Source organism: Chenopodium quinoa, unplaced genomic scaffold, assembly GCF_001683475.1.
Source record: "Chenopodium quinoa cultivar QQ74 unplaced genomic scaffold, ASM168347v1, whole genome shotgun sequence".
In the NCBI taxonomy this organism is placed as follows: Eukaryota; Viridiplantae; Streptophyta; class Magnoliopsida; order Caryophyllales; family Amaranthaceae; genus Chenopodium; species Chenopodium quinoa.
In genome coordinates, this window is record NW_018743828.1 from 774,522 (window position 1) to 835,144 (window position 60,623).

General features: G+C 39.7%; 2 protein-coding genes and 1 non-coding gene across 3 annotated transcripts; all 3 read left to right on the top strand.

Moving 5' to 3' along the window:
- The first annotated feature begins 14,843 nt into the window (after nt 1-14,843).
- LOC110685528 (protein S-acyltransferase 21-like) lies at nt 14,844-22,665 on the top strand. The gene is made up of 10 exons (XM_021862066.1): nt 14,844-15,482; nt 17,083-17,199; nt 17,357-17,471; nt 17,980-18,182; nt 18,435-18,503; nt 18,701-18,772; nt 18,882-19,010; nt 19,798-19,878; nt 20,043-20,246; nt 21,489-22,665. The coding sequence occupies exons 1-10, from the start codon at nt 15,438-15,440 to the stop codon at nt 22,419-22,421; spliced, it is 1,968 nt and encodes a 655-aa protein (XP_021717758.1). The 5' UTR covers nt 14,844-15,437; the 3' UTR covers nt 22,422-22,665.
- Nucleotides 22,666-46,146: 23,481 nt separating this feature from the next.
- On the top strand, nt 46,147-46,218 carry TRNAD-GUC. The gene has a single exon. It is a non-coding gene; the product is annotated as a tRNA-Asp (tRNA).
- A 56-nt stretch (nt 46,219-46,274) lies between these two features.
- On the top strand, nt 46,275-52,381 carry LOC110685529 (MLO-like protein 9). The gene is made up of 15 exons (XM_021862067.1): nt 46,275-46,962; nt 47,634-47,691; nt 47,818-48,050; nt 48,549-48,665; nt 48,806-48,866; nt 49,408-49,496; nt 49,797-49,871; nt 49,954-50,042; nt 50,161-50,210; nt 50,321-50,361; nt 50,454-50,627; nt 50,861-50,896; nt 50,993-51,060; nt 51,477-51,537; nt 51,726-52,381. The coding sequence occupies exons 1-15, from the start codon at nt 46,816-46,818 to the stop codon at nt 51,933-51,935; spliced, it is 1,509 nt and encodes a 502-aa protein (XP_021717759.1). The 5' UTR covers nt 46,275-46,815; the 3' UTR covers nt 51,936-52,381.
- Nucleotides 52,382-60,623: the final 8,242 nt, after the last annotated feature.

Below are 60,623 nucleotides of genomic sequence, written 5' to 3' on the forward strand. Positions count from 1 at the left end.
TTCTTCAGGGGTGAGGACGAAAGCCTCAACCTCTCTTGCGATATCTGCCGTGAAGCCTTCAGCACTTGACATCACGGCATCTTTATTTTCGTGCTCAGCAGCACTCTCCTTGATTTCTTCTTGGACCCCTCCCTTAGGTTCGGGAGTTCTCTGATCCACCTCCATCTCAGGAGGTGGCGGAGGGGTCTTTTGAGGAGATTGGGGTGTTGGCTGGGGAACCCTCGGCGATCCATTGCCTTCCTCAGGTTCCCTTATTGCGACGCCGATGGTCATCGGCCTCTGCTGAAAGTCATGAGGGCCGATGATGGCCATCCTTCGGCGCCTTTTCAGAAGAGGCTGCTCGTCCATATCTGAGTCTGAAGACTCTTGTATTTGATCTTCGGGACGAACAGGAGCTCTGTGTCTGTTACTCTCTTCAGACTGTAACAGACAGGGGGGAAGAAAAGTGAATAAAAAAAAAAAAAAAAAAAAAAATGAAAATGAAAATGAAAAGAAAAAAGTTGTCTGAAGCTCACCGAGGTTTTCAGCAAAGCCTCGTCTTCTTCAGCTGCTCTAGCTGCAGCTTCGGCCTCAGCAGCTCTGGAGGACCCTTCTCCTCCTTCGCAAGCCTCAAGTACCCGTGCAACCTCTTCGGCTGTGCGGGCAGCTTCAGCTTCTTCGTTCAGCAGCTGAAACCAAGGGTCTCTCTTCTTCCACCAAGGCTTCTGCCTCTGATACAGAGCAACAGCCTCAATTTGGAAGTGGGAAGAATCCAGATGAACTTCCCTATGCCTCGGCTCAGTGATAGACGGGGCCCGTTCAGTTACAACTCGCTCTCGGTTAACACCAAGACGAGCGTAGTTAATACCAACGTTGGTCTCGTCCCGCTCTGAAAAAAGGGAAAGGGAAAAAGTTTAGCTCAGATATGTTGGCACAGCATAAAAAAGCAAAGCGAGAGAAGAAAAAGAGGTAGTTAAAAGCCTCGGCCCCAGCCGAAGAAGCTTACCATCCTTAAACTTTCGGCTGAGGCCAACAGCTGCTAGCATATTCTCTTGGAAAACGTAATGCGTATCGGGGAGCCAAGTCTCCGGGATATGCTGCATTCGACCACTCCCCCCCGGGTTCGGCAGCTTGCCGAAGATATGTTGCTGATCCAGGTTCGGATCCGCCCCGTTATCTGCGGGGGGACCTAGACTTCCCATTTCGGGATCAGGCTCAGCTAAGTACCGGGGAGCGCTGAAGACGCAAGGGTGGCCCGGATCTATGGGTGCCCTAACCCAAATCCATTGACCTCTCCAGTCCTTGTCTGAAGAGTCATTTGGCCACATGGTCAAGTATTGGGGCCGGGACTCAATCCGATACCACCCAGAACCATGGCTTCCGTGCCCACTCTGAATATTTGGCACTAGCCGATGGAGCTTTCTGAAGCAGTGCAGGTTCGGCACGTATTTGAAGAACTTGCAGACCCATAAGTATGTCATCACCCTTCGGATGCTGGTGGGGGTTAGCTGACATAGGGAAATGTTGTAATGGATCAGCAAGTCTCGGACGAAAACGTCCAAAGGGAACCTCAGCCCATACTGAAGCTGTCTCGTGTACACCCCCACATACCCCGGGGGTGGACGATGGATTCTATCGGATGCTGAGGGCATTCGGCACCAATATCCATCAGCTTCAAAAATGCCGTAGTGCAACTCAATTTGCTCAGCAAATCGATATTGATCGGCGTTCTCTACCCACCATGAGTAGGGGCGGTTCTTTATCATGGCCGAAGCGACTTCGGCATTCTCCCACTCTGAAAACCCAGGGAGGATATCCCAAAGGACAGCGGGAATTTCATCGTCCCGTCCAGAAGCACTCGGCTCATCCGTTCTTTGAGGAGGAGCCGAGGAAAGGGGAGTCGCCCTAATCCCTTCAGCAGGGTCAGACTCCGGCCTTTGACCATTCCAGGTCCCAATCCTATTCCTAGGATCGGGAATCGGCCTTGCTCTTCTTGGAGCACGGGCTCTACCTCTAACTCCTCTTGCCATGGATTATTTCGAAGAGAAAAGTCGAAAGAAAAGGGGAAGGAGTTCGAATTCGAAGAAAAATAAACTGAAATCAAAGGAATTTACCTTAATCTGAAGCGAAAGTTGCCGATTTACGAGTTCGTAGTGGCAAGTCTCAGTTTCTAAGCTCAATGCTCGGGGGAATTTGCGAAGTTTTGATGCGGGTTCTTGGTTTCTCTCTCGAAGAATTCTGGGTTTGTGTTGGTGAATAAGTGAGGAGAATGACGCGCCTCTGTTTATATCTCCAGGTACGGGATACGAAGAGTCTGTGCTTTAATTTCTCTTAAGTACCCACTAAGTAACCATTAAACACATGTCTTGTGATTAAACTGCCCATTATCCGTCCAACTTCCGCAAATCATTAACCGTTGTTATCTCATTAATTACGGTTTAAATTCAAATTTTTGGATCAATTAAATCATTTACTTCCCTCCTTTTCTGAGTTAAATCAAACCCGACCCGTCATTCTTCCAAATCGGGTCTGGGGGGCAAGTTGTTTGGGTCCAATTTAGTCAAAGTTGGGCCTGAGCACTAAATGATCCAATTAAAAGCCCAAGGTCAAGGTTCAACTCTCCAATTGCTCAAAAGTCAAAAGTCAGCCCACAAAGTAAGCCAATTGGGCTAAAGCCCAACCTCTCCAAGTATGATGAGGTATAAAAGCCATCATATTAACACATTCAAAAGGACATCACATATGATCATTGACATTCCAATTCATATGCTCATTCTTGCATTCAGAAATATTCCACAAAAGCCTCAAGCTACAAACTCTCTTGCATAGTGTCTTCCTTCTACACATTGTACTGACTTTAGCATCGGAGGGGCCTTCCTCGGAAACACCCCCGAGGCTAGTTTACGTGTGTTCACTGTGCAGGAAACCTTCGGCCCAACACAACTTGGATCGAATCCAGTCTTCTCCATTTCAGTGGACCTTCGGCAAGGTCCCATTGTTTTCAACCGAAACACTTTGTCTAGCAAACACTGATAATTTTCCTTCGCAACTCTGCCATTAATCGTCGGGACCCCTAAATAATTCCCAAATTCTTCAGCAGAGTCCGTCTCAAGAGTTACACAAATATTCTCCTTCTTGTATGAGTCCACATTCTGTGAGAAAAAGACATGGCTTTTAGTGACACTTAGGGATGTCAATGGGGTGAGTCAAGTAGGAGACCCGCCCCATCGTCTCGGTTTGGCGGTTGATGGGGCGGGGATGGAGAAAAAAACCATATCTGCCATGGGTGATGGGGCGGGGGTGGATTTTAAGTTGTACTCGTTGGGGCAGGGACGGGGATGAATATTGGACTCACCGCAGGGATGGGGATGGGGATAGGGATAAAAATGTTAGGTGGGGATGGGAAGGCCAACATCCGCCCCGCCCCGCCCCATTGATATTCCTATTGACATTCACTTTGTTTCTTGAAGCTTGACAGAAAGTATCAAGACAATTCTTCATCAACTCGGCTTGTTCAAGAGAGGCTTCACAAATCAAATTGTTAGCAAAGGCAAGGTTGGATATCGGGGGGCCATTCTTGCTAGCCCGTATAGGTTTCCACGATCCCATTTTGTACTCTCTGTCTATAAGACGTGCAAGGCGCTCCATACAAATTACATAAATGTAGGGAGAAAAGGGGGTCTCCTTGTCGGACCCCCTTTGAAGGAGTGAATTCTTCCGTTGGTTCACCATTCCAAAGAATCCTCAACTTCGTAGAACTCTTACACATCGTGATTAAATCAATAATATTCTGAGGCAGCCTTAACTCTAACAAAGAATCTCTGATAAACGACCACCTAAGTCTGTCGTAGGCTTTTTCAAAATCAATTTGACTGCCATATAGTCTATTATTCCTTGCTTTCATAGTGTGCAACATCTCTTGAATGCACAATAATGATATTATCAGTAATTTGTCGTTGTGGCATAAAGGAACATTGAGTTGGGGAAATCAGAGTGGGAAGTAGAGGTTTAAGTCGATTGACCAAAACTTTTGTCACAATCTTATATGTGATATTGTAGAGACCGATTGGTCGGAATTGGTTTGCTTTTTGGGGAATCTCCTCCTTTGGAATTAAAACTAGAAAAGCGTTAGTGAGGCCATTAGGGAAACTTCTGCCTTCAAGAATGTCAAGGATAGCACGGTTTAGACTCGAGTGTACTACATCCCAAAACTTTTGGTAAAATATTAGTTGGAATCCATGGGCTCTGGGGCCTTATATGGGTCCATACTCTTCTGAATTTAATGGGAGCAAAGGGTCTTTTGAGCGTCTCCCATGAATCTGCATCAATCTTGGGAAATAATTGAGTAACATATCTGACAAATTGGATGTAGTAGTTTTCTCCTAAAACAGGTTTCTCCAATAATCCATAACAAGTTGTTTAACTTGTTCTGGGTCCAAAGTCCACTTTTCATCACAGTTTTAGAGCGTTTCAATCATATTTCTTCGCCTTCTGATTATGGTTGAAAGATGGAAATACCAAGTATTCCTATCACCATCACATATTGCATTAGCTCTCGGTTTTTGAAACCACAAGATTTCTTCCTGTTCCAGGATGTCACGCATTTGTTGCATTAGTTTCTCCTCTAGCTTCAACAGTTAAATAGGAGCACCATTCTCTTTTGCTTTCTGAATGCCTTCTAACCTATCCCATAGTTCCGATTTCTTTCTGAAGATGTTGTGAAATTGTTCCCTATTCCACACAGTAAGTTTCTCCGCAAATATTTTCAAGAAAGGAATAAGAGGTTCTTGATTATTCCACATGGAATGCACATAAGCTTCAAAGCGATCATGATTAATCCAGGCGGCCTGGAAATGAAAAGGTTTGATCGCCGAGGGAATTGGCGCAAACCCATTAGTATTGATCAAGAGGGAACAGTGATTCAAAGCTAGTCTAGGAAGGTAACGAATTGCACCTTCCTCAAACCGCAATCTCCACGTTCACTAGACCTTTGTCTAGTCTAGCCGTTTTATATGTAGCTGGAGATCGACCCCTACTCCACGTATGCTTAGGCCCCAAGCAACCAATGTCAATAAGTTGATTATCATTTTTACCCAATTCGAAAAATCTCTGCATCTTCACTATCTCTAAACCCCCTATGTCAATTCTTTCGGTCATATACATTGTATCATTGAAGTCTCCTGCTACCATCTAAGGACCATTAAAGATTTTTCTAATATTCTCTAATTCCTTCCATAATTCTTTTCGAATGGTCGAGTCTGGACTTCATAAATGGCATAAAAAACCCAAGGGTCTTTATTCCCTTTCTTAATTTCAACAGTCACATGTTGAGTGTGATTGTCTAACACAGTTACAGTAACCACTTCTTGTCTCCAAATTAAAAAAGCCAAATCCCACTACTAAACCCTTGAGCTTCGACTCTAAAATTGTCCCAAAAAGCCAATTCAATCACAAATTTTTTGAGCCTATTCACCACTTATATGAGTTTCAACCAACGCTAAAACCGTTAGATCACTAATTCTAATTAGCTCGCGGATAGCTGCTAATTTATTACCAACACCGTACCTTGAATGTTCCAAATCATAATTTCAATTGACATATTAAACATAAGGAAGTAAGGATAACGATCATGAACATTCAAAGGAATGTTAGGCAGAGTGCTCACGAACGCTTCTCTCAACGCTCGCATTGGTCCGTCTATCTCCATCGGAATCGCTATTAAGGCAAGCATATCCGGTGGATTGTGGATCGGTGGCAGGAATGTACTAGCTTCGAGTAGTGCTTTGTTCGCTAAAGGATGAATTATCCCCATGGTTGGAACATCCATCTGATAGTCCATGAACGCCATATAAGTCAGGGGATTTGTGTTGCCAAGGTGATTGGAACTTGTGGGTATGCCATAGTTAGGTGCAGTTAACTCACGAGGGGAACCACGCAAGGCAGAGGGAGTTTGAGATACAAAAGAATATTCCTACTAAACTCCCCCTAAAGGTGGGATAGATTTTGGAAAAGATTGGAAATTATCTTTTTTCAAAATTATATAATCACGAGGATCCACATTTTCCTTATTGCTCATAATATTTGAATTGTTTCCTAGCATAGGACTTTGAATTTTTCCAAAACCAACTTGATTTTTCTCAACCGTAATTTTCTCCTCTGTCATATCTTTCTTTAGAGTTTCTACCAAATCAACAGTTGGTTGAAAGTCTTCATTGATGTCCATCCCATTGCGAGATTTTAGGTCCAAAGAAATATATTTTTCCTTAGATACATCATCTCTATCAAGATTGATGGCTTCCCTCAAGATATTCTCATAATCCGAACTACCCAAAATAGGAGCATTACCCATAGCAGTCGGGCTTCTATCAAGGTCCTCTTTGTTAGTTTCCATATCCTGATCTTGGTTTAGCACATCAAACCTAGAAGGAGTAGACTTTCTACTTTCTTTTGCCTTAGTCTTGCTTGATTCTCCAACATGTTGTTGTTAAAGCCTAGCCCCTTGACTATTCTTGGACTTAAGATTAGTATCCCTAGTCTTTCCTGCCTCTGGTTGTTTTCTAGTAGGGTCTCTTCTCGATTTTAGGAGCTGGTTTACGCGCTTATCTTTGAACTAACATCCATGACCCATATTTATCACATTCTTCTGACCTTGCCTTAGGAACTTGGTTGACATGCATCTCATTGACCTTTTGCAAACGTTGCTCCCCATTATCATCATGAACAATATCAAGAGAACACTCACTTTCCTTGTGACCAAGTTTGCCACATTTGAAGCAAATCTGCTTCAACCCTTCATACTGGATGCGCCACACCCTCCCATTGAGACTAAACTTTGAGAGCAGTGGCTTCAAAAGATCAACTTCAATACTAACGTCTAAACCTAAAAAATTAGCCTCTACTCACAGACTCTATAATCTTATCTATGCTGATAACGTTCCCAATCTTTGATCCAATCCTATAAAGGAATTGTTAATCAAAGTACTCTACTGATAATTGAGGAATACGAACCCACGTAGTAAGAAATTTAATAGGTGCCTCATCCGCCAAAACGAAATTTGGAACCCATTTTCGAATAGTTAGATAACTATCTCCAATGATCCATGTTCCTTGGGTGAGAACAAAATAGTAGTCATCCATGGATGTGAACCTAGCTATGTAGTAGGAAAAACTCACATCAGTTAAGGTTATATAACCCTTGAGACTCCATTTGATGCGTAATCTCTTAATCATTACCTCATAACCCATTTTCTTATCAAAAATCTTGATAATTAAAGCATTTTGCCAAGGCTTTCTCTAAAGCCAACTGCTCTCTCTCTACTCCTATCACTGATTGTTCCACAAGAAAACTAGAGCTAACTTCTACTACTAAACACTTGGATACCCGTGTTAGGAGATGATCATCTAGTGAAAGATTTTGCTTTGCCAAATTTAAACTCCTCCTCTTCCCATGTTTTTTCCATAAAAGAAAACCCTACCCTTGAAATAAATACTCTAACCACTGCTTTAACTACCATTTGCATTACTTCTCCTTAAATTACTCCTTTTTTTCTTCCTTCATTTTCTCCAAGGTTTGTTAAAAATGAAAAACAAAAAAGTCATCGTGTTGTCTTCCTTGACAATGACTCAACCTACAGTGACAACAATATCCAGATCACCATAAATATGGAAACCAGTTCCATCTCGTCACCACCCAATTCTAGCCTTACCTCCAAACATAACACCTCCCCCAAACCCTTATCCCACCTCACCCTACCTATTGAAACTCAATAAACCACCTCCTCAAACATCACCTCCTCAGTCTCTAACATACTATTTTCAAGGCCCTGTCTTGGTTCAGAACTGGACATACAAACCCCAAGCTGCGATTCAACCTCTCCCATCCACTCTAGCCCTGTTCTTTTTTATCCCAACACCAATTTGCACTACCACCAGGATTCCCGCCACTACATCCCTCCAGACAACCTCAGCCTTGGTAGCTATGGATGCTCTAAGAAGGAGGGAGGAGCAAATGCCCCCTCATGCGAGAATGAGCCTATCTCTCTAATGTCCATCTCACGAGAAATTGTTGCAGTTCCAACGCATGCACGAAAGCCTTCCAGTCATTCCCTTGCAGTGCGTCACTGAAGGACAAAACATGGTCCAACAGGGGCGTCATATGGCGATTTATCAAACACAAGGGGACGTGTTAGGGATACAAGCTCAGATTCTTTATATGAGGGACCCTCGTTCCCAGGTAGCTCTAAGGAGTTACATCTTATCACTCAAGGCGGAGGACGTCCATGGACTGAGGCATTGGGCTCATTGGAGGGATTGGGAGTTCTTCCTACCAGTGAACCATCAACAAGGTGATATTCCTCGTTTATCTCCTCAAAAACCACTTCCCAATTCACAAATGAAGCTTATCATGTGGAATGTTAGAAGAGTAAACAATGATTATTTTATCTCACATGCTTGGGATTTAGTAAAAACTCATTAACCTAATATTTTAATCTTGTAAGAAACTAAATGTGATTCTGGGAAGGCTTTGGACATTAAGAAACAATTAGGTTTTGTTAAACATAGAGTCATTCCTGCTAGGGGTTTAAAAGGTGGAATATGTGTTTTTTGGAAGGCCACTTTGGATTTGGTCTATTATACTGATGATGATCACAAATTTCACTCACTGTTCAAATTCCATAATCATCAACCTGAAGTCTTAATCACAAGCATGCATGCACCTAGTACAGCTAAGGAAAGACATGCTTACTGAATGACATGCAATCCCATATCCCTCTTCTTGCCACTCCTTGGTTGGTAGTAGGAGACATGAATGAAGTGACATCTCAAGGAGAGAAACAGGGGGGTAGACCTTTTTGAGCTAAATAGTGTAGGGATTTTAATAATTTCACAAATGAAGCTGGTCTTATGGATTTGGGGGTTGTTGGTAATCCCTACACTTGGGAAGATGCAAGGTTTGGAAGACGTGCGATTAGGGAACGGCTTAATCGTGCCATTGCCGATGCAGCATTTGTAGAAGTTTTTCCTCAGGTAAAAGTCACTAATCTTGTTAGAACATACTATGATCATCATCATCCTATGTTGTTAAAATTTTTACCGAGGCTCAAATTCCTGCAGATGCCAATCACTCATACATATCCCTTATCCCTAAAAAAGATCATCCCATGTCAATTTCTGAGTTCATACGTATCTATAGGCCTTTGTAACACAATTTATAAGCTAATCACAAAAATCATTTCTTCAAGGCTTAGGAATGTGTTACATCGTGTCATCAATCCCTTACAGTCAAGCTTTATCAAGGATAGATGTACGGGAGACAATATTATTCCCGTGAAGGAAATAACTCATCTTTTTCATAAATACAAAAGAGGGAAAAATGTGATGGCTTTAAAGCTAGACCTAGCCAAAGCTTATGACTGTTTAGAACGGTCCTTTATTTCTGATACTTTGTCTTACTTTGGATTTACTGACTCCACTATTAAATTAGTGATGCATTGTGTTTTCTCCACTCAAATTTCTGTTATCTGGAATGGTGAAATCACAAGTAGCTTTAGGCCTTCAAGAGGGATAAGACAAGGTGATCCTCTCTTATCTTACCTCTTCATCTCATGTATGGAAAGATTGTCTTTTATAATTGAGGATAGTGTGAGACAAGGGAATTGGAAGCCTCTCAAAATTTCTAAACACTATAGCCTTTCACATCTTTTTCTATGCAGATGATGTTTTTTCTTTTTGGGGCAGCTAATACTCAAAATACTAACAATAGGATGAGTATTTTGGATGAATTTGGTGCCTTCTCAGGTCTGAAAGTCAATGATCTTCAGCCTAATACTATTTTCCTTTCAAAATGGAAAATAATATTAGGAGTCAGTTAGTCTAGCTCTGTCATTTCAAGTCTAGATTTTCTTTTGGTAAGTATTTGGGCATTAACATTGCTCCAAACAAGCTAAGAAAGGCAGATTATTAGGAGATAATCACAAAAAACCTAGACAGAATTAAAGGTTGGCAGGCTAAGCTTCTAAATATGGCTGGTAGACGCACTTTAATTAAATCAGTTCTAAGTTCTTATCCAGTTCATGCTATGCAACATAGCCTTCTTCCTATCTCCATCTTGATTGATATTGAGAAGTTGCAAGAGGTTTTTGTGGAATAGAACTAATTTAATTAGATATACTCCTAGAACAAAATGGGATAATGTTACTATCCCTATTTCTATGGGGGGCTTAGCTCTAAGATCTTTGTCTAATTGGAACCTCTCTTTCATGGCAAAACTAGGCTGGACCTTCTTGACTAAACCTGGTAAACTTTGGGTGGAAATCTTGGAGGATAATTATGCTAGTAGGACTAACTTGCAAGACTGTATCCCTTACTCCTCTCAATCTTCCATGTGGAGAGATATTTTAAGGGGGAGAGATTTGTTGTTTAAGGGTATAATCATTAGGATTGGGAATGGAGAGGACACCTCTTTGTGGTATCATCTTTGGGTTGGGAATACACCTCTTTATAAAATTCTACTAGTTGATATACCACAATCAAAGTGTCATAGGAGGGTTTCAAGTATTATTAGAAATGGTCAATGGTATATTGATGACATCAAGTATCTTTTACCAACATACATTTGCAACCAAATCCTTTGCACTCCCATTTGCCTATTTGATCCTCCTTTATCTTCAGATCAGCTAAGATGGAAACATCATGTGTCTGGAGTCTTCACAATAAAAATAGCTTATTTTCTCTCTAAAGATCCCTCTCCTTTCATCCTCCCTTTTGCCTTTAGTTGGAAAGCTTTCTAGAAGCTCAAAGTTCCATTTAAATATAAAATGTTTATTTTAAATATAAAATGTTTATGTGGAACTGTGTGCACTCCATTTTTCCATCTATAGCTCTTCTTGCTTCCAAGTGTCCAGGATTTGATCCTGTCTGCTCAAGGTATTTATCACCTTCTAAAACCTTTATTTATTTGTTCAGAGACTGCCACACTTTTGGTTCTCTAGAAAATGATTTTACAAAAGATCAAGCCACCTCCTAATTTCAATTATTCATCTTTTTATGAATTTTGGTTGGAATGATTGGTCGTTGTATAACTTCTCCCAAACACCAAAATGGAAATCTATTTTTATCGTGGGCCTGTAGCATATCTGGAGATTAAGAAATGGATTTATTTTTAACAATGAGGTTTATAACTGTAATTATGTGCTCAACAGATTCATTATATATTATCAAATCAATTCATTTGTTCTACAAGGTACCTCTGGTTGCAAGGGGAAAAATTCAGATGGTGCAGGTCCTTCCATTGTTAGACCTCCTTGCTGGTGCCCTCCTAGACATGGCTGGATCAAGCTCAATACAGATGCTGCTTGGGTCTCTTCTGAACAAGGTGGAGGTGGTGGAGTTTTCAGAAACAATAAGAGAGAGTGGTTTTTTAGCTATTCCGGCAAGTATAATGCTCCAAATGCCTTAGGAGCTATGCCTTAGGAGCTATGCTTCAATCCATGCCTCTGCAATACCTAGAAGTGGAAACAGATGCGCAGTCCATAAAAGGGTTGCTGAACAGAGAAGGGGATTACATGCAAAATGAATTAGCTACATTTATCATTGATGTGGACAGGGCTCTTAACAACAAGAAGATGGTCGTCATGTTTAATACTATTCCAAGGGAGCTGAATTCTTTGGCTACTACTTGGCCAAATATGCAATGACTATGGCTGTGGGTCATAAACCACATTATATTGTTGTTGCTGCCTATGAAGATGATCTCAATGCTTTACAAGCTAGGCCTAATCCCTAGCCGTTTTCAATATGTCCGTATTGTCTTAGTTAAGCTTATGAACACCTTATATGTAGTAGTTTTAAGAAACTTTGGCACTTCTGGCATTCAAAGAGTGCATTTTTCTTTGCGCACTGCTTGATTACTAATATGTACTATTAAGGCTAACACCTAAGTAATATATGCTTCCTTTTGTGTTAAAAAAAAAGAAGATATCATTATTATCGGAAAATATATATGTGATATGTTTTTCGTATCGATCTTATTAGGAAAATAATATATTTAGGTTTATTTATGTTAAAGATATTATTTAGAGAATATTTCTTTAGGATGTATGGATATGGTAGATATCTTTTAGGAAGATTGTTTTCTATCATATGATTTTAGATTTTGTATAAATAATCAACCTATTGATGAATAATAATAAAGCCCTTCTATTCTATTTCCTCTCTAATTTAATGTCATGATGCTTTACAATCAAAGAATGAGGGAAAAATATTATGTAGAACGGACTCACATGAGTCCAATCATACAAACAGGAAAAAATAAATTTTTAATTGTCAGAATTTAGATAATAATGATCCAATATTAGATTATAAATATTAGATATTAGATTATAAGTGTTAGAATTTAGATAATAATGATTAGATGTTAAATTTCTTTTGTTTGATACTAGGTTATACTGGTCAGGTAATAGATTTCTTTTGTTTGATAATAGGTTATATTGGTCGGTATTAGATTTCTTTTGTTTGATAATATGTTAGTATGGTCAGGTATTAGATTTTTTTTGTTTGATAATAGATTATATTCGTCAGGTATTAGATACTTTTTGTTTGATAATAGGTGATATTAGTCAGCGACTGTACCACCATATAATCACCACAATCACCCCCCGCATCCCGCAACACCGGACCACCATTCACCATTTGACCACCCAAATTACTACCCAAATCAGCCACAAACCGCATCCACCTATCATAGCCAGCCATCCATCTCCACCTTCCCTCACGCACCTAACAAAAGCATCGTTCCACCAACTCTTAATTCACAAGTGTGTCCAGCCACCACTTCACAGCTCACAACCCCACAAATCCGTCAACCACGAGCAAACCAAACGACCACCTCCTCAACCCCCGCAATCAATTCGTAACCACAATCCCAAATCGACCCCTTGCTAATTTTATTCTCAATGACATTGATAAATCAACAAAAAAAAAAGTTGGAAAGAAGTGCAACATGTTTGATGGACGATGGGTTTATAAGCAGAGGAGATTCGTTCTAGTATGAAGGTGCTGCAAGTACCTTACTTAAATGGGGAAGGGTAACTGGCGCCAGGATGGGAGGAGGAGGGTTGCCGGCCGCCGATAGGGGACTAGACAGTGGCAGTGGCCGGGGATAAATGTGTGCACACGTGAGTCCGTTCTACGCAAAACCATCTCTCAAATGAAATATATATCTATACATAATACAACATTATAAAACACAAATCACTCTATGTAAACTCTTCAATTGATCTTTATTATTTTATTTTGAATTATTTTTCCAAATATCCTCGATTTTAAGGCATCTAATGTGGATTCCAAAAAAAAAAAAAAGCATCTAATGTTGTTTCTTTCATACTCTCCTTGGCCCTGTTTGGGAGAAAGCTCAAAGCTGAACCTGATTGAATTAGCTGATTTTGACTAGCTGGTTTTATTAACTGATTTGACTAACTTATTGTATTAACTGACTATATAAAAGTGTTTGGTAAATAGCTGATAGCTTAAAGGTGATTAAGTATGTGAAATGACCAATAAGCTAATTGTGGGGTAGGTAGTTTAGATACGATTTTAAATTAAATGAGGTTATAAGCGTCACTTCACAATCATTAATGAATAAGCTAATTGAAAAAGCTCCTAAAATGAGCTTTTTCAAAAAGAGCTTATTTAGTGGAATAAGTTCTTTCAATAAGCTTACTACTAAACACTTGTATTAGCTTGTTTGACTAGTCAATCAGCTAAAGTTAGTCAAATAAGCTAATATACCCCCAATAAGCTTACTATCAAACATGACCTTTTTTTTATGGCCCTGTTTGGGAGAAAGCTGAAGCTGATTGAGTTAGCTGATTTTGACTAGCTGATTTTTTTATCTGATTTGACTAACTTATTGTATTAACTGATTATATAAAAGTGTTTGGTAAATAGTTGATAGCTTAAAGGTGATTGAGTATGTGAAATGACCAATAAGCTAATTGTGGGGTAGGTAGTTTAGATAGGATTTTAAATTAAATGAGGTTATAAGTGTTATTTCACAATAATTAATGAATAAGCTAATTGAAAAAGCTCCTTAAATGAGCTTTTTCAAAAAGAGCTTATTTAGTGGAATAAGCTCTTTCAATAAGCTTTCCACCAAACACTTATATTAGCTTGTTTGACTAGTCAATCAGCTAAAGTTAGTCAAATAAGCTAATATACCCCCAATAAGCTTACTACCAAATAAGGCCTATGTCTTTTATGAACATATCTATAGTTTCATACGAGTATATAATTGATGGATTATTTAAATTATAAATAATTCAAGGAATAACAAAAGTAGTTATTACTCCGAATTGATTTGATATTTGTGTTGCTTTGTTGTTTATAACTTCTAAATTCTAATAATTACGAAGTAATAAATAAATTTTTATAGGTGAAAATGTGAACTTGTTGTAAAATACGTCACATATTGTGTTAAGAATTTGTTATTTTTTCAAATGAGTAAACAAACATTTTTAGGGGTGTAAATATACGTCCGATCCCCTATTCATAAGCATTTGCTTATTAAACATTTTAAATGGTAAGCCTCAGCCTCTATATAATCCTCAATAAAGACCCTACCTTTTGGTGAATGATATTAATTTCAAATTTCAATCGATAATAATATGAGTATTAGTTCGAATAAAAATACCAATTGTAATAAACAAACTACAATAATGAATACAAGTATACAAGGTACAAAATATTATTAATTGAATTATTTCTCAATCAAGCACCTCTGCACCTATCATTGAAAATTATAAATTCATGTCATAAATAATTTCCTATCCAAAATATTAATTTTGATTTCATTCCTAAACGGGAAGATACAAATTTGTTACAACAATAACCTAAAATTGCTAAACGAACAAATTAAATAATTTAAAAATTTGCGTGCCGTCTTCCACGGTCGTCTCTAGTCCCAACACCCTTCACTAAACTATTGCAATTTCCAGTATTTTACTTATTTTCTCTCTCCTCCTTTCTCTCTCCTCTTTTTCTCTATCATATTCACTCACATTGCTGTTATTGCTGTATTCAATGGCAATTAGTATAAGATTAACACTAAATTAAATTAAATTATTGAGAGCAATTATTTTTTTGGAAAATATGGGGGAATTTCTTCTTTTAGGAAGAACAGTTTTAAAAAACCAGTGAGCAAATCCTCACATTTTGCTTCATTTTTTCTGGGTTATGAAATTAGAGCTTCATAAACCCTAATAATTCAAGATCATAGTATATAAATTAGTGGGTGTTCTCCAAATGTGGTTATAGCAAATGGGTCAGAGTCAGAATTCTGAGATAAACTGCAAATGTTTCAGATTTTGTTATTCAAAACTGAAGGAAAGAGAGTAAAATTCAATTTAATTTAGTGGGATTTGGAAGAGTGTTCATTGTTGCTGTTTGTTGAAGCTTTAACAATGGCTAGACGTCATGGGTGGGAACTCCCTGCTCATTCTTTGCAGGTACATTTCTATTTTACAGTTACTTCGTTTTGTTTTTGTTTATGGTAGTGGAGATTTCAGCAAAAGTGTCTAAAAATGTGATTTGATAATAATAGCATTTACATCAAATCCTTTATTGATAAAGTCGTGAACCCGGCTTGAATTCGGATTAGTCGGAGACTAGTAGGCTATATATTGTCAAAGAAATTATAATGGTATTATTATTAGCAAAAATTAAATTTAGTAATTTTTGTGTTTATTGCTTTAGGATGAGAGAATTTTTTTATTTTTTATTTAAAAAAGGTGGATCTTTACGTTTCTTCGTTGCTTTTCTTAGAATTGTGAATTGTGCAAGTTTTTGGTCTGATTAAAGTAATGGAGATCTGTATTTTAGGTACTTGTTGGTTTGTTCGTTTGTTATTTTGGATTTAAGTATATATACTTCAAGATGGGTTTTCTTTTTTGTCTTCTTTAGCAATTTTTGATGGAACTTTTGGTTTGCTTCATTTTGTGTACTATTAGGGATGGTAGACTGGTAGTTTAGTTAGGGATTCTTAATTACAGACTAATTGCTAATTTCCCCCTTAATTTTCTAATACAGTTAAAATAAAATAAAAAATTATAGTAATTCTAGTGGAATCAATTGATGTGACCAAACTAAAGAGAAATTGAATTTAGGTAGCACATCAGTGTCATAAAAGTGAGTAGTTATTTTTTGTGCCTTTTCTGGTAGTGTAAATCAAGTGAGTTGGTGGTAGGAATTACAAGTTGTTGACTGTGGGAAGCAACTTTTCTTGTATGACTTAGTCTAGGATTTTGCATGAATTTCCACAAGCTTCATAATATTCTTGGTTGTCACTTTTGTGAATATTTTTACTGTTCTTTAGTATTGCCACTTCTTGATCCAAATAAATTTGTGTTTGAACTCTTCCCCAGTTCCCCTAATCGAAATCCAACATTGGCTGTTAAATTGCTGAAGCTCTAATAATTTTGCTGGAAATATTGTAATAGGTACATTGATGGGTGTCTCAATTACATGGAAGTATGAGAGCATCACCTTGTATAATATGACTAATGGTTTTGTTCTGTTTCAATATTTTTGTGAGCTGTGAGCATTTAATAATGATGGCTGAACATCTCGGTTATTTGATAAAGATTATTAACAGTATGGCAGTTCACTAATATCTTTGATGATAATTTGTTACAAATGCCTAATGTTGGGTGTGGGGAAGAAGCATTAAAATAGTTTGTTGGGCAGTGGCAGTGCTATTGGGAATATAAGGAAGTCCTGATATTGATGTTGTGTTCATGTATTTGATCCCTCAAATTTTTACATTGTTTGCTTTCCTGAGCCATTTAACTAAGTAATTTACCTAGGAGAAATCAATAATTGGGTTTTCTTGTGGAGTTCAATGCCTGAGACATGAAGATCTGTTATGTTCCCAAAGTGATCTTTGTTAGACGAATGATTGCTGCTTTGAATTTGTAATCGTTCTAAATGAATTTGTCTTTACTGGAGGTTCTGTAGTGGGTTTGAAATGTATATGTAACCGTATCACAGTTTATATCTAGCTAAATTTGTAGCTCCTAACTTTTTTATTTTAATCTTTGCTGTGACCAGATTGTGGCTATTACGGTGTATTTCCTGCTAACAATTGCATATTATGCGTTCTTTGCACCCTTTGTTGCCAAGGATGTATTTTATGAGTATCTGGCTATTGGTGGTTATACTTTCCTGGTAAGATTTGACCCTTCCATGTAATCATAGCACAAGATAGAGATCCATGGAGCACATAAATCTCTAATTTATTCTAATACCCATTTGGATTTCATATTATTGATTACCTTACTATCAATCCCCAATGATCATTCATAATGTATATTAATACGTGCAGGCCTTGGGTGTGCTGATACTTTATGCTAGAAGCACAGCTATTGATCCAGCTGATCCTGGTATTCTGATTGAACCAGACAGAATAGCTAGGTCACAATGTGAAGCCAGTTTGCCAGGTCAGTTCAAGTTGCATTAGTTGTGTCCTCATCAGGAAAATTTTATACGTTGTACACTTCGGTATGTGGAGCGAGTAAGAAATTGCAATAACCTAATTATGTAATATCAGCACAAAAGGTCAAAAGTGTTCTGGCATACTAGTATTTGTGTTCCAATATGCATTTTACCAATATGCTATTCGTGGGAGATGGGGGCATAAAAATCCCGCAATGGTTTGAGGGTCTTTAAACTTATGAGGCAATGACAGGATTGGAGTATTAGGTAATACTGGTGTTCATAAAAATCTTGCAATGTTTTGAGGGTCTCCAAACTTTTGAGGCAATGACCAGTGTTATGTGATGCCTGCTGTCCTTGTGTCTAGTTTTATATTTGTTGGTGAAAATTGGGGCAACTGGTTTTTCTGTTGAGTATATGCAAATCTATCGTAGCAACCTATTGAATTTAGGGACATTTAGCTTCAAATCTAGCTTTTGCTTTTGCTCTTGCTCACAAGGCTTTTATGAGCAGGTAACGCATCTTCAATAGAAGAGCCATGCAAAGCTGAGTTTGGGGTTGGTGAAAGGTCAAGTGCACAGCTAACTTTTTGTTCAAAAGTTGGAGGAGTCTTTTGTTTTTGCCTTGTGCGAGAAGATTGTCGAGATGATGAGGAGGCTGCTCAGCCATCATCAGGAGAAGAAGATGCTTTATTTTGCACATTGTGTAATGCTGAGGTAAAGGATCATTCATCTTGACGAATTGCCTTAGTATGAGATGATATTGCTTTCTTAGCAAATGATGCATATTCATGTTTACTGTTGCAAAATTTGAGTGGGACCTTTCACAATTTGTTGGTGGGGTGATCCGTTTATTAGTGACTGGAAATTTATAACTAAGAGCGATAAGGCCGATAACATTATTGGTTTTACATTTCACTTGACCAAAAGAAGTCATGAAGTTAAAGTTCACTAGTTGTTGTCTTGCAGGTGCGTAAGTTCAGTAAGCACTGCAGGAGTTGTGACAAATGTGTTGATGGGTTCGACCATCATTGTCGGGTGAGTTTTAAAATATTAGTACTTCAATATTATTTTCTACTTGTGAACTGAATGCATTATTCCATAGCCCTAAGTATGAACATTCTGTTCAGGAGACGTAATTGACTATTCACTAACTCTTTTGGTGAAGGCAAACGAATTTCTTCATTGTTAACTCCTATAACAGCTTATAATTTTTTTCTACTTGTTTTGTGCAGTGGCTGAATAATTGTGTTGGCAGGAAGAATTATTTTACATTTGTTACACTTATGGCAATGAGCCTTCTTTGGGTGAGTCCTGAAAAATGTTAATTATTTTCATTTTTTTCTAGTTACTTGCATCGATCTTTCTTAATCACAACTTGCTAAATATGGGATACATGTTGCATTTTAATGACAGCTTGTTGCGGAATGTGGTGTGGGCATTTGGGTCCTTGTTCGCTGCTTCGTTTTTAAAGAGGCCACTGAACATCAAATAATCGAGAGGCTTGGAGATGGATTTTCACGCCCTGTTTTTGCTACTATAGTGGTACTGTTTATGGCTTTCTCACTGAATTTTTCTGCTTATGCTTTATGCTAATTTTTTTTCCAGCATTATGTGGTTCTTGAGGTCAAAACTGGGGCAGGATTACTTCTCTTTTGGTGTCTATATGGTAGTTAAAATGGAGATGCTTCAATTGCCAAAAAAAAAAAAAAATGTTGGGACAATTTAGCTTTATCTGCTACAAGGAAGATGTATCTGAGTCCTGTATCAAAAAAAAAAAAAAAGGATTTATCTGAGTTATCTGTACTGGTTGGTGATGGTGCTTTTGTCAGTCATAGTTTCTCTGGCTGTATACACTTTTCCTTTTTACAAAAATAAATACTACGCATCTCCGTTTCATATTTTTTTGCAACTTTGGGATATTATTTGTGAGATATAAAATATTCCAAAGTTACAAAAAATATGAAACGGAGGTAGTAAATAAAGAAGCTTGAAGAAAGATGAATAGAGACAAAGTAAGAGAAAGTTTAGGGATTAAGACTTAGGAGAGATAAAGTAGGACAAAGTTTGGGGATGCTGATAAAATATGTAAGATGAAATATAATTGAAAATGTAAGTGTCATGTGTACTTCGAGGTGGGCAATTAAGGAAGTACAATTTTGTTTTTACTAAATTAGCATATATTTCTCCTTGTTAAAAATGTGATGGACCATTTTTGTTCCTGTTGCTGTTTGGCTTTAATCTTCTTGTGTAGATTTATCTGTATCATGGCCATAGCTCTCCCTGTGGCCGTTTTCTTTTGAAATTTGATTCTGATATTGTTTTTCTTCAGGCCCTTGGCACACTAGTCTCATTTCTGGCTATCATACCCTTGGGAGAACTGTTCTTCTTCCATATAATTCTTATCAGAAAGGTCTGAATTTCAATTATCTCAACCCCAAATTATTTACTCTGGTGCCCCGCTCCCTTGTTCAATCAAAACTTTTTCTAAACATGTGGATTTCAATGAATTATTGTGCTGCAAACTCTTTTGCATCCCATTTATTTCCTTTTTAAATCATACAATCATTGCTACAGGGCATTACGACTTATGAGTATGTTGTTGCTATGCGGACTCAAAGTGAACCACCCGGACCATCAGTTGGTGGTGATCAGCTAAGTCTACCATCTTCACCAACAAGCTCTGCAGTTACTGCCATAAGTGGACGAAGCTCGGTTGGAATGGGTTTGCAATACAAAGGAACTTGGTGTACTCCACCAAGAATCTTCATGGACCAACAGGTACTATAATAGTCTTATGTTAAGAGTATTTGTTTAGGCTCCGTTTGTTTTAACGGAAAACAATTGTTTGGGAAAATGATTTTTCATGGAAAATAATTGTCGAGAGAAAACACAATTGTAAAAATAGTTTTCCATTGTTTGTTTCCTTAAAAGAAAATTTATAGAAGGGAAAAATAGGAGTGGAAGATAGAAGATGGTTTAGAGGAGAGTTGGTGGATGTAAGAAGTAGAAAGGCATGTGGCATACCTTCTTTACGAAAGGAAAACATTTTCAATTCTAGGCAGAACTATTTTCCACCTTTGGGAAAATTGTTTTCCATCTGGTTACTAACCAAACATTGAAAAATGGAAAACATCTTCCAAGAAAATGTTTTCCGTCAAAACAAACAGAGCCTAAATCAGTTATCCACCCCAATTTTGCCAATGTATAACAAAATACAAAATCACAAAATTACCTCTTCTTGAAACCCTTTTGACATTAGGACCCTTTTAGCACATAGTAAATCAAACGTATCTGCTTACAATGCTATAGGACAGGGTGATAAGTGCAGGTTTGCTGTTAGGATAAGATGTTTCTATATTTAGTAATAAATGTCATACCTTGCACAGGTAATCAATGGGGCTGACGGATCTATCTGTGGAAAAAATCTTGCGTATGGCCCCTTAAACTTAATGAACTAATCTGGAGTAATAATCTATAAGCTGTTGGCTTAGAGCCACAAGTATTTTGCCTCCAAGGAAATTTATCTTCATTCCGCCCATACATCTTTTGTTTATAGAATTTTTTATTCTTATGCTAACACTAAGTAGCAACTGGCCCTAACTCGTATCTACGTATCTTCTGGATATGACTATTAAATATTACGAAGTAATTGATTAGATTTTGATTCAATTTGCTAGTTATATCAGATTATCAGACATCACTATGTGTTCTCCCTGCTCACTTGGGAGACAAATATGTTCCATAGAAGTACAATTTGTGGCCAAGTTTAAGTTTTCTACTGCTTAATGTTCATACTAATAATAATATCTAGTGTCAATAATCTGAAATTTGATATTGGTACTTGAGGCAAATCGAAAGTAAAGTCTATCGAAGGTGAAATGTTATCAACAGGGGTTTTAACTTTTAAGATTAAAGGGGTAGGTAATCTAGGTACATGTGCTCTTGTATGTGTCAAACATGTTCTTTAGCTGAATAAAAATTGATCTCTTTCTCTTTCTCTTTCTTGCTTTTCTCGAGCAGGATGAAATTGAACATCTAGAGCCTGGAACTGTGCCATCTACTGTGGACCCAGATGCTATACAACCCGCTGATAAGGGAAAAAGGGTACCCCAGCGCCCTGTCAAGATTAGTGCTTGGAAGCTTGCAAAACTAGACTCTAAAGAGGCAATTAAAGCTGGTGCCAAAGCTCGAGCATCATCATCTGTACTACGCCCAGTCAGTTCTCGACCGCACCATTATGACAGTGACCAGTTATCCAGCAGCAATGTGAGTGGGCTAAGCAGTCCTATGAGCATTAAGTCATCAGGGTTTCTTAACCGAAACTTGAGAGTAGGAATACCAAGGCTTTCTTCTGCCAAGAATTCTTATCCACCAAGCAGGGCAAGCAGGGAGGATATCGAGGCCTCTGCCCGGAGTGCAAGTAACATTAGTAGTCCTCCTCACGCATCACAAATAGCTACCCCTTCTCCGTTGCCCTCAAATACAGATCACTTTAATCCCATGTACCAATCATCAGCAAATCAGTCCCCTTTATCGTCAAGAGCAGTTGAGCTGAGTGATAACGCAGCTTCTTCTAGTTTGGTACGACCACCTGTGAAGAAAAACGAGCCAAATGTCAGAGAAAGCACAAAAAATACAGTTTTCTGGGATCCAGAAGCTGGAAGATTTGTGTCAGCTGCTTCTAGAGGCGCAGGTGTTTCTTCCTCGTCAGCAGCTCCAAGGGCTGAGCTTTCATATACTGGTCAATCCATTTTCTTTGGTGGTCCTCTCGTGAACGAGAATTTGACGAGAGGAGCCAGAAGTACTGGGGGGTCAGGAGCTGCTGGAGGAGTGGGCGAGAGGGATAGAGGAGGTGGGAATTTTCAGCAGGGCCGATCACAGAGGGGTGCACAGCTTCCTGTGTTCGTTCCTAGTGATTCCCAGTCAGGCCAGCTACCTTCTAGGTTGCCTTGAACAAACTATTTTCTTCATTATACAGCTGATTTAGATCCTAGAATTCAGTGATTTTTTTTCCTTAGCCTTTTTTCCATTTGGTCTTTTTTAATTTTATTGTGCAGCTACTAATAGTTAGGCAAATTTTGCATCATATTCTGGCAGTCAATGCAAAAGAAATTTGATCAATCTATCATCCCTCTGTAATCAATTTCCAAATTCCCACTTGAGGCCTGATTGCTGACCCGGATTAATACTCTGCATCCATTCTAACACTCCTCAATATGAAGAACCGAAGACTGATATTAGTAAGCGGCTGATATTAGTGGTGACTGGATCAATAAGGGCGATTGAATTGAATTCGCTCTCTTTGATCACTATATCTATAGTGAAAGAAACCGAAGACTGATATTAGTAAACGACAGCTTAAACAGTTCATAGCACGAACATCATTATACACTATCAATTCAAACCATAATATTGTTCAAAAAGAAATTATATTTATTGATTGAAATTGTTCAGCATATAAAAGAATTACGATAATGAAATAGTTGTGAAAGCACAATAAGGAAATATTTGTTCCTAAAAGAAGCATCATTCGTTAGTCATGGGATAACAGGGACGACTTTGAAAGAGAAAATCATCTATCATTACTCATGGGACAGCAGCAGGGACTCTAAAGAGAAAAGCATCCGCCCAAGAGTAGAAGTCTTTCTGAGCAGATTGATCAACAACCTCTAAAGTCCCGATTTCACTAGCACTCTACCAAAGTACCATATGCCTGGCACTTGTTAGCCAATTCAGTAGTGCACTTCAAACTAGCCTTTTTCACAGACTCTAGTTAGAGCCATGTTCAAGGCGCCAAAGATACAATGTACCAGTTTTATCACGCAACTGACAAGTCCACATGGAACCACGACAACACGAGAATCCTTCCATAGGAGCGAGCCACAACCTGTTTGGGCTTTGCGGGCTCCATGTCACCATGCATCTTATAAGAGCCATTAGCCTGGTACTAACATGTCACCAAGGGTTACATATTCTTAGGTGCACAGTCTGCACACTCATGCACCTAGAAATAGGTGTAACAACAGCACAATATGAACATTAGCTTTTCAGAAAGTGAACATTAGGTTTCTTCTCCTTTATCTTTCTCCTTCATTTTTTATTTTCTCTTTCCTCTGTTTTTTTATCCCCCCCCCTTTTTACACTATTTTTATTGAATTTGTTTCTTACAACATGAAAGTAGTTATTAAGTATGAATTTTTGTGTGAATTTCGATTTTGTGCCTTAATTTCGATTGATTAAGGTATTTATGAATCTTTGAATTCACAAATTATACTCTATTTTTTCTCCTTCCTTCTTTAATTCCTTTTTCCTCTTTTTTTCTTCTTCTTATTTTTCTCTTTTTTTCGATTTAACGATTGAATATGTTACTTACAATATGGAATTGGTTGTTTATTTGATTTTTTGAATTCATGTGATTTTTTTTTTTTTTTTTTTTTTTTTTTTTTTGCTTCGATCAATTTCATTTGTGTATGAATTTCATTTGATTTTCTGCATTTTTTTATCAATGAACATCATGCAAAATATGAACATATGCATAGGTTCCCTTAAATGTGAACATTAGCTTTTCAAAAAGTGAACATAAGCATAAAACATATGAACATATGCATTTCAGAAAGTAAACATAACAATTCAAAATATGAACGTAAGCATTGGTTTCCTTAAAGTGAATATAACCATTTAAAAAGTGAACATATGCGTAATAAATTATGATCATATGCATTTAAGAGAGAGAAGATATGCATAAACAGACTTAATGAGAACAACAAATATTTACTATAAATATTTACATTATGAACATATAAAATATTATTATGAATATAAGGCATTTTATTATGAACATAAAAAATTGAAGAAATAAAAATAATATGATTATGAAACATATGCATCATAATTCATAAGTATTAAAAATATGAACATATGAATTCAAAATATGAACATATGCATTGGTTCATTTTTGAATGAGTATGAACATAATTAAGCATTTCAGAAGGTGAACATATACATAAAAAAATATGAACATGTGAATTTAGAAAGTGAATATAAGCATTTCAGAAAGTTTACAAACGGATTCAAAATATGAACATAAGAATTCAAAATATGAACATAAGAATTCAAAATATAAACATATGCATTTCGAAATGTGAACATAAAATATCCTTTTGATTTCACTATTTTTTTTGACAATTCTAATAATAAATTTCGAACAATATTCAAACAAAATTAAGTGAAATTTACATAAAATTGTCTTTTTGGGGAGGATCCTTTTGATTTTGCATCTCTTTCCTAATGTCCATTGAAGTTTTTGCAGTTTTTTAGTGAAAGAATGAAATAGAGGAGAGAGAAAGTGAAAAAGAGGAGAGAGAAAATCATATAGAAGAAGAAGATTTTTGAGTTTGGAAATGACGTTACATTTATTGGGTGTGGGTGGGTGTATTGCAGTTTCTGTGTTTTTTAGTTTTAGGGTTTTTTTTTTTTAATTGGGTTGTGTGTAATTAGGTTTTTGGGCTACGTTGTTACACCTATTTAAGGTGCACAAGGGTGCACCTTAGACTAATTGACCAAGGGTCTGGGAGAACCCGAGAATAGGCAGATCTTGAGATCTATTACAAGTGTAGGGATCATACACAAGGATACTTTGTCCAACTTGCACATGAAACTTTCCTTGGTAAGTAATTACAGGTACTGGAGAATAATTTGTTTGGGTTATTTGCCTTTTTTTTTTTACAAAAGTAACCTTTTTTTTACAAAAGTAAACCTTTTTTTTTTTTTTTTTTTACAAAAGTAACTCTTTTTTTTCACTGCCTTTTTTTTTTTACAAAAGTAACCTTTTTTTTTTTTACAAAAGTAACTCTTTTTTTCACAAAAGTAAACTTTTTTTTTCACAAAAGTAACTTTTTTTTTTCACAAAAGTAACTTTTATTTCCATAAAAGTGACCCTTTTTTTTTTCCACAAAAGTGACTTTTTTCACAAGTAATTAAACTACACATGCAAAACAAAGTATCAAAATCAACAAAAATAAACACAAAATTAACAATAGTCATGAAAAAACAGTACAACCACTCAAACAAATCAAAATTCGCCGCCGGAACCACCACTAGCGACGCCAATAGCGCTGAAACCATCGCCAATTCCACCATTTCCAACCATCTCAACGAGCAAAGCGACGACGATGACGACGACTCTTTCTTCGAGTTAGAGCTCACTATAAGAGAATAAATTGTGTAACAATTTATTCTAATGCTGTAAAATGTATTTAGTCTTGTTTCTAGTCAATAGCTTTATTTTTAAATTGAGTTAAGCTAAAATACGGTCCCTCAACTTTAGTATTTGTATCATTTTGGTCCCTCATCTTTCAAACGAAGCAAATTGGTCCCTCAACCACCCATAACTTACTTTTCCGGTGGAAAAAATATGAGTCACCAAAGTTTAAGGACCAAAGTGCCCATATGGAAAAAAAATAAAATAATATTTTAAAAAAAGTTTAGAGACCTATCCTAGTTAGCAAAAGTTTAGGGACCATGATTAATTAATTTTTTTTTTGTCAGTGTTTTTTTTAAAAGGGAATCTTTTAACTAGCATTAATTTTTTTCCCATCAACATTAATATTTTGGTTATGATTTGCATTAATAAAACTATAGAGTTTCCCAATATATATATATATATATATATATATATATATATATATATATATATATATATATATGTTTCGGGTGAAAACAATGGGACCTTGTCGAAGGTCCGATGAAGTGGAGAAGACTGGATTCGGTCCAAGTGATGTTGGGCCGAAGGTTTCCTGCACAGTAAACACACGTAAACTAGCCTCGGGGGTGTTGCCGAGGAAGGCCCCTCCGATGCTAAAGTCAGTACAGTGTGTAGAAAGAGAACACTATGCAAGAGAATTAATTGATTGAGGCTTTGTTGAATGAATGTACAAATGTAATATTGATGGCTTTTATACCTTTGCATATATGGAGAAGTTGGGCCTTAGCCCAATTGACTTGCCTTGAGGACTGATCTTTGACTTTAGCACAATTGGAGAGTTGAACCTTGACCTTGGGCTTTTAATTAGATCATTTAATGACTAGGCCCAATTGGACTGAATTGGACCCAAACAACTTGCCCCCTAGACCCGAATTGGAAGGATGACGGGTCGGGTTTGATTTAATCAGAAAAGGAGGGAGGTGAATGATTTAATTAATCCAAAAAATTTGAATCTAAACCGTAATTAAACCGTAATTAATGAGATAACAACAGTTAAGGCGAATAATTGTGGAAGTTGGACGGATAATGGGCGGTTTAATCGCAAGGTCATGTGTTTAACGGTTACTTAGTGGGGTATTTAAGAGGAATTGAAACGCAGACTCTCAGAATTCCCATTTCTGGAGATATAATTAGAGGCGCGTCATCTCTCCTCACTTATTCACCAACACAAACCCAGAATTCTCGAGAGAACCCAAGAACCCGCATCAAAACTTCGCAAATTCCCCGAGCATTAAGCTTAGAAACTGAGACTCGTCACTACCAATTCGTAAATCGACAACTTTCGCTTCAGATTAAGGTAAATTCCTTCGATTTTAGTTTATTTTTCTTCGAATTTGAACTCCTTCCCCTTTTTCGACTTTTTTCTTCGAAATTCATCAATGGTGAGAGGAGTTAGAGGTAGAGCCCGTGCTCCAAGAAGAGCAAGGCCAATTCCCGATCCCAGGAACAGGATTGGGACCTGGAATGGACAAAGAGCAGAGTCTGACCCTGCTGAAGGGATTAGGGCGACTCCCATTTCTTCGGCTCCTCCTCAGAGAACGGAGGGGCCGAGCACTTCTGGGCGGGACGATGAAGTTCCCGCTGTCCTTTGGGATATCCTTCCCGGGTTTTCGGAGTGGGAGGATGCCGAAGTAGCTTCGGCCATGATAAAGAACCGCCCCTACTCATGGTGGGTGGAGAATGCTGAACAGTATCGGTTTGCCGAACAAAATGAGTTGCATTACGACATCCTTGAAGCTGATGGGTATTGGTGCCGAATGCCCGTGGCATCCGATAGAATCCATCGTCCACCCCCGGGGTATGTGGGGGTGTACACAAGACAACTTCAGTATGGGCTGAGGTTCCCCTTGGACGTATTCGTCCGAGACTTGCTGATCCATTATAACATTTCCTTATGTCAGCTAACTCCCATTAGCATCCGAAGGGTGATGACATACTTATGGGTCTGCAAGTTCTTCAGGTATGTGCCGAACCTGCATTGCTTCAAGAAACTCCATCGGCTAGTGCCAAATATTAAAGTGGGCACGGAAGTCATGGTTCTGGGTGGTACCGGATTGAGTCTCGGCCCCAGTACCTAACCATGTGGCCGAACGACTCTTCAGACAAGGACTGGAGAGGTCAATGGATTTGGGTTAGGGCACCCACGGACCCGGGCCACCCTTGCGTCTTCAGCGCTCCCAGGTATCTTGCTGAGCCTGATCCCGACATGGGAAGTTTAGGTCCCCCCGAAGATAACGGCCCAGATCCGAACCTTAATCAACAGAACATCTTCGGCAAGCTGCCGAACCGGGGGGGGCAGCGGCCGAATGCAGCATATCCCGGAGACTTGGCTCCCCGATACACATTATGTTTTCCAAGAGAACATGCTAGCAGGTGCGGCCTCAGCCGAAAGTTTAAGGATGGTAAGCTTCTTCGGCTGGGGCCGAGGCCTTTTAATTATCTCTTTTCCTCTTTCACTTCGCTCTTTTATGTTGTGCCAACCTAACTGAACTGACCTTTTCCCTCTTCTTTTTCAGAGCGGGACGAGACCAACGTTGGCATTAACTACGCTCGTCTTGGCGTCAACCGAGAACGAGTTGTAACTGATCGGACCCCCTCTATCACTGAACCGAGGCATAGGGAAGTTCATCTAGACTCTTCCCATTTCCAAATTGAGGCTGTTGCTCTGTATCAGAGACAGAAGCCTTGGTGGAAGAAGAGAGATCCCTGGTTTCAGCTGCTAGACGAAGAAGCTGAAGCTGCCCGTACGGCCGAAGAGGTTGCACGGGTTATCGAAGCTTGTGAAGGAGGAGAAGGGTCCTCCAGGGCTGCTGAAGAAGAAGTTGCAGCTAGGGCAGCTGAAGAAGACGAGGCTTTGCTGAAGACCTCGGTGAGCTTTAAGACTTAGTTTTGTCTGCTGTTTTTTTTTTTTTTTTTTTTTTTTTGTACTCACATTCTTCCTCCCCCTGTCTTTTACAGTCCGACGAGAGTAATAGACATAGAGAAGGGAAAGCCCCTGTTCGTCCCGAAGACCAGATACAAGAAGAGTCTTCAGACTCAGACATGGACGAGCAGCCGCTTCAGAAAAGGCGACGAAGAATGGCCATCATCGGCCCGCATGATTTTCAGCGGAGGCCGATGACCATCGGCGTCAAAATAAGGGAACCTAAGGAAGGCAATGGATCGCCGAGGGTTCCCCGGCCACCACCTCAATCACCTCCAAAGACCCCTCCGCCACCTCCCGAGATGGAGGTGGATCAGAAAATTCCCGAACCTAAGGGAGGGGTCCAAGAGGAAGTTCAAGAGAGTGCTGCTGAGCACAGGAATGAGGATGCCGCGATGCCCAGTGCTGAGGGTTTCACGGTAGACATTGCAAGAGAGGTTGAGGCCTTCGTCCTCACACCTGAAGAAGAAGAAGTCATAATAATTGACTCTTCCGAGAAGAAGGGGGATGCCGAGCCATCTAAGATTAAAGAAGCTCCATCGTCATCCTTCCCTTCCTTCCAGACGCTGCAGTCTGGAGAAATGGGTTTCTCGGCCCCTCGAATTCCAATCCCAGATCACATCTGGGACCTCATATGGGGTCAGAACCGAGAAGGTGCTGCAGCCTACTTCGGCGACTTTGCTGGCATGTCCGAAGTAGATAGGGCAAGGATCTGGTCGCTGAAGGCCACTGCTGGGATGGGCGAATCCAGCAGATCAGTTCCTGACCCAGCCTGGTCTAACCAACTGCTGATGATGCAGGTGATTCTCCTTGCCTTTATCTCCTTTTCAATTCAGCTCTTCAATTCAGCTTCAGTTATCATTATTATTATTATTATTATTTTTGTTGACTTGTGCTCCTGTTTTCAGTTCGTGCACAATCAGACTCTCACTGTAGAGCTGATAGATACCCTACAAGATATGGTAGATGCTGCCGAGCACGACAAAAAGGTAGCTGAGGAGGAGCTGAAGCTTGCTAAGCTGAAGCAAGCAGCAGCTGAAGGGAAGCAGCAGAAGGGTGAAGAATATGAAAAAAGAGCTGCTGAAGCCCTTAAGACCTTCTGCGACGCTATGGAGAAGGAAGTTTTTCCCCCACTGATGGAAGAGGAAAAATTTCTTCAAGAGCACATGGGAGTGGACATCTCCAAGTTCAAGCCTACCATTGAGAGCCGAATACAGGAAGGAGCTGCTGCACAAGCTGAAGTGCAGCAACAGCTAGAAGCTCTTGAAGCCAGTAGAATGGCTGCTGAAGAGATACTCCAAGCCCGGAATGTCCAACTCTCAGAGGCTGCTGCTGCTGCTGAAGCTCAGAGAGCTAAGCTCCAAGAAGTTGCGGATCAGCTGATGGTCAAAAAGGAAGAAGTGGCCCAGGCTCAGACAGAGGCTTCTCAAGTTCAGCAGGAGCTGAATGAGATAAAAGGTTCCTCCTCCAAGCTCGCCGATGAGCTGAAGAAATCCAAGGAAGACTTGGAGGAGACAAAGAAGAAGTTGGCTGATGCTGAGGCTCTACTCAAAGTCCGTGTCTATACCCAAGAAGAGTATGAAATGGGTTTCAGAAACGGGTTCAGAGTGTGCCGAAGAGTCTGCCTACATGCTGAGCCGAAGTTGGACTGGTCCAAATGTGCTGAATGGGTCCAGGATCCCGAAGACCCTCATATGAAATATGCAACTCCAATCGAAGCTGAAATCCTTAAGGCTGAGGAAGCCGAAGAAGAAGCTGAGAGAATGGAGTTGGAGGCTGAACAGAGGAAAAGGGAGGCTCGGCAAAGTGCAAAGCCTGCTTCTTCTGCTGCTGGGGCTGAGACCACCATGGGGCCCCACAACGCTAATCAGTCTGATCCTCGGGCTGAAGCATAGGAACTCGGGCAGTCGTCTTCAGAATCTTGCGGTTCATCATGTGCTCAACTTTAGACTTGCCGCTTTCTGAATTTTTGCCTTGTTTGTTTTTTGCTTCAGCTTGCCTTGTCGTACAAACAGTTTATTTTTTGCTTCTGTACGTATTTTGACAGCTGTTATTTTCCGCTTGTGGGCGGCTGCCGATATAGTTTTTTAACTTATTCGAACTTGTAGCTTAACTTCTGAGCATGAATTATTAATTTGACGTCCCTTTCTTCAACTGCTTTCTTTGAATGCTTTACTGTTTCTTTAATTCTGCTGAACATAAACTTACACTGGTAGTGCCTCTTGCCCCTCCAGAAATTAAAGTATGACTTCAGCTGAATAAACAATTTCTTTATTTCTTAAAAATGGGCATCCGAAACACAGGGCCAACTAAACGCAATGCTTCGGATAATGGCTTTCTGGGATACAAGGCTCAGTTAAGGCAATATACCAGACTTGTCCATGGACTCATGTCTTTGGAGAACAAATCTTACTGAAGCTTGACTTCAGCTGAAAGACCAGAGTTCTTTAAAAAGACGAGTTTGTCAGCAATCTGAAACCCAGTTACCCGAAGGCGAAGGTTGCAGACGAGGCTGAATAAACAATTTCCAACAGTTGCTGTTATCCTTGATTTTCTGTCTATCTTTAAAAAATGGATATCCGAAACACAGGGCCAACTGAAGGCAATGTTTCGGATAATGGCTTTCTGGAATACAAGGCTCAGTTAAGGCAATATTCCAGAATTGTCCATGGACTCATGCCTTTGGAGAACAAGTCTTACTAAAGTTTGACTTCAGCTGAAAGACAAGTGTTCTTTAAAAAGACGAGTTTTGTCAGCAATCTGAAACCCAGTAACCCGAAGGCGAAGGTTTCAGACGAGGCTGAATAAAAAAACCCTTGAAGAGTAGATAGAACCAAGAAAACTTTGAAATAATAAAAAGTTGCAAATATTTATATAAATGGTAGCTCCAAGGACTTTCATTAACTCAAAATGTACTTACAAAGATTGTTCTACCCCGAAGGGTTTACACATGATATTTTTTCAGTACATCAGCGTTCCAGTGATTTTTCAACTTAGTTCCATCCAACTGCCGAAGTCGGTATGTCCCTGGCTGAAGCTCATCACAGATTTCATAGGGCCCTTCCCATGCAGCTGAGAGCTTCCCATGGATTCGGCCTTTCTGAACTGCAGCAGCATTCCGAAGGACAAGGTCTCCAATTTGAAGAGGCCCTGCATGGACCCTTCGGTTGTAAAATTTGCTGATTCTCTGCTTATAAGCAGCCATTCTGTCTCGGGCTGAGTCTCTTACTTCGTCGAGGAAATCGAGAGATTCCTTCATCAGTCGCTCATTCTCAGCCGAGAAGTGGTGCACTCGTAGGCTCTCAGAGCCAATTTCCACTGGAAGAACTGCTTCGGCACCATACACCAGTTCAAAAGGTGAATAGCCCGTTGCCTCTTTTTCAGTTGTCCGAAGGGACCAAAGGGTTCCAGGGAGCTCCTCCAGCCACTTGGACTTTTGATCTTCCACCCTCTTTTTGAGGGCATTTAGGATCTGTTTATTTGCAGCTTCGGCTTGTCCGTTACTTTGCGGGTGGCATACCGCTGAATATGCCAGTTTGATGCCGAACTGATCTGTATACCGCTTCAGCGGTAAGTTATCGAATTGCCTCCCATGATCGAAGACAAATACTCTCGGGATGCCGAAACAAGTGATGATATTCTGCCAGATAAATTTTCTGACAGTTTGCTCTGTAATGTTCGAGGCTGCTTCGGCCTCGATCCACTTACTGAAGTAGTCAACACCGACTATCAACCATTTTTTCTGGTACACAGCCTCTGGAAATGGTCCTAGTATATCCAGTCCCCATTGGGCAAACGGGAGTGGATTAAGGATCGGCTGAAGATCCCTTGCTGGCTGGTGGATAACTGGAGCGTATTTTTGACATTTTTCGCATTTCCGAACCAGCTCCTTAGCATCTGCGATCATGGTGGGCCAGTAATATCCAGCCCTCAATGCCTTGTGGGCTAAGGTCCTTCCCCCGATGTGGTTCCCACAGATGCCGAGGTGAATCTCCCGTAGGATATAATCTGCATCTGTTCGTCCCACGCATTTCAGCAATGGGGCTGAGAAGGACTTTTTCAGAAGCTCCCCCCTGAAGACAATGAACCTTGAGCTGGTTCTCTTCATCTTGGAGGCCAAAGCTCTATCTTCGGGAGTCTCTCCCCGAAGTTTGAAAGCTAGGATGGGGTCCATCCAACTAGGCTCTGGGTCAGCGCAGCACACTTCAGGTGCTTCGTCGACACTTCTTTCTCGACGCACTTCCACATATATAGATATGTTCAGCTCAGTAAGAGTTGAACTGGCAAGTTTGGAGAGTGCATCGGCTTGGGTGTTCTGACCCCTTGGGATCAGCTGAACCTCAAAAGTTTTCAGCTTTGCAATGACTGATTTGATCTTGGCAAGATAAGCTATCATGGAGGGCTCTTTGGCCTCGTAGCTGCCGCTGATCTGATATGCAACTAGCTGAGAGTCTGTTTTCAGGCAGACATGATCGGCTTCCAGGGAGATGCACAATTCTAGGCCGGCGATTGCCGCCTCATATTCGGCTTCGTTGTTCGAGGCCTTAAAAGAAAATTTTAGTGCATACTCGAAGGATTTGCCTTCGGGAGAAGTTATCACTACTCCTGCCCCCGAACCGTTTTCGGTGGAAGATCCATCCGTAAACACGGTCCAGACTTTCTTTTCATTGTCTAGCGCTTCTTGGTATGAGCATTCGGCTAAGAAATCCGCTAGGGCTTGAGCCTTAATGGCAACCCTCGGACGGTAGCTGATGCTGAATTCGGTGAGCTCAAAAGCCCACTTGGCTAGCCTACCAGATTTTTCAACTTTGCCGAGAACTTTTTCCAACGGCTGATCAGTTAAGACCACTATCTGATGGCAATCAAAATAGGGCCTTAGCTTCCGAGCAGTTACTACTACCGCGAAAGAGACTTTCTCGAGTAGAGGGTAGCGAGTCTCGGCATCCGTCAATGTATGACTGACAAAGTAGATCGGTTTCTGACTTTTGCTTTCTTCCTTCAGCAGTACTGCACTGATGGTGGCTGGGCTAACGGCCACATACAGGTACAAAGTTTCTCCTTCTGCAGGGCTAGCCAGCGTTGGGAGTTGAGCCAGATGCTCCCGAAGCTGTTTAAAGGCTTTTTTTTTCTCTTTCTCCCAAACGAGCTCTTTTGTTTTCGGGAGTTTCAGGGCTTTGAAAAAAGGTAACCCCTTATCCGAAGCTCTGGAAATGAACCTCGAGAGGGCTGCCATTCTTCCGGTGAGCCGCTGAACATCCCGCTTTGTTTTCGGCTCAGGGAGGTCAAGCGCTGCTTTGACTTTGGAGGGATTGGCATCAATCCCCCTCTTGCTGACTATGAACCCAAGGAATTTCCCTGACTTCACGCCGAAGACACACTTCTTCGGATTCAGCTTTATTTGATGCTTTCTTAAGGTGGCGAAAGTTTCAGCCAGGTCTTTAACATGGTCCTCAGATTTTTTGCTTTTGACGATCGAATCGTCGACGTAGACTTCCATGTTTCGGCCCTTTTGATCGGCGAAAACTTGATCCACCAGCCTTTGATAGGTTGCCCCCGCATTTTTCAATCCGAAGGGCATCACTTTGTAATTGTACACCCCACCGTTCGTGACGAATGCCGTCTTTGCTCGATCGTCGGGGTGCATGAAGATCTGATGATACCCCGAGAATGCGTCCATGAAACTAAGCAAGGCATGGCCACTTGTCGAATCGACTAGCTGATCGATCTTTGGCAAGGGATAGAAATCCTTTGGACAAGCCTTATTTAGGTCCGTGAAGTCAACGCACATCCTCCAGGTACCATTGGCCTTCTGAACCATCACCACATTTGCCAGCCATTCTGGATACGCAAGGCTCGATGAAGCCTGCCTCCAGCAACTTTTTGATCTCGGCTGCGATGTCTCGGTTCTTATTAGCGGAGTAATTCCGCTTCTTTTGCTTAATTGGTCGACACGTTGGGTCAACATTAAGCTTATGGGAGATGAGGTCTGGAGTTATCCCGGGCATATCAGTTGCCGAGAAAGCAAACACATCTTTGTTGTCCCGAAGGAGCTGAATAAGTTCACAGCGGGTGTTCGGATCAAGGTCCATCCCGATTGTTACACATTTCTCAACGTCTCCTTCGACCAACTCAACTGTTTCGGTCTGTTGGTCCATGTCCATTGCTGATGGACTGGACTCTTCAGAATCTGGCCTGCTGCCTATGTCAGCAGGTGTCCCAGTCTTTTTGTTCTTCGGCTGGCTCTCTGAGTCTTTCGGTTCAGTTGAAGAGCTAGCTTTTTCCCTTTCGGGCCCTTTTTCTCTGGGCACAGATCCTTGGGCCGAAGCACTTAGGCCTTTCGGCTTTTTTGTGCTTGGCTCTCTTTCTTTTTCTTTCTCCTCCTCATCCTTGTCGTCATTTGGGAGACTACTGGATGGCTTGAGGTAGTTGCACCTTCGGGCGTCCTTTTGGTTGCCCTGTATCCTTTCGGGGAAGCCAGTGTCTGAGACGTAAATCATCAGCTGATGATAAGTTGAGACGACCCCTTGGATCTCATGAATTATGGGCCTCCCCAAAATCACGTTGTACACTGAAGGAGCGTCAATGACCAAAAATTCAATCATGACATTCCTGGCTGCCTCATCGCAGCCGATGGTGACAGGAAGTGTCACCTTCCCATCTGGATAAGTTGAAGCCCCGTTGAACCCGGATACCGGGTAGGGCACCGGCGTAAGGTGCTTGGGCTTCAGCTTGATTTGATTGTAGGCCTTTCGGAACAGAATGTTTGCTCCGCTGCCACCGTCAACAAGGACCTTACTGACGTCGTGGTTGGCCACCGTGGCGATGATCACCAACGGATCCTCGTGAGGAAACGTTACCCCCCGGCAGTCGGCGGCTGTGAACGTCATGTTCAGCACCGGCGACTGAGGAGGCTGAATGTCAGCGTTGTTCACCTGGTGGGTCAGAGCCCTAAGGTGTCGCTTGTGCTCCCTCCGAGAGCATATTCCTCCCGAGATAACATTGATCGGAGAGAATTTTCCCTCTGGCTTTTTACTGTTCTTCCAGGGGAAGTCGAGGTCTTGCCGAGAGTCCTTTGCTGACTTTTCGGACTCCTTTTTCTAGCGGTGATCCGCGATGTATTTTTTCAAGTATCCCTTCCGGACCATGTCCTCTATCTGGTCCTTCAGCTGGATACACTCCTCAGTGTTATGTCCCGGAGATTCGTGGAACTCGCACCACTGATTTTTATTTTTTCGTTGATACCACTCTGGGAGTGGTCTCGGCTTTCGGTAACTCTGCTCCTCCTTCGTCACGCTGTAAATTTTGGCGCGTGGAAGAGAGAGCGGAGTGTAGGACTCGTATCTGCCTGTGTATGAGGCAGATTTTTCCTTCTTTGGGTCGCTGGCCGAAGATTGCTCCGAGGCCTTTGCCTTTCCCTTTGCCCTATGGCCTTGGCCTTCAGACAAGGGTGTTTGTTTTTGCTTCCCTCCCCCAAATTGAGGTTGGGTTTTTGTCTTGTTCCACTCTTCGGCTCGGATGAATTTATCCGAGGCATTCAGAGCTTCCTCCAAGGTCTGCGGGGTATGCATGACCATGAAGTCTAGGAACTTCCCGGGCTGAAGGCCCTTCTGCATTGCAAAAACGGCTAGCCCCTGGTCCAGCTGAGAGACGCTGGATGACTCGTTGCTGAAACGGGTCAAATAGTCTCGGAGGCTTTCGGTCTCCCCTTGTTGCAGACCCATGAGTTCTGCAGTAGTCTTCTCTCGGCGGTTTTCCGTGGAAAACTTGCTCCTAAATTTGGAGGACAGATCATCCCACCCTGTTATAGAGCCTTGCTTTACTCCCTTGGAGATCCATGCTTGCGCGACCCCCTTGAGAGTGGTTGGGAAATATTTGCACCAAGTCGCTTCGGATCTGGGGCAAAGATGCATATGAGCCTCATACGAGGCAATGTGGTCCTTCGGATCCGAAGTCCCATCATATGTGATGTGCGACGGTATTTTAACCGTGGGCACGTGCTCTTCCAGTATCCATTGCTCAAATGGCGAACTGGCGGGTAGCATAACGGTCTTGCCCTTGTTCCTGGCCGAAGGGACCGCGCTCCGCCCTCTTAGAGAGGTAGGAGTGGTTTTCGTCCCTGGCTGGGAAGTCTGGGCCTCGGCCGCAGGGAACGAGAGGCGACTGTGCACGCTCAGTTCCTTGCCGCCGAGTCGGTCGAGGACGCTTCGGCGAACAGTCTCAGGTTGTTCTCGGTGAGTAGATTCTGGCCGCGAAGCTGAGCTGCTGCTCTTATGCGTTTCTGGTCGGGAGGTTGAGGATCCTCTGAAGAATTGAGGGTTATTTTTCCTCTCTTTTTCAGTTTTCCAGGTATCCTCTTCCCACTCTTCCAATTCCCGGAAGGAAGGAAGTTTCCCACCATCATGGTCTAGCTTCCTCCCCTGATGCCGGGTATGTGGAGGAGTTCGATCACGAGATGGCGGCATATTTTGTGCCCTCATTGCCTCCATGAGCACTGCCAGCGCTCTTGCCACCTCCTCCGAGCTGGGCCCCGTCAAAGGGGTCCTCGGCTGAGTATGGGAATGAGAGCGCACAGTCGATGGTTGGCTTTGGGGCACTGAATGTGTCCTATGATCGGACTGACCCCTGCTAGACCGAGAGTGACTCGGCCTATGATGAGAGTTATGAATTATAGGAGAAAGGGAATCCTCCCTGTATGATCCTCCCCCCGAGATGGCACCCTTGGGAGAGTTCCGGTCCGGTGAGGGTGATGGTGTAGGGGTTTTAGGCTTTTCGCCTGCTCCTTGACGGAGGCTTTTGCTCTTGCGGTTCTTAGCCATTGCTACTAAGATAATTGCAAGATGATTTTGGTTAGAAACTTGGCTTAAAGATTTTTGAAAGTCTTCCCCACAGACGGCGCCAAATTGTTTCGGGTGAAAACAATGGGACCTTGTCGAAGGTCCGATGAAGTGGAGAAGATTGGATTCGGTCCAAGTGATGTTGGGCCGAAGGTTTCCTGCACAGTAAACACACGTAAACTAGCCTCGGGGGTGTTGCCGAGGAAGGCCCCTCCGATGCTAAAGTCAGTACAGTGTGTAGAAAGAGAACACTATGCAAGAGAATTAATTGATTGAGGCTTTGTTGAATGAATGTACAAATGTAATATTGATGGCTTTTATACCTTTGCATATATGGAGAAGTTGGGCTTTAGCCCAATTGACTTGCCTTGAGGACTGATCTTTGACTTTAGCACAATTGGAGAGTTGAACCTTGACCTTGGGCTTTTAATTGGATCATTTAATGACTAGGCCCAATTGGACTGAATTGGACCCAAACAATATATATAGAGGAAGGCTCATATAAGAACCCACCTCTATATAAGAATTCAATCTTATATAAGAATCCATCTCAACCGTTCAATGATTTTGATCTAACCATCTAAAATACCCCTTTAGTAATGGCATTTTTGTAATTCTTTATAACTTTTTTTCACACTTAAAACAAAAATACCCTAAATCTCTCACCTCAACACTTTCTCTCTCCTCAGCATTTTCTCTCTCCTCAGCCCTTTCTCACACCTCAACCTTTTCTCTCTTCTCTCTCCTCCACCTCAAGGAACTTGGTAAGTTTATGAAATTGCTAAAAAAATCTGTTTTAATTTTATTTTTTTTTGCGATTTTAAGTTCGATTGTTTTGATTTTTCGTTCGATTTTTTTGATTTTTTTTTTGCGATTTTAAGTTTGATTTTTTTGGTTTTTTTTTTCGATTTTTAAGAATATTTTTTTTGAATTTCCATTTTTTTTTTCGATTTTTTATTTTCAAGTTGTTTTTCGATTTTCCAGTTTTTTTTTTTCGATTTTTTATTTTCAATTTTTTATTTATTTTCCACTTTTTTTTTTATTTTCCAGTTTTTTTTTTGTCGATTTTCCATTTTTTTTTTTCGATTTCTTATTTTCAATTTTTTTTATTTTCCAGTTTTTTTTTATTTTCCAGTTTTTTTTGTCGATTTTCCATATTTTTTTTCGATTTCTTATTTTCAGTTTTTTTTTATTTTCCAGTTTTTTTTGTCGATTTTCCATTTTTTTTTTCGATTTCTTATTTTCAATTTTTTTTTTACGATTTTTTTTTTCGATTTTCCATTTTTTGTCGATTTCTTATTTTCAATTTTTTTTTACGATTTTTTTTGTCGATTTTCCAGTTTTTTTTTTGTCGATTTTCCAGTTTTTTTTTCTAGTTTTTTTTTTTATTTTCCAGTTTTTTTTTTTTTTTTTTTTTTTTTTGTCGATTTCTTATTTTCAATTTTTTTTTCGATTTTCCAGTTTTTTTTTTTTTTTTATTGTCAAGTTTTTTATTTGTTTATTTTTATTTTTCGTTTTTTTTTTTCCAATTTTTTTTTTTCGATTTCAATTTTTTATTTTTTGATTTTTTTCTCTGTTTTTTCCCTAATTTTTTTCGCTTTTTTTTTTTAGTTTCTAGTTTTTCATTTTCAATTTTTTTTTTCCAGATTTTTTTTTTCTTGCTTGAGTTTTTCTATTATTGGATTTTAATTTCAAATTGTTTTTTTACTATAATAGAAAACTTTAGAACATAATAGAAACATTAGAACATAATAGAAAACTTTAGAACATAAGGGAAAAATATAATAGAACATAATAGAAAACTTTAGAATATAATAGAAATACTTTATAACATATGGATAGAAAATGTTAGAACATAATAGAAATACTTTAGAACATATGAATAAAAAATGTTAGAACATAATAGAAATACTTTAGAACATAAGGGAAAACTTTAGAACATAAGGAAAAAATATAATAAAACATAATAGAAAACTTTAGAACATATGGGAAAACTTTAGAACATAATAGAAATACTTAAAAACATATGGGAAAACTTTTGAACATAAGGGATAAATATAATAGAACATAATAGAAATTTTTAGAACATAATAGAAAACTGTAGAACATAAGGGAAAAATATAATAGAACATAATAGAAAACTTTAGAACATAAGGGAAAACATTAGAACATAATAGAAACTTTAGAAAATAATAGAAAACTTTATAGCATAATACTTTAGAACATAATAGAAAACTTTAGAACTTAATAAGAAAACTTTATAGCATAATAGAAATACTTTACAACATAATAGAAAATCTTAGAACATAATAGAAATACTTTAGAACATAAGGGAAAACTTTAGAACATAAGGGAAAACTTTAGAACATAGTAGAATACTTTATAACATAATAGAAAATCTTAGAACATAATAGAAATACTTTAGAACATAAGGGAAAACTTTAGAACATAAGGGAAAAATATAATAGAACATAATAGAAAACTTTTGAACATAATAGAAAACTTTATAGCATAATAGAAATACTTTAGAACATAATAAAAAATCTTAGAACATAATAGAAATACTTTAGAACATAAGGGAAAACTTTAGAATATAATGGAAAACTTTAGAACATAATCGAAGTATATAAATTGAACTTTAGAACACAATCGAACTATATAAAATTGAACTTTAGAACATAATTGAACTATATAAAATTGAACTTTAGAACATAATTGAACTATATAAAATCGAACAAAATCAACAATGAAAATGATAAATCATAAAATAATAGATAAAATAATTCATGCAAAATAGAGAAAATAATTCATTTCCCCAATTCATTCCCCTACTCCACCAACTTGCTGCCCTCTTCACTCCAACAACTCACATCAAGCAGCCCACTCGCAACACCCCTTCAACACCACCCGAGCAGCCCACTCGCAACACCCCTTCAACACCACCAGCCGTAATTAGTTGTTGCCCTGCACCACCAGCAACACCAACAACAATTATTCTGCCACCAATTGCAGCCAAACCACCAACTCCAACAGCACACTACCTTCCTCCGCATAAACACCACCATTTCACACCACATCTCCAGCAACAGCCGTAATAACCACCTGTGCACCTCCTTCAATGTCGTAATCAGCCACCTATTCACCCGTCACTCCTATCCCGCAACAACCAATTAACCACCTTCATTTCAAGTAGATTATTGGCATCAATTATAGCTCCATTTTCACGACAATCCTCTACCCCACAACAATTGAACAAAAATTGAATTGAACAAAATCAAACAAAATCGAACTAAAATTGAACAAAAATCAAAATATTAGCAAAAATCGAAAAAAAATCGAACTATATAATTCGAAAATCAAAAATAGAAAAGAAAAATAGAACAAAAAAAAAAGAAAATAGAACAAAAAAAAAGTCGAACAAAAAAATAGAAAATCGAAAGAAAAAAAGAAAATCGAACAAAAAACAAAGAAAATCGAACAAAAAATAAAGAAAATCGAACCAAAAAAAATCGTACAAAAAAAAATAGAAAATCGAACAAAAAAAAAAGAAAAACAGTTCGAAAATTCGAAAAGAAAAACAAAAATCGAACTATATAAAATTTTTCAACAAAAATTGAAAAGAAAAAAAAAAATCAACAGTTCGAAAATTCGAGCCCAATATTTTCGAAAATCAAACTCAAAAAAATCGAAATGAAAAACAAAATCCACTTCAACATCATGCTAATTTCATAGAAATTTAAACAAAATCGAAAAGAAAAACATACCTTAAATTAAAATCTTTCAAATTGCAATATTAGGGAGATTTTTGGGGTTTGAAGAGAGAGAGGAGGAAAGAAACGTGAGGAAGAGAAAGAAAATTTTGGGTGGTGGGTAAGGGGTTAGAGGGAGGATACGTGTTTTAATCTGAACCGTCCGAATTAATCTAATCCTACGGATGAGATTGATTCTTATATAACTAAGGTTCTTATATAAGGATGAGTTCTTACCGGATCCTTCCCCTATATATACATATGATTTTCCACCTTTTCTCACCCTACATCACCAACAACCTGCCGCAAACACACAACCCCATTTCCCTCAGTCTGTAGCCTCACCACCGTCATTAATCAACCACGCAACCCAAACCTCCAGTTTGGCTGAATTAATTAAATCACAAAATAAATCAAAGGTTGAAATTAAAAGATGGTGATTGCTGATGATCGTTAATGAGGTGCAAAGTAGGGGATTGTTTCCCCATTAGAGCAGCCAAACCAAAAGAGAAGAACAGAGGGCTGACCTTTTTTTTTTCTCTTCCTATTTCTTTAATTCGAAGTATTTAATTTATCTTTTTGAAAGAAAGTCGAATATTTAATTTTTTAAGTCATATTTAATTTTCTTCATTAATTCTTTAAGTCATATTTTTTAAAAAAAAAAGTCATTTAATTTTTAAAAAAAGAAAAAAATTTGGGTATGTTTTCTTTCATTTTAATCAAAGTTTGTACATAATAAATAATAAATATTAATTAGTAGCTGACAAAAAAAAATGACTTGTAATCCCTAAACAAATCCTAACTAGGATAAGTCCCTTAACTTTTGCTTAGTTGACAGTATACATCCCCAAACTTTGCTAACTCATAAGTTCCTCCACCAAAAATGGTGAGACAAGGGTGGTAGAGGGACTAATTTGCCTCATTTGAAAGATGAGGGACCAAATGTGCAACTAATGCCATAGTTCAAGGACTGTATTTTAGCTTATCTCTTTTTAAATTAGTCAACTCTAATTTAGTTAGTTTCCTAATGTTTAGCTTAATTTATGCAAAGTGTATATATCCTCTTAGGATTATCTACGGCAACTTGTTAATGCCCGTAGGTCAGCTTTGTATAGCTATATATATGGTGTAACTCTTAATGAAATAATAACACAATTCATATCTCTTATTCTCACATCATCTTCTTCCGACTTCAAATCTTTCTCTCTCCACTCTTGCTCAAAAAATTCATCGGAAAATACTCATACGAGTAGTTTTTTTTTTATTAAAACATTGAAAAATTAATGAAACTAATTAAAAAAATATGAACAAAAGAATATTAATAAAAAAAAAGAGATGAACAAAGTCCAAATATCAAATTTGGTTTTAGAAAAACACAAAAAACTGAAACAACAAATTTAAAGTTGGAAATCAAGATGATATTGCAAATGGAAGACAAAGAATGCTATATAGTTCAGCAATGGAGATCAGAGGAGAGATAAAAAAAAATCAGAAAAGAGAGTTTTTGAAAGTGGGAAAATAAGGAAAGAGAAGTATGAGTTTAATTTTGGGAGGGATATGACGTACAATATGAGATAAAGAAAGGAGAGAGAAAATGGAAATATTTTCATAACATGGAGAAATAATATGATGTATTACTCACATGTGTCAGCCCAACTCAGACACCCACACTTGCTATATGGACCGATTTACAGTGAGTTTATTGTAAACCGGATGTTTTTTAAAGTTTGTGAACATAAATTCATGGGCGGAGTTGCATTGGTGCACAGTGCATCATTAGCGGCCTGAAAAAAAAAATTCAATTTTTTTTTTTTTAATATATAAAAAGAAGAGACATGTTATTATAAATAACCGGTCTCCTAAATGAATGTAGTAATGTTGGCAATGTTTAAAAGAGACCGGTTGTTTAATCAGTTGGTCTCTAAAGTCATATTTTTGCTATAGTTAAAACCAATGGGTCAAAGCAGTGGTGGAACAAGAAATTTTACATTAAGGGGACCAAGATGATCAAATATAAAAAAACATTTGTTTATTTCGCCTAGAAATAATTTTTAATATTTCATTGCAAAACTTATAAAATTTTGAATACTAAACTATAATTAAGCTTATGAAAAAAATTGGTGTTGAACTCTGGTCTCGAGAAGAATCCCCCTTTAATTTCCTCAAGGTAAACCAACTTAGCTACAATGTATAAGCTATAAATTCATGCATATTTAATTTATAACTGAATCATAGGAGGGGTCATGGCCTACCCCAGCCTCCCTGATTATTCCGCCCCTGGGTCAAAGAGACTGGTTGTATTAAACAACAGGTAAGGTCATTTTAATTTTTTTTTTCTTTGATATATTAAAAGTGGATATTAGAGCACTTTCTCACTCCTCCCACCATTTCTCTTCAAGAGTAATTTTTTTACCACATCTATGCTTATAAAAAAAAAACTCCTCACCACTATCTCTCATTTTTTTTTCCTGTACATCACCACAATACACATTACCTTGAGAGTGAGGGGTAGCTCAAGTGGTTAGAGTTTCCCTCCCGATTCCAAGAGATCTTAGGATCGATTCTCACCCTCGCCCTTGTTGCTCTCTAAACACCAAAAAAAAAAAACATTACCTTTTTTATTTTCAATATTCTTTTTTTTTAATAATTGTTTATACTAATAGGATACACTTATGAATACAATTATAGTGCAATTAAAGTTATAAAGTTTTTGTTTTGCTTTAATTAATTACGTTATAAAATTTGTCTTTTGCTTTAATTAAAATAAAGTGGATATTAGAGCACTAACACTAATGAGGAGTCTATCTACCCACTTTCTCACTCCTCTCACCCATTGCTCCTCAAAAGTAACTTTTTTTTACCACATCAATGCTTATAAAAAAAACTCCTCGCCACTATCTCTCCTTCTATTTACTATACCTCACCACAATACACATCACGTTTTTTATATTCAATATTTTTTTTTAATAATTGTTTACACTAATAGGATACACTTATGAATACAATTATATTGCAATTAACGTCATAAAGTTTGTGTTTTGCTTTTATTAATTATGTAATAAAATTTTGTTTTGCTTTAATTAAAATAATATATTTTTTTTAATTTTTAAAAACCAAAAAAGTTTACTATTAAAAATGTTTTTTTGGAACGTAATTATTTAATTAAAACTGCATTTCTTAATTATATTACATTAATATAAAAATACAATGGAACTTTAAATAACGATAATACGAATACTTTGGACCTGAAATAATGGTACGGATACAGACCAGATTATTGTAAATTAACCTTACTTTAACATAGACCTGAGTAATTAACGACACATTACAATAATTTACTCGGCATTATTAGGACCATATTTTTGCCAAATGTGCTCTACCAAATTATGTTTGAGAGATAAATGGGTCTCTCTATCACACGAAGGGCAATCCGTCTCTGAACATACGTGTCAAAAAATTCAATGTTGGTTGGACGTCCGACATTGTATTCGAAAGGCTCGTTGTTCTTCACCGTGGCACTTGTACTCGGTTCCGACCAAACTGTTGTACGTTGGGGGCGATCTTCTTTGTAGTACTGTCTCAAAACTTCAGCACATGTGTAGTTTAATTTTGTCGTTCATCCTCTACAATCATGTTGTGCATAATGATACAAGCTATTACGTCACACAAAATGTCTTCATCGAAAGCAAGTGACGGTTGTCGCAGTATAGTAAACCTAGCTTGTAAAACTCCGAAGGCCCGTTCAACATCTTTCCGAGCTGCTACTTGTTTATTAGCAAATAACTTGTCCTTTTGAGGTTGAGGATGTGTTATACCTTGTATAAAAGTTGGCCAGCTCGAGTAAATTCCATTGGCTAAGTAGTAGCCTAAGTTGTACAAATGACCGTTCACCGATAGATTTATTGGTGTTGAACGACCTTGTAGTACATCATCAAACACCGGATATCGGTAAAGGACATTAAAATCGTTACATGAGCCAAGCATTCCAAAGAACGCATGCCAAATCCATAAATCTTGATCAGCAACGGCTTCTAGAATGAGGGTTGCATTCTCGCTATGACTAGCATACTACGCTTTCAATTCCAAGCCATAGGACAATTCTTCCACTCCCACTGGCCACTGCATGCAGTCTATACTACCAATCATCCTAGGAATACCATGCCTATCATTTTGGTGAAGGATTCTCCTTATATCTTCATCTGTAGGACTTCTTAGGTAATCACCGTTTAATAACCCCTTGACAAAATGTTGCAACGCCTTCCTAGAGGTTGTTTGGCCAATACGCAAATATTCATCCACGGCATTCGGAGCCACAACGTAATCTAGTCTATCATATATATATATATATATATATATATATATATATATATATATATATATATATATATATATATATTACTTTTCTTTCTCTCATAAAATATTCAGTTTAACTCAGTTCAGTCAATCAAAACATGCCCAAAGTTCGATTATTTCTTTTTATTTTAATAAGTTTTGATATTTTTAATTATTAATAATAAGGACCGATAAACAGGTGACAAGTGGCAAGTCACGTTTTAAACCGGTCAATATAATAGGCTCGTTTTGAGCGGATCGAGCAAATATGAGATTAATCATTTTATTTTTTCCTAAAAAGAAAAAATTTGAAAATGTTGCGAGCATTATGTAACATCCCTTTTTAGTAAACGTTACTAAGAAAATGAAATGGAAGGAGTATTTTTATTTATATAAAATAAAAAAAATAAAATAAAAAAACTTAGGGAGTAATTCTGTAGTGTGTTTACTGTTTAGGCCCATGGCAAAAGATTAAAATGCTACATATTGGACTAAAAATGTGATTGTAACAATTGTAAGTTTTAAAATAATCACATTTATTATAGCAATATTATTATTGATGCAAATGTACAACAAGGTCGTTGTAGTATAGTGGTAAGTATTCCCGCCTGTCACGCGGGTGACCCGGGTTCGATCCCCGGCAACGGCGTTTTTATATATTTTTTGGTTTTCTTCATATTATTATATTACGGAGTATCATATTCTGTCTCTCCTACTTCACCAATCAGTAAATTTTCTTCCCATGTTCATCAATTATTCAATTCAATTTATCATTTTCTCTCTCTTAATTTATCAATCATTGAATTCAACGGTATTTCTCTCTTCTTTTGATCGATTGATTATTGATAAATAACAATAATCTTTCCCCAAAATAATGGCCAAAAATAACTCTTGGGGCAGAGAAAATCTAGCCCAAACCATGCATTTTCGCCTTCATTTCCCCCATTTTTGCTTTTATCTGCTTATTTTTAGAATTAAAAAAACTCCATTCTTTTTTTGCTATTCAATTTTGTAAAAAAAAATTGAAAAATATTGGGGAAGAAAAACCTTACCCAGAAATACATGGATTGTTTTTTGAATTTCTGGGTTTGGGTTTCTGAGAAAGAAAGATAATTGATTTTACCCGAAAAAAAAATAAAAATAAATAAACGTAATTAAGAGGAAAGTTGTAACTTCTTGTCAAATTAATTTTGAAGGGAGTAATTTAAATTAAAAGGAAAAAATCCCCAAAAAAAATAAAAAAAAAATGGGAGGTGGTGGAGGTGGAGGAGGAAGTGGTTTAAGCAAGCCAAGGGAGCTTGATCAAACACCAACATGGGCTGTTGCTTCGGTTTGTGCTATTATTATTCTTATTTCCATTGTTTTGGAGAAGGTTCTTCATCTTATTGGCTCGGTAATTTTTTTATTTTTTTTTACCTTCAATTATATTGTTGGATGAATTTCTTTGTTTGTAACAATGTTTGGGTAAATTAATAAGTTGTGACATTGTGATTGTTGTCTAAGATACCGTCCACGTAAGATCAGGAGACGCTCGCGGTTTTTTTTTTTTTTTAATAATTACCAGTAGCTTAAATAGAGTGCAAAGGGATTCTATGCAACTTTGATTAATGGGGTGCAAAGAAATTGTGACTGGATTGTTGTTGATGCAATGAAATGAAGTGTAAGGCATTAACAACAATGTGGAGGGCGTTTTACTCTTTTTAGTTTGGTTTTATTCATGGTTACTCCACAAGTTTAGGAATCATTTTTGGGTTTGGGAAATTTGTAGAATGAAAATGAGAGCCTATGCATATGATCATGATAGGATTTGCATAACAAAAGTATCAACATTATGGAATGACAATAATTTTGTTTATATATATAAATAACTGTTCTTCATTCGAGTTATGCATCCTTGAGCTGATACTCAACATCTGTAATGTATGTTTTGAGAAGTATAAGAAATTCTTCGTATGTTACCTATGCGATGTAGACAATATAATTGGTGTAGAAGCATTTATGATCAAGTGTTTTAGACTTCTATGTGTGCTAACATTTTCTTCCTTACCTCAATGTGATCACCAGTACTTTCATAAAAATCATAAGAAAGCTTTATTTGAAGCCCTCGAGAAGGTTAAAGCAGGTTAGCAGTAGAAAGTTAAGCTGTTTGAGTTATTTTTTGGTTTGTAGGAGCTATTTTAAAGAAAAAATCTGTAAACATTTGAACTATAATAAAAACTATATCAGCAACTTCTTCACCTATGTGCAGAGCTGATGGTGCTGGGATTCATTTCTTTACTTCTCACATTTGGGCAGAACTACATTATCAGTATCTGTATACCCTTGGAACTCGCAGATACGATGTTGCCTTGTGCCTATAAGCCCAAAAGCCATAAAGGAAATCAAAAACCCGCAGAGGGCAATGGAGGACATCATCGCAGGCTCTTATGGTATGAGCATAGAATGTTAGGAGGAGGTGGGGCTGCTGTTGGATGTAAGGAGGTGAGTTGGTATAACACTATAGTGTAATGTGCTTACTATTTGATGCCGTACTGTACATGTTTAGTTTCTAGTATTCTAAATCCTAAAGCTGCATAATTGGAAAGACATTAGATTTCTACTCTCTTGATCATGCAATTTTGTAATTGCTCTCAGCCTCTCATACATCAAAGTAAGTTGCTCTATAACCATCTTGTTCATTGCTAAGAGTTGCAAAGTATTTCGCTCATGAAGCTTATCTTAATGACTATTAGCTCTTGGTTGGATGGAAGAATATAAGTTAGTTTGTAGAACTCTCAAAACCTCGGTTAATTTTCTTCTCTCATAAGAATCAATGCCAACAGCCATGATTGTAGAATCTGCTAGAAAAAATAAAAGACTTGCAAAGGATCCACTTCACTATCATTCATTTTAAAAAGCTGTTATCAGGTTTTATGTTTCTGATCATGGAAATTGAAAATTTGTGTCTGGTGAGTTTCACTGACATTTTTCCAACAACAGGGTTTTGTGCCTCTGATTTCTGCCAATGGATTGCATCAACTACACATATTTATATTCTTCTTGGCAGTTTTTCATGTACTTTATAGTTGTATTACAATGGCACTTGGGAGAATGAAGGTGAGGTTTTTATGTTTAATAGATGTGCTTCATTTAAGTTATTTCATAAGGGTAGCTCTGAAATTAAATGGGACATTGTCTCACTGTTGGGTTTGGTCATGGGCTGAACATAAATGCTATATGTGGTTTTTTCTACGTAGATTCGCAGGTGGAAAGATTGGGAACTGGAAGCAGTAAACAGTAAAGGCAGTTTTGACTCTGGTATGATATACGTTGCCTTTGGGTTCTATACTGTTATCTCTTTTGTCTTAAATTATCTGATATAATGATTTCTCTTCAAAAATCTGAAATTTAAATAAACTAGCATCAATATTTTGCCAAGCATGGGCTCATTATATAATTATCTTCTAGGCATTTCTGATTTTCTGAGACTGCAGTATGACTGGATTTTGACAAAATTTTGTCCAAAAGATACATTATAGAATCATGCTTAAAAGTTGGATTCTTGCTCACATTATTGAAGCCCAAATCACCTCTATGTAATTCAGACTGACCTTATGGTATCACACTTAATTTTTTTAAGTTTTCTGTGTAAATGTAGTTATCCTCTTATAACTGATCTACCAAGACTAAGATGGCTTATAGTGGGAGGAGAGCCATTTCTGAAATGACAGCAGGACCCCACTAACTACCTAAATGTAGTTGTAACCTGGAAGACGATTGGAAAGTTGATGACTATTTTGATTACTTAGTGTTCATTGCATTGGTAGTGTTTATGATGAATGAAATTCTGAGTTTGCAGATGCTGCGAAGTTTCGACTAACTCATGAGACGTCATTTGTAAAAGGACACTCCAGCTTTTGGACTAAAAATCCCATTTTATTTGCCCTTGTAAGATTTAGAACTTCCTTAAGCATTGTTGTTTTTTTATTTGTTGTTTTTGGGTTTCAATATCTATGTTTACTTTTTTTGCCTACTCTGTTATATATTTTCTGCTTATTCAATTATTTCCTTCTTGTTACCTTTAACAGTTAGCTTTAGCATGTAATTGGAGGTTCTAGATTTATAGTTTTGACTTTCAGGATAAATTATGCCAGCAAAATGTGCATTGCATGATTTGCATCCTAATCACACTTCTGTTTTTGAATATAAAGCTAGGTCGATTTGTTACTAATAAGGAAACCTTAACAGGTTTGCTTCTTAAGGCAATTCTACAGAACTGTTCGTAAATCTGATTACTTGGCACTGCGTCATGGATTTGTTAGCGTACGTTCTTCAACTGACACCATTTTATTTCTTTTGTAAATTTGTTACTTTGCTAAAAGTTAATTTACTACCATTTTCATAGGTTCACCTAGCACCAGGAAGTAAATTTGATTTTCAAAAATACATAAAAAGATCCTTGGAAGATGACTTTAAGGTAGTTGTGGGTATCAGGTAAATATCTATATACATCTTTTTTTCGTTGTTTTTTATTTTTTTATTTATTTTTTTATTGCTCTTTGTCCTTAAAACCTTTCTATTTCTGAATTCAATTTCATTTTGGTATCGGCAGTCCTTTGTTATGGGCATCTGCAGTCTTTTTTCTACTTCTTAATGTTGATAGTAAGTTGTTTTACTCTGCTAGACTTTTTATTTCTTGTTCATTTTATTTTCCTTCTCTGGGGTGCATTTTATTGTACTTTTCTGATTCTAGTCAATTATTATTGTCTCAGAATGGGATTCAATGGTCTGGTTGTCCTTCCTGCCTCTCATCGTAAGATACTCTCATATTTTTCTAGTATATTCATATCCTTTATGCTGTACAATCAAAGGTTTTTATTAAAATCAACTGTGAGGGTCATGCAGGTGATCTTGTCAGTTGGGATGAAGCTTCAAGCAGTCATAACACGGATGGCAGTTGAAATTACAGAGAGACATGCGGTAATCCAAGGAATGCCTCTTGTCCAGGTCTCTGATAAAAACTTTTGGTTTGGCTGGCCGCAGCTCATCCTGTATCTCATCCATTATGTTTTGTTTCAGGTATCATCATAACTACTTCCCCTAAAAAATCGCTTTGTTTGATACTTTACTGCAATTGTACGATTGAAAGATGATAAAATAACTCTACTACAGTAAAAGCCTAAATAGGTGTATTTTAAGAAGTTGGGATAATGTAACAATTGATTTCGGATACAGGGATAATAAATTTGTTGTATCTTTTTGTTTACTAAGTTACAGAACATTTAACATTAATTTCTTGGCTTTTGGCTCAGAACGCTTTCGAGATTACTTATTTCTTCTGGATATGGGTAAAGAACTTTCTTTTCCAGTTTTGTTTTGCTAGCTTTTATGAACCATAACAATATTATCCTTGCTGACTTGAAATGATGGTTCTGTCTTTGCAGTATGAGTTTGGTCTAAGATCTTGCTTTCACTCAAATTTTGCCATGACTATTGTCAGAGTTTGTCTTGGGTAAGCCTTTCTTCTGAAAATCGTGATTTTGGCAAAGATGTGATAAATTTGTCTTACAGACCCGGACCTCTTACGGTCTACAACTAACTCTTCTTCTAAAGCCTAAACCTTGTATCATGGGTGGAAGCTGGAAAAATGAAAGCCTCTTATATCTCAAGCATCTGACTGGGGAATTTTAGTAAGGGCTGTTCTATATGTAATGTTGTTGCAATGCACACTGTTTCCGGACAGTATTTGCAATTTTAAATTGGGAAAGAAAATGTTAAGAAAAGTAAAAGCAAAATTGTCATTAATTTACAGTAGGCATATTACATGAAATTATCAATATTGCTTAACGTATACTTTGCATAAACAATTAAAAAATAGTTCCCAGCTTTTTTGCTTCTTTAACATTATGGAAAAATTTCCAATCGCAGGGTAGCAGTTCAATTCATGTGCTGCTACATCACACTCCCGTTGTATGCCCTTGTGACTCAGGTAAGCTATTTCATGTCATTTGTGCCCTACTTGGCTATGTTTAGCTTGTTAAGACTGAATTTTTCAAAAAAAGTGTGTATCTAAACAATTCAAGGATTCAAACATTCATTTCCTCTTTGTATTTATGCAATAAAAACTAATTAAGTGATTACCTATTTGGAGGCGCTTATTTTTGTTGGGATTGACAGATGGGATCAACTATGAAGAGATCGATATTTGATGAGCAAACGTCAAAAGCTCTAACAAAGTGGCGTAAGAATGCCAAGAAGAAGAATGATGGGAAACCAGGACCTGTGCCAACCCAAGTCCTTGGTGGATCACCAAAACATAATGAAATGGCCGACATGACTACAGTAGATCTTCAAGGAGAGGATCATCCTGATCATGATCATCCATAACCTGTAACTGTTGACTTCAGCAGAAGATATTGAAGCTCAAGTTTGTAGAGCAGAAGACCCCAGTGATATGAGAGCTTTTGTGGGTGAAAAAGGACTTCCTTTTTCCAGTGTGTGTACGTGTGTTAGAAGACAGAACAAAACTCATCTTTGACAGTTGAGCTCGTGAGTGACGTATCATTACTGATTTGCTGTCTTGACGATTTTCCCTAGTATATCATATACACTGCAATGCTCATAGATGATGCATTATACTCAGTTTTTGTGTGTTTAGACTTGTTGTCTCCCCTTTTTTGTGCGGTGATTCTATACTCTTTAGGACCTCATTCAAAATTTTGCTGTTAGTCAAATGGCAAATTGTAAGAGTCCGTGTTTAGTAGTAACTAAAAAGTAGAGTTGTATAGTGTTACTTTGAATATTATAATGACAGAAGAAAAGGCATTGAGATAGAAGTACATTGATTGATTTCTTGCTAAGTTATAAAATCCCTCATTTGATATATTAATTGGTTGTTTAAGATTTGAAGATTTTTAAACAATACTGGTATTAGGAATTAAGGATTTTTAAAACAATGGAAATTTCTTGTCTTGCATAAACTTATTAATCTAGAAAGACCAATACTATATATGGAGTATACATGTTGTTTCGGGTGAAAACAATGGGACCTAGCCGAAGGTCCGATGAAGTGGATGAAGACTCGTCCGGTCCAAGTAACGCTGGGCCGAAGGTTTCCTGCACAGCAAACACACGTAAACTGGCCTCGGGGGTGGATCCGAGGAAGACCCCTCCGATGCCGAAGTCAAACAGTGTTTAGAGGGAAAAGCTATGCAAGAGAGCTAATGCTTGAGGCTTTAGTTGTGTATCCATCATAAATGGTAAGATTGAAGGCTTTTATACCTTAGTATGACAAATGGATGAGAATGAATGGGCCAGACTTAGTCATGGGCTGACCATGACAATTTGGGCCGCTTGACTTTATGTTGACTTGGCTTAATGAAGGCTTGGGCCTTGACCTTGGAATATTGGATCATTTAATGACTAGGCTCAATTGGCTTAATTGGACCTGAACAACTTGCCCCCCAGACCCAATTTGGAAGGATGACGGGTCGGGTTTGAATTCAATAAAAACGGAGGGAGGTAAATGATTTAATTAAATCAAAAGATTTAAATTTTAAACAGTCATCAACTAAATAACTGTAATTAAGATAATTAGTGGGGAAGTTGAATGGATAATGAGCGGTTATTTTAAGAGATAAAGTGTTTAACGGTTACTTAAGGAGGTGTTTAAGAGAAATTAAGCGTTCTGACCTTCGAAATTCCCATTTTTTGGAAATATAAGTCCGAATTTGCTCTTCTCTCCTCATTTCTTCACCAAATTACACTCGAATTCTTGCAAAAACGCCATTTTTCCGCTTTGAAAACTTCGCGCAATATCTCCGAACCAAAGGTCGACACTTGAATCCGCCGTTTCGACTGACTTAGCCGGCGCATTTCAATCCATTTGAAGGTAAATTTCTTTGAATTTCCCTTGATTTTCTTGAATTTTTGAAAGAATTCCCTTTTTTCCCCCTTTTCTCCTCCGAATTATACTATGGCTCGAAGAAGAGGGCGTCAACCCTGGCGGCGGGGTCAGGCTAGGGACCCCCGAGACCGTGCCGATGTTTGGAACGGGGAACGAGTCGAGGAAGACCCGGAGAGGGGGATTCCGGCCGTTCCTCTGAATGTCGCGCCACCCCAGCAAGACGCCGGGGCTGACGAGCAGAGCAGGTAGAGGATTTGCCTGCTGTTCTTTGGGACTTGCTCCCAGGGCATGCTGAGTGGCAAAATGCCGAAGCCTAGCAAGCTATGGTAAAAAATGCCCCTTACTCTTGGTGGGTTAGGCATGCCGAAGCCTACCGGTTTGCCGAACAAATAGAACTGCACTACGACATTTTCGAGGAGGATGGGTACTGGTGCCGAGTGCCTTCGCCGACTGACAGAATTCACCGTCCCCCTCCTGGGTACATCAGAGTATATACTCGGCAACTGCCATATGGGCTTCGGTTCCCTCTAGATCCCTTCATCAGGGACATTCTAATCAAGTACAGGATCTCCCTGTGCCAGTTGAGGCCTGTCAGCATTCGGCGGGTGATGACCTATCTCTGGGTATGTCGGTTTTTGCCGTTGAACCGAATTTGCATTGTTTTTGAAGGATGCATCAGCTGGTGCAGAACACCCAGAGCGTATACGGTCACCATGGGCCTGGCTGGTGGCGAATCGAGAGCCAGCCACAATATTTGACTATGTGGCCGAACGATTCTTCGGATAAGGATTGGAAAGGCCAGTGGATCTGGGTAAGGGCTCCCGCTAATCCGGAGCACCCCCATTTTTTTGGGGCTCCCCGTTATCTCTCTAGGCCCGATCCGAACATGCAGGATTTGGGCCCCGAAGACCCCGATGTCGCTCGTCACCCCAGCTATGAGCAGATGAGCTTCTTCGGGAAGCAGAAAAATCCTGGGGGGACTGGCCGAATGAAGTTCATCCCAACCAGATGGCTTCCAGATAACCATTACGTCTTCCAAGAGAAGATGTTGGCAGTTGTCGGCCTCAGTCGAAAGCACAGAGGTGGTAAGTATCTTCGGCTGGGGCCGAGGACTTGCTTTATTTATTTTTTGCTTATTTTTAGCGTCCATTCCCTCAGTCTAACCTTCGTTTTTGCCTTTTGAGAGCTAAGCGAGGCTACTTCGGGCATCGACTACGGTCGGCTGGGGGTGAACGCTGAACGGGTCATCTTAGACCGAGCTCCAGCGATCACAGCTCCGAAGGACCGTCCGTTACATTTGCATTCAACGGGCCTTCAGATCGAGGCTGCTGCAGATTATACCAAGCAGAAGCCTTGGTGGGAGAAGCGAGATCCCCTGAGGCCCCTATTACCCGAGGAAGCACAGGCTGCTCAGATAGCCGAAGACGTATCCAGGGCGATTAATTCCTTGAAAGGAGGTGTAGGAACGTCTGGCACTGCCGAGCAGGGTACTTCTGCAGCCGAAGCTCCGCCGAGGGTTTTGGTAAGCTCCTTAGCTTTTGTTTTGTTTTTGTTTTTGTTGTTGTTGTTGTGTTTTTTGTTTTTTTTTTGTTACTCAAACCTTTACTCCTTTACTGCCCCCCATTTCTGCAGTCCGAGGAAGGGAGCGGAAGGAGAGAAGGGAAAGCACATGCTTGTCCTGAAGATTCGCTTTCGTCTGAATCTGAATAAATGGACGAACAACCCTTGGCCAAGATGAGGAGGAGGATAGCAGTGCTGGGACCTCGCCAGTTTCAGACGGGGTTGATGCCTACTGGAGGCATTCATATCAGGGAGCCTGATGAAGGTAGAGGCTTGCCGAGGGTTCCCCCTCCGCCAGAATTCCCGCCTCCTCGAACCCCTCCTCCACCTCCCGAAACTCAAGAAATGGAGGTGGACCAAAGAACTCCCGATCCAAAAGAGGGGGTTCAAGGAGAAGATCTGAATCAAGGGAGTGCCATAGGGCGCTCTGCTGAAGCTGCTAAGAAACAATTGCTGAAGGTTTCTCAGTCGACATTGATAGAGAGGTTGACGCCTTGCTTCGTCAACCTGAGTTAGGGGAGGAAGAAGAGGTCATTGTTGTTGACCCTGATAGAGACCAACTGGACTCCGCCGAAGGGGAAAAGAGTGCTGAGCCGGATAAGGCTCAGGAGATTCCTTCTTCTTCCTTTCCCTCTTTCCAGACGCTGAACTCTGGAGACCTGGGTTTCTCGGCCCCCCCCATCACAATCCCCGAACCCGTTTGGGAACGTATTTGGGGCCAAAACCGAGAAGGAGCTGCGGGCTACTTCGGCGACCTTACTGGTATGTCCGAGGTAGATCGAGCTAGGGTGTGGTCGCTGAAGGCCACTGCTAGAATGGGAGAATCTAGCCGAAGGGTCGTTGACCCTGCCAGGGACAACCAGCGCTTGCTGATGCAGGTACTTAACCGTTTATGCTCTTTCCTCTCTTAATTCAGCTCTTCTTTTTCTTCTCTCTCTTTTTTTTTACTGATGTGCTCCTGTGACCAGGTTGTGCACAATCAGACTCTCACTGTAGAGCTGATAGACACCCTTCAGGACAAGCTGGAGCGTGCCCGGGAGGAGACCAAAATCGCCCAGGAGAGGCAAATTTGGCAATGCTGAAGCAGCAGGCTGCTGAGGAGAAGCAGGCGGCAACCAAGAAATATGAGAAGTAGGCTGCGCAGGCCCTTCAGACTTTCTGCCACGCCATGGAGACTGAGGTCTTCCCTACTCTAATGGCCGGGGAGAGAGTCATCAATGAGCTTGGGGCTTTCTACATCCCCAGCTTCAGGGAGGCCATCTCATGCCGAGTGGCTACCGAAGCTGCTGGGCGAGTCCAGGAGGTGGAGCAGAGGCTGGAGGCCCTTGAATCCAGTAGGATGGCTGCTGAAGAGGCTCATTAGGCCAGGGACACTGAACTCTCTACTGCCCAAGCTGCTGCTGAGGCCCAGGACCAGAAGCTGAAAGATCTGGAAGATCAGTTGAAGGTTAAGGGAGATGAGCTGACCCAAGCCAAGGCCGAGACTTCAAATGTCCAGCTGGAGCTTGACGAGCAGAAGACTTCTTCATCCAAACTCTCAGAAGAATTAGAGAAATCTAAAAAAGATTTGGAGGAGAATCAAAAGAAGTTGGCTGATGCTGAAGCCCTGCTCCGGGTTCGCCTCTACACCCAAGAAGAGTTTGAGATGGGTTACATGAATGGGTTTAGGGTGGCCCGGAGGCTGGCTCTCCATGCTGAGCCCTCGCTGGACTGGGCTAAGTGCGCGCTCTGGGTTCAGGATCCCGAGGATCCACACATGATGTATCCTACTCCTGCTGAGCATGAAATCCTACAGGCTGAAGCAGCCGAGGAAGAAGCTGAACGAAGGGAGCTGGAGGCTGAACAGAGAGCTGCTGATGCCCAGGCAAGAGCCCAACCTGCCTCCTCTGCTGCTGGAGCTGAGGCTGCCCAGGGACCAGGCACTGCTGACCAGCCTGACCCTTCGGCTGAAGCATAGGAAATCGGGCAGTCGTCTTCAGAGTCCTGCGGATCAACATGTGCTTAGCTTCAGACTTGTCGCTTTCTGAATCCCTTTTTGCCTTATTTTTTCCTTCAGCTTGCCTGGATGTACAAACAGTTTATTTTTGTCTTTGTACGTATTTCGGCAGTTGTTATTTTCCACTTGTGGGCGGCTGCCGATATTATCTTTCAGTTTGGTTAAACACTTATGTTTGTAGCTCGTAATCCGAGCATGATTTCGTATTTATGGATTTGATATTTCCCTCATATTGCCTTGCTTTGAACTTGCATGCTTTGAATATTAGAATTTTTTTTTTTTTTTGCTAAGTACAAAGTTTCGGCTTAGAGGCCTCAGTTGAGGCGGTCTGCACTTGTGGTGCTCCTTGCCCCCCCAGAGATTTGAAGACTTGTTCTTCAGATTTCTGAGATCGTTTTTGTTTATTTTCTATTAGTTTATGCTTTTGCTCTTGATCTTTTGTCTATCTGAAAAAATGGATACTTAAAACACAGGGTCAGCTGAAGGCAGTGTTTTAAATAATGGCTATCTGGGATACAAGGCTCAGTTAAGGCAATATCCCAGATTTGTCCATGGACTCATTTCCTTATAGAACAAATCTTGATGAGGTTTTCACCTTAGCTGAAAGACTAGAGTTCTTTAAAAAGGCGAGTTTATCGGCAATCCGAAACCTGGTGCTCTAAGGGCGAAGGTTTCGGACAGGGCCGAAGGAAACCCTTAAAGAGTAGATAGCGTAAAGAAAAAATGGAAGAGTAAAGGTTGCAAACGTTTGTAGAAAATAGTGGCTCGGAGGCCTTTCATTAATAATTCACAATGTACTTACAAAGATTGTTCTGCCCCGACGGGTTTACACATGATATTTTTTAAGCACATCAGCATTCCAGTGATTTTTCAGCTCAGTTCCATCCAACTGCCGAAGTCGGTATATTCCCGGCTGAAGCTCATCATAGATTTCATAGGGTCCCTCCCAAGCAGCTGAGAGCTTCCCATGAATTTCGGCCTTTCTATACTGCAGCAGCATTCCGAAGGACGAGGTCTCCGATTTTGAGAGGCCTTGCCTGGACTCTTCGGTTGCAAAATTTGTTGATTCTCTGCTTGTATGCGGCCATTCTGACTCGGGCCGAGTCTCTTACTTCGTCGAGGAAATCGAGAGATTCCTTCATAAGTTGCTCGTTCTCGGCCGAGAAGTGGTACACTCGCAGACTTTCAGTGCTGATTTCCACTGGGAGAACAGCTTCAGCGCCATACACCAATTCGAAGGGTGAATGGCCCGTTGCTTCTTTTTCGATTGTCCGAAAGGACCAGAGAGTTCCTGGGAGCTCCTCCATCCATTTGGACTTTTGATCCTCTACCCTCTTTTTGAGGGAGTTCAAAATCTGTTTATTTGCAGCTTCGGCTTGTCCGTTACTTTGCGGGCGGCATACCGCTGAATATGCCAGTTTGATGCCGAACTAATCTGTATACCGCTTCAGCGGTAGATTATCAAATTGCCTTCCATGATCAAAGACAAACACTTTCGGGATGACGAAACGAGTGATGATATTCTGCCAGATAAATTTCCTAACAGTTTGCTCCGTAATGTTTGAGGCGGCTTTGGCCTCACTCCATTTACTGAAATAGTCGACACCGACTATCAACCACCTTTTTTGGTATGCGACATCCGGAAATGGGCCCAGGATATCCTACCCCCATTGGGCGAATGGAAGTGGACTCAACACGGGCTGAAGCTCTTGGGCTGGCCAATGGATGACTGGTGCGAATTTTTGACATTTTTCGCATTTTTTGACCAGTTCCTTGGCGTCTGAGATCATGGTGGGCCAGTAGTACCCTGCCCTTAATGCTTTGTGGGATAGGGTCCATCCCCCAATGTGGTTCCCACAGATACCGAGGTGGATTTCTCGAAGGATGTAATCTGCATTTGCCGGCCCCACACACTTTAACAGCGGGGCTGAGAAGGATTTCTTCAGCAGCTCTCCCTTGAAGACAATGAACCTTGAACCGGTTCGCTTCAGCTTGGAGGCCAAAATTTTGTCTTCGGGAATTTCTCCCCGAAGCTTGAAAGCTAGGATGGGATCCATCCAGCTTGGTTCCTGGTGAACGCAGAACACTTCAGGTGCTTCGTCGACACTTCTTTCTCGGCGCACCTCCACATAAATGGACCGGTTCAGCTCAGTGAGAGCTGAACTAGCAAGTTTGGAGAGTGCATCGGCTTGTGCATTTTGACCCCTTGGGATCAGCTGAACTTCAAAAGTTCTTAGCTTTGCAATAACTGATTTGATCTTGGCGAGGTATGATATCATTGAGGGCTCTTTGACCTCGTAACTGCCACCAATCTGATATGCAACCAGCTGAGAGTCTGTTTTCAGACAAACATGTTCGGCTTCCAGCGAGATGCACAATTCTAGGCCGGCAATGGCCGCCTCATATTCGGCTTCGTTGTTCGAAGCTTTGAATGAAAATTTTAGTGCATACTCGAAGGATTTTCCTTCAGGAGAGGTTATAACCACCCCTGCCCCCGAACCATTCACGGTGGAGGATCCATCCGTGAACACGGTCCAGGTTTTCTTTTCGACATCTAGCGTCTCCTGGTACGAGCATTCGGCCAGGAAGTCCACCAGAGCTTGAGCCTTTATGGCCGCTCTCGGCTGGTAGCTGATGCTGAACTCCGTGAGCTCGAAAGCCCATTTGGCCAGCCTACCAGTTTTCTCAAATTTGCCGAGAACCTTTTCCAGCGGCTGATCAGTCAAAACCACTATCTGATGACAATCAAAATAGGGTCTTAACTTCCGAGCAGCTACCACCACTGCATAGGCAACTTTTTCGAGTAAGGGGTAGCGGGTCTCGGCCTCCGTTAGAGTGTGGCTGACGAAGTAGATCGGTTGTTGAATCTTGTTTTCTTCCCTCAACAGCACTGCACTTATGGTGGCTGGGCTGACAGCCGCGTATAAGTACAGGGACTTTCCCTCTACTGGGCTAGCCAGTGTTGGAAGCTGAGCTAGATGCTCCCGAAGCTGCTTGAAGGCCTCTTTTTGCTCGTCCTCCCAGACGAGCTCCTTTGTTTTCGGGAGTTTCAGGGCTTTGAAGAAAGGTAACCCCTTATCCGAGGCCCTGGAGATGAACCTCGAGAGGGCTGCCATTCTTCCGGTGAGCCGCTGAACATCCCTTTTTGTTTTCGGCTCGGGAAGATCGAGCGCTGCCTGCACCTTAGCGGGATTGGCGTCAATCCCTCTTTTGTTGACCATGAACCCAAGGAACTTCCCTGACTTCACGCCGAAGACACACTTTATCGGGTTCAGCTTCATCTGGTGCTTTCGTAAAGTGGCGAAAGTTTCCGCCAGGTCCCTAACATGGTCTCCACCTTTTTTGCTTTTGACGATTGAATCGTCAACATAGACTTCCATGTTTCGGCCCTTTTTCTCGGCGAAGACTTGGTCCACCAGCCTTTGATATGTTTCCCCCGCATTTTTCAATCCGAAGGGCATCATTCTATAATTGTACACCCCGGCGTTTGTGACGAATGACGTCTTTGCTCGGTCTTCGGGGTGCATGAAGATCTGATGATACCCAGAAAATGCGTCCATGAAACTAAGCAAGGCATGGCCACTTGTCGAGTCTAGCTGATCAATCCTCGGCA

Bases quoted from the DNA above. Each gene is read 5' to 3' on its own strand.
- LOC110685528 (XM_021862066.1), top strand. From the start codon at position 15,438: ATGGCTAGACGTCATGGGTGGGAACTCCCTGCTCATTCTTTGCAG. The intron at 18,183-18,434 runs GTAAAGGATCAT...GTTGTCTTGCAG, and splicing joins GCACATTGTGTAATGCTGAG to GTGCGTAAGTTCAGTAAGCA. The intron at 18,504-18,700 runs GTGAGTTTTAAA...TGTTTTGTGCAG, and splicing joins GGTTCGACCATCATTGTCGG to TGGCTGAATAATTGTGTTGG.
- LOC110685529 (XM_021862067.1), top strand. From the start codon at position 46,816: ATGGGAGGTGGTGGAGGTGGAGGAGGAAGTGGTTTAAGCAAGCCAAGG. The intron at 48,051-48,548 runs GTGAGTTGGTAT...TTCCAACAACAG, and splicing joins CTGCTGTTGGATGTAAGGAG to GGTTTTGTGCCTCTGATTTC. The intron at 50,043-50,160 runs GTAAATATCTAT...TGGTATCGGCAG, and splicing joins AAGGTAGTTGTGGGTATCAG to TCCTTTGTTATGGGCATCTG.